Source organism: Cebus imitator, unplaced genomic scaffold (assembly GCF_001604975.1).
Source record: "Cebus imitator isolate Cc_AM_T3 unplaced genomic scaffold, Cebus_imitator-1.0 Scaffold26, whole genome shotgun sequence".
Classification (NCBI taxonomy): domain Eukaryota; kingdom Metazoa; phylum Chordata; class Mammalia; order Primates; family Cebidae; genus Cebus; species Cebus imitator.
Window position 1 is genome coordinate 2602710 of NW_016107341.1, and position 72089 is coordinate 2674798.

Genomic DNA, 72089 nt, shown 5'->3' on the forward strand with positions numbered 1-72089 from the left:
TTTATCATGCCAGGACATGCTCACACTCTGAATTTTGGCTTTCTTTATAATCTTGACATCACTAGAATGCTCTCTTCATCTTTGTCTTTTGAAATCCTATTTGTTACTATAAGACTATCAGAAATAGAACTTACATTATGGAGCTCTTTTTTTTTTTTTTTTTAACTTCACCCACATAGATGTAAACTTGTTACATCGTTGGGTTGAATGGTGGTTCTTTTTTAAATTCTTCGAGAAATCATCAACTGCTTTCCACAGTAGCCAATTTAATTTACAGTCCCACAAAAAATGTATAAATGTTCCCTTTAATTGGCAACCTCACCAGCAAAGTGTTTTTTGATGTTTTGATAACATCCATTCTGACTGTGTGAGATGGTATTTCGTTGTGAATTTGATTTTCATTTCTCTGATGAATAGTGATGTTTAGCATTTATTCATGTCTGTTAGTTGCTTGCATGTCTTCATTTCGGAAGTGTCTGTTTATGTCTTTGGCCAGCTTTTTAGTGTGTTATTTGGTTTTTGCTTATTCAATTGTTTAATTTCTTTATAGAGTCTAAATATTTGACATTTGTCAGATATTTAGTTTGTGAATATTTTCTCCCTATTTGTACATTTTATCTTTACTCTGTTGATAGTTTCTTTCACTGTGCAAAAGCTCTGTAGTTTAATTAGTTTCCACTTGTCACTTTTTATTTTCATTGCAATTGGTTTTGAAGACTTAATCATAAATTCTTTCTTAAGACTAATGTCCACAATGGTGTTTCCTGGGTTTTTGTCCGGGATTCTTATAGTTTGAATTTTTACATACAACTCTTTAATCCATCTTGAGTTACTTTTGTATATAATGAAAGGTTAGGGTACAGTTTCATTTTTTTTTCTCATATGATTAGCCAGCTATCTCAGCACCATTTGTTGAATAGGGAGTCCTTTCTGCATTGCTTGTTTTTGTCAAATGTGTTGAAGATCAGATGGCTTTGGAAATATTGCCTTATTTTTGGATTCCCTATTCTGTTCCATTGGTCTATGTCTCTGTTTTTATACCAGTACCATTCTGTTTTGACTGCTGTAGCCTTATACTACACTTTGAAGTTAGATAATGTGATGCCTCCAGCTTTTTTATTTTTTCTTAGAATTGTTTTGGCTATTTGGGCTATGATTTGGTTCCATACAATTTTAGAATAGTTTTTTTTTTTTTCTAGTGCTGTGAAAAATGACATTTGTAGTTTGACAGGAATAGCATTGAATCTGTAATCCCTCTGCGCCATATGGCCATTTTAATGATACTGATTCTTCCAATCCATGAACATGGAAAGTTTTTTCCATTTATCTGTGTTTTCTATGATATATTCCAGTAGCATTTTGTAATTTTCCTTATAAAGATTCTTTGCCACCTTGGTTATATATATTCCTAGGTATTTGCTTTTTTGTGTGTCTATTGTTAATGGGATAGCATTCTTGTCTATTGTTCAGTGGGTCTCAGCTTGAACGTTATTGGCATGCAAAAAGGCTACTTACATTTGTACATTTATTTTGTACCCTGAAACTTTCCTGAAGTGCTTTATCTGTTCTAAGGGACTTTAGGCAGACTCTTTAGGGTTTTTTAGGTGTTGAATCATATCATCAGTGAAGAGAAATAATTTGACATATTCTTTTTCTATTTAGATGCCTTTTTAAAAGAAATGTTGTGTTATTTATCTGGTTAGAATTTTCACTACTATGTTGAATAGGAGTAGTGAGAGTGGGATTTCTTGTGTTTTTCCAGTTCTCAAAAGAGGAATACTTCCAGTTTTTGCCCACTCAGTGTGATGTTAGCTTTGGGATTGTCATAGATGGCTCTTACTATTTTGAGATATGTTCATTTGATGCCTAATTTTTGAGGGTTTTTATCATCAAGGTGCATTAGTCTGTTCTCACATTGCTATGAAGAAATACCTGAGATTGAATAATTTATAAAGAAGACATGTTTAATTGGTTCATGGTTCTGCAGGCTGTACAGGAAACATACCAGCATCTGTTTGGCTTCAATCCTGGCAGAAGGTGAAGGGGAAGCTGATGCTTCACAAGGTAGAAGCAGGAGGAAGAGAGATAGAGCAGGGTGGGTGCCACACACTTTTAAACAGCCAGATTTCATAAGAACTCTGTCATAAGACTGCACAAGGGGGATGGTGCTAACCCATTAGAAACCACCCCCGCAATCCAATCACGTCTCACCAGACCCCCACTTTCAACACTGAAGATTGCAATTTGACATGAGATTTAGACAGGGACACAAATCCAAATCACATAAAAAGAATGTTGGATTTCATTAAAATCTCTTTCTGCATCCATTAAGATGATCATATGGTTTTTAATTGTTAGTGTGGTGAATCACATTTATTGATTTGCATATGTTGAAACAATATTTCCAGGAATGAAGTGTACTCAATTATGATGAATTAAATTTTTAATATGCTGTTGGATTCAGTTTGCTAGTATTTTGTTGAGGATTTTTACATTTATGTTCATTGGGCCTGTAGTTTTCTTTCTTCATTGTGTCTTTGCCAGGTTTGGTATCAGGATGATGTTGACTTCACAAAATGAATGAGGAAGGAGTTCCTCCTCCTCAATTTTTGGAGTCGTTTCTGTAGAATTAGTACCATGTCTTCTTTGTATGCTGGCAGAACTCAGCTATGAATACATCTGGCCAAGAACTTTTTTTTTTTCAGTTGGAAGGGTGTTTATACTTATTCAATTTTAGAATGTGACATTGATCTGTTCAGAGTTTCTATTTTCCCTGATTCAAACTTGGGAAATTCTGTTTTTCCAGGAATATATCCATTTCCTCTGTATTTTTTAGTTTGTATGTATTCATAATAGTCTTTCCTCAAAGACTATTTGTATTTTTGTGTGGTCAGTGGTAATGTGCCCTTTGTCATTTCTGATTGTACTTATCTAAATAGTTTCTCATTTTCTGTTTGTTAAGGTATATAGCAGTGTATCAATCTTGTTTATCCGTTCAAAAAATCAACTTTTGGTTCTGAATTTCCTCAGTTCTGTGTTCATTTCAGTTATTTCTTTTGTTCTGGTATTTTTTTTTTCTTTTTCTTTTTTTCTAATTCCTCTAGGAGTGATGTTAGATTGTTAATCTTAGGTCTTTCTAACTTTTTAGGGTATGTATTAAATGCTGTAAACTTAACATTGCTTTTGCTGGAACCAAGATATTTTGGTATCTTGTGTCTCCATTTTTTCTGCGTTATTATTCATGTTTACTCAAAAGTCATTCAGAAGCAAGTTGATTAATGCCATGTAATTCTGTGATTTGGTTATTTATATCTATATTTGTTCTTCTGTGGCCCAAGGGTATGGTTGGTATAATTTTGATTTTTTTGAATGTATTGAAACTTGCTTTATAGTAAGCATATGGTTGAATCAATTATGGAGTATGTTTCAATTTCAGAGAAGAAAAATATATATTCTGTCATTGACCATTGCAGTTTTTTGATAGATATCTATTAGGTCTAATTGGTCAAGTGTTGCATTTAAGTCCAGAATTTCTTTTTAAGTTTTCTGCCTACATTATCTGTCTAATGCTGACATTGGGGTTTCAAAGTTCTTCATTATTATTGTCTGTCAAAGTATTTTCATAGATCTAGCAGTACTTTTAAAAAAAATAGTCCCTTTTTTATTATACTTTAAGTTATGGGACACATGTCCAGAACATGCAGGCTTGTTACATAGGTATACATGGGCCATGGTGGCCTGCTGCACCCATCAACTTGCCATCTACATTAGGTATTTCTCCTAATGCTCTCTCCCTTTGTCCCCCACCCCACAACAGGCCCTGGTGTATGATGTTTCTCTCCCTGTGTCCATGTATTCTCATGCATGCACAAATACTTGTTCAGAAGGAGAATCCAATGGGCGGCCACCAAGCACCCAGAAGTATGTCTATGCATGGAGTTGGGAAACCTCTTTAGGCTCAAGTTCTCTCCAAGAGGATGAGGATATACTAAATTCCTAATCCTGGAGAGTGGGCATTCCAGATGCCTGGAGATTTCCCTGGGCATGGAGCAGAGAGAGACCTGCTGCACCAAGATGTCTACACAGGAGTGGTGGGGCAACTCAGGCTGTTCAATCAGGCAAGCAGGTTTCCTGAATACCTGGAGATCTGCCTGGGTGTGGAGCAGATAAGACTTTGCTGTATGTACCACAGTCTATGTTCAGGAAGGGTTGAGTGGCTTAGACTGCTGAATCAGGTGAGTGGGTGCTCCAAATGCTTGAAGATCTAGGGTGTGGAGTGAAGAGGATTCCCCTGCACCAAGATGTCTGCACAGGAGTGGAGGTGACTTAGGTTGTTGAACCAGGCAAGCAGGTACTCTTGAATGCATGGAGATCTGCCTGAGCATGTAGCAGAGAGGCACCCCACCCTGCACAAAGATCTCTTCACAGGAAGGGTGGGACAGCTCAGGCTGCTGATCTAGGTGAGCTAATGCTCTTCATACCTGGAGATCTGCCTGGGTATGGAGTAGAGAGGGTCTCACTGCATCATGATTTATGTCCAGAAATAGTGAGGTTCCAGTTTCCCTATTCTTAAGCCAAAAATGAATGCTACATTACAATGACTTACTTCAATCTTAATGTTCAAGGCCTTCCTAGCAAAAACTCAGTATTATTAAAATTATTAACTTTATCAGGTTAGCATCTGGTAAATATTTTGCTATTGTATATTTGATGAATATGTTCTGTTTGGTGCTTATTTCAACAGTCTCTCGGCCGCAGTCTACCTTCACCTTTGAAGGGATTGCAGTATCCCCTAGCCTACTGATGGGATATTGCAACGAAATTGCCTTTGCATGCCATCTTTGCAGGTAACATTTTAATTGCATCCAACTTTCTCCAGGAGCACAGGTATGAGACTTTCTCCTGAGTAGATTTGTTTGACACATATTTTGTGGAAATATGAGTATATCTTTCTGTCTGAATTAAGATCAACAGACATTCCTGTTAGTATCCTCAAAGGCTTCTTCATTATGGAGGCTTTAACAGTGTCCTTTCATGACTCATGGTGTCTCTGAATCAGCTATGATGGGCATAAATTGGCCATGGGCTTCCAATGCAAGAAACTATTCTTCTCAGACCCTCACCATTAGAGTGGCAATTTCTGGCCACATATTGGAAGCTGTTGGACATTGAAGCTCTTTCAGACCCTAAGCCTGTGGCCCTGCATACCATCCTGACTGTTATGGCCTGGATCATGGAAGTAATACTACAAGTTCAGCATGGCTAGTGAGTAATCCTTTATACAGGACATACCTGAACCTGAGCTGTCTAACATACTCTTCTTGCAGGAAAGAATGGCCTTGTCTGTCTTCAGTTCCTAGCTGGATGTCATGGTGCTGGATGCCCAGTCCTTGGCTACCTATAAATTCAGTGATATTAACTAAGTGAATAGCGGTGGGATCACATAGACTGAACATATGGCATTGCAACCATTATAAGGGGTGAAGCTCAGTAGCATGTTGCTGCCTTCCACAGTTAACCAAGAATTCCTTAATAATAGGCAGGACCATTGGCCAAACTTTAGAAAGCCATTTTAGTACTGAATGCTGTAGCCAACAAATGACCCCATCTGTACATTTTTACAAACTATTGGGCCATTTACTGAGTTGTTCCCTTCAGGATAAAGAGTTCTGAGATATTTTGACACACAGAAATCCAAACTATAAATCAAGGCCTCACGTATCTTCACATATACTAAGACAACAACATAAGGCCTCATCAGGATGATTTTTATTCCCTTAAAAGTTCCAGACAGGCCGGGTGCAGTGGCTCATGCCTGTAATCCCAGCACTTTGGGAGGCTGAGTCGGGTGTATCACGAGGTGAACAGATCGAAACCATCCTGACCAACATGGTGAAACCCTGTCTCTACTAATAATACAAATAAAATAGCTGGGCATGGTGGTGCGCGCCTGTAGTCCCAGCTACTCGGGAGGCTGAGGCGGAAGAATCGCTTGAACCCAGGAGGTGGAGGTTGCAGTGAGCCGAGATTGCGCCACTGCACTCCAGCCTGGTAACAGAGCAAGACTCCGTCACAAAAACAAAAAGTTCCAGACATTACTAATGCATACATGTCACAGCTCAGAATACCCAATAATAGCTCTTAGAAAAGGCATTCAATGGAACTTTCATCTCCACTATAGGTTCCAGACAGAGGGTTTAATTGGGAGGTGTAATGGGTTCCTCAAAGAACTTCTGTTTAAATTATGAAATGACAAATAGACTTATAAATGGGTCCATATCATGCCCCAGACTTTCATCTATCTTAATTCAAGGCCTATTGGCCTACCTTACATCTTATACAACTTTTAAAATCCTACTTTTTGCCCATTCTGATATATTATGGAGGATATGTTTCACCTCCTTATATATGAAGACTCTTTATTTATGAGTTACCTCAATAATGTCTGCTCTTTCCTTTATAAAATTTCAGTTGAAACTATGTCTCATAAGGTCTGGAAGCCATATGGATGGCACATACTCTCCTGAGAACCATTAACTATAGTTTGTCTCAGAGGCCAGACACCTGCCTATGTAGTATGGGACCCAATTGAACTTGAATTTTCACCATCCTAAATACTTTACTTAATATTTGGGTTCTAATGGTGGTTAATTAATCTGGGTTCTCTTTCTCATCCCTCCATAAAATTAAAATTAATGCTCCAGGGCCAATCCCACAGACAGTGTAGACTACACAGAAGGAAGACAGAAAACTCAACTTAGTAAATTAAAATTATCTTCAGAGATAATAATGGAATTGACACCATATTTCATGATGATAAAACCAAACAACCCCTCCTCAGGGGGTTGCCAGAGGAATATGCCAGAGAAAAAGTGACATCAAACAGCAAAAACCAGTCAAGTCTAACTGCACACCATTCTGCAGGCTATTAGCCTTGCTACTCTAAGTTTGGGTATTTTCACTGGTTTGTGATAAACAGACTTAAACTTTCCAAGTAATTTTTTTTAACCAAACATAGCAAATATTGAATTTGGCTAATAAAGCCCAGAGGCCTCACCAGCTTGTCCTTTACCAAACAAACCAACAACTGATGTGGAAGGAAGAAAAAGTAATGTCTTCAAAAAATGAAAATAAAAAAAGAAAAGCATAAACATTTATGTAATATGCTTTATGTTACGTGAAAGTCCTCAGAAGTGAAGGCTCAGAAAAATGGAGACAACTCTGTACATATTATGCTAAGTATGAAGAAGCAGTAGATAATTGTGGTAAAACATAATTGGACAAAAAGGGATATGAGGTAATGATAATAAATTGGGAAGAAAATTAATCGAGTCCTGGTGTTCAGATTCTTCTCTGTGTCTTTGTGTCTTCAGAGTTAAGGAGGTTTTTGTTCCCTCTATAGGTAGAAGGAAAACCCCTGTGGAATGAGAGTATTATAATCTACTTTAAGGGAAAGATGAGCTGAGTTTTATGGCCTGCTTCAGGATAGCTAGGGGGATTCTTTCTAGTTTCTAGGGCCTGCTTCTGCTGTTTCCTCAAATGCCAAGGTGCCATATTTTACAGTAGCATTTTCCAAACCCTTTCTGATGCAAAGGATCCATAGTAATTGGTGAAATTGGAGGGCCTGCCTATAGGCTAATGTTGCAGCTCTACTCATAGCCACAGATATTTTAATTGGCAAGCAACTTAACACCGTATTAACCACATGAACCAAAATCAGGCCATATGACTTAAAACATATTTGAATCAAAAACCTCTCCTCATCCAACTGGGAAAAACATGGAGTGCTGGGGCCTTTAGATTCAGTCACCAATAATTGATACTTTAATTGTGCCAGTCAGGTTTTGGCTCTGTGGTTCTATTACTACCATGTCTCAGATGCTGACATTACTATTGCTGTGTACCCAAAGGCCCCTTGACTTAAAAGACATTTTCAAGTCAAGCTCCCAGGCCAAAATTTTCCTTCAAATTTCATACATGGTTCAGACTCATTATACCGTAGAACCGCAGAAATGTGATCCACAGGCCTGAATGGTTATCTACTTGAGAAAAATACCCAAGTTCCACAGCTTAGATAACATTTTCTCTGCCCAGAAGCTTGCTGCCAGAGAACACCCTATCCTGGACACTGAGAACACTGCCTCAGCAATGCACATGGTCTGTCTCTTCTAAGATGCAGACAAATTGGAGATCAGGCATTTATTGTTGCTTTTCTTTCTCTGAAACTTCAGATTCTATTATATTCTCTGCGCTCACTGTTTCCTTAGTCCGTAACCTCTGTACTCCTCCAAAACGTGCATTCCTACACACTCAAGCCTAAAGGGAAATCTTATAGCCATTACTATTATCTGTGTCATTCTAAAAGTTGATAAAGGTTAGCAGTTTTTCCAGGAGCTAGCTGCCTCATGTCAGTCCACTCCTCAGCCCCATTAAGAATCTCTCACTCCATAGCTCCTTCTCTTAAACCCCACTCCAGCTTTTCACCATGACCCCGCCATGCTACATCTCAGACCATAAGCACCACAACTGTCCCTTTCACTTTGGTTACTCCCCACTTTGCATGTACCATACTGAATATTAGTTCATGCTCTTTACAACGTAACTACTGGTGCTGTCGCCTTGACTCAGGAATACACCAAGATATTATTGGCATAAAAATTAATTCCTACTTTTAACATACTTTATAATACCACAGAGATACTGTTAGACACCCCAGAAATTTTAGATTTGTTTTATCAGGCAATACCCTGTTCATCGGAAACTTCCTTTAAGGGAAGCCTATAAGGATTTATTGTACTCTACTTGTTTTCTTCCTTTTTACTGTCATAATGAAATATTTTCTAGAACTTGGGGCAATATATAGAGTACTCTCTGGCAAATTCTACTGTTTAGACCATTCGGATTCCCCAAATAATTGATGTCAAAACTGATTTCAAGACACAAAGGGGTCAATTATAACATAGTTTCGTTTTTGTTTTAAATGCTGTCTTCACCCAGTTTTCAGGCCTTAACTAGAGGCTGTCAGTTTCGTTTCTTGAGCTGCTAAGTCCACACTTACAACAATTCTTTTTTCAAATTCTCAGACTCTGTGACCATAGGAACCTATCTTAATTGCCCAGGGCACAGGTACCAGCTAGCTGGGATAGCACCTATGCTCAGAGCCCATGAAATTATTCAAATTAACTAATTTAATTTAGTTAATTTGCAGAGCAGAGAGCTCCTGACATCTAGCTAGTGACACCCCACTTCCCCCACCCAAGTTGCCCTCTAAACTGCAGCTTGCTGCTACCCTGGCCCTAGGTACAACTCCCTGTCTGGCCCTGTGTTTCAGCTTCTCTTGTTTGGAGCTATAAATAACAAAGAACTCTGCCTTTAATCTGCCTGAATCATGTTGTGTTGTGTTCTGCCATCAAAAGAATATTTAAATCTTGTAAAACAATTGTATTAACCTCAAGTCTTCTAATATCTTAATACTATGCTATCCCCTTAGGCCATCTTTGTTTAAAGAGTGAAAAGAAATTAAAGGTGAACACTTTAAAAATTAGTGCTTTTATTTCTTACATAGTTATTATTCTTGTTACAAAAATTATGCTTTCAGATTTCTTCAGTAAGAGCCAATTATATATATTTGTATGCTTACTGCGAAGAGTCTCAATAGTATATGGATTTACATAAGAATGAGGATGTGGCACCTGAAAAAGAAAATTATGTTTCAGAAATTTTTCTCTAATGACCATTTATATAGATTATATATTTTTCTATACTCTTTCTACTTTAGCCATTAAACTATACATTTAGCTGAGAAAAAATTATTTAACTGAAATTGGCACCCAATTAATAATATAACAAATTATGAAAGATTATAGGAGTTTATATATTAGATTTTAACTTATAGGTAGTAGTAAAGTTCATAAAAATTAATATTGATTTCATTTATAATTATCTGTTTAAAAATTACACATAATAATGAACAAAAATACTATATATATTGTATATATGTAAATGAAAATGAAATAGAATAAGCAAGAGAGAAAATACATAAGATGAAAAGTATGAAACTACAGAATTATGTCATCATTTAGAGTCTTAAACATTCAGGTAAATTAAACTTTTAAAAATGTTAAATTCAGCAGTTGCATCTATTTTTAGAAAGATGAGATAAAACAATTGAAACTAAGGAAAAAATCAGAGTTTATAGAGATATATCATTAAAACACTGCAAAGCACTGAAAATTGTAGCTTTGTGGGGGCTCAGTGTTATGTGTAGTGGAGTTTTTTTTTTTTTTTTTTTTTTGAGACGGAGTTTCGCTCTTGTTACCCATGCTGGAGTGCAATGGCGCGATCTCGGCTCACCGCAACCTCCGCCTCCTGGGTTCAGGCAATTCTCCTGCCTCAGCCTCCTGAGTAGCTGGGATTACAGGCACGCACCACCATGCCCAGCTAATTTTTTGTATTTTTAGTAGAGACGGGGTTTCACCATGTTGACCAGGATGGTCTCGATCTCTTGACCTCGTGATCCACCTGCCTCGGCCTCCCAAAGTGCTGGGATTACAGGCTTGAGCCACCGCACCCGGCCCAAGTGGAGTTTTAATAGATGCCAGCGAGTCATTCTGGCAGAATGGCCATTCCATTGGAGTAGTGGCTAAATAGCCCTCCGCTTGCAGTTACGTTAATATTTGTAAACTTCTGTCTTCAGAGTTAGACAGATCCCTCTTTGTTTAAATTTGACAATAATAAACCAAAATTGAAATACAAAGATGTGGATCTAAACGTGTACTCTGTTGCTTACTGGAAACTTTAAAATAATGTATTTGACCAATACAGAATATGTTTGTTTAAAAGCGACATTGGAGTGTTTAAAGAGAAAGTTTAATAGAAGAAAACAGAAATAAAGCATCAAACTATTGTGTTTATATCTTATCTTAAGGTTATAGACAAAAACAATTTTTCTAATGTCAATACAATTTATCTTATTACATCAGTATTTTATTAATCTTCTTGGAAAAATTCTTCTACTTCATTAGCTGCATAGGCCAGGTATTTCCTAATAATACATACGTTTGAATAAATGGATTTTATTTATATAGAAGTGATCCAATCTAGGAGTAAGCAAGCCACAAATAGGGGCCATATCTGACTTGCAACTCATTCTTTTAAATAAAGTTTTATTGAAACACAGCCACAGCCATTCATTTACAAGTTATCTGTGTCTGCTTTCACACTGCAACAACAGAGCTGAATAGCTGAGAACTTGCTGCACAGATCATTTGATCTGTAAAGCCTAAAATGTTTGCTCCCTGGTACTTCTTCAAAGTAAGTTGTTCATAAAGAGGATAGTTATTTGAAAATGGTCAAATTAATCTAAAAGTCATCTGTGCCATTGATGCATATTACCTTGCCTGAAATATATTATTAAACAAGATTATTGTGGTTGAATGCTTTCAGTTGACATTTTTATCTCCCAAATTATCATTCCAAAAGCATTGTAAAAATAAATTTATATATTTTTAGTTCACTTGACTTAAACTAAGGAAAGTGGAGAGGAGGGTCTGAAGCACTCAGTATTAATAGCTTGTAAATAAAATTGATGCCAAATATAGAATAATCAGAACAGAGAGTTTCCACTTCAGGAATTTCTTTCAGATTATATCTGAGACCAGGAATTCAAACCACTCCTAGAAACTGAAAAAAGATGCTAATATTCAGCTGGATAGACTTCTTTCTTGTTAATACAGTGCAAAATAATGCATTCTATAAATAAGAACACCTTGAATACTTTTTCCATATAGATATGTATTAGGAAATAATGAAGGTTAAAATCTTAGCCAATTCTACTTTAAAAAATACTTCTAGGAAATAAAATAACAGGAAATAACTAAATTTAAGAGCACATACTTGAGAAAACCACTATGTGATATACAATTATTTATATTTCTCTAAAATTTAAAGTTGCTTTAGAAAATATTCCATCTTATTCCAGAGATTTTTACATTGAAGTGCCTCTCATAATTGCAAAAACTGTACAATAACTTGAATTTGTAAGAGACATATTAAATAGTATTTCAGACCTCTGTGATTCAATGGCTGAACACTGTTAAGTGTTTTACTAGATCCTTGTAATTATAATGGTTATTTTTAACATGGCAGAATTTTACTGAATCAAGAATTCTTTTTAACTGAATATTTATTACAAAAAACAATATTTTACTAAGTTTATTAGGCTATACATAAAATGGTCTCCCAAGTCAAGTCCAATTAGGTGATCTCTGGTAAAATGCTTCTGCAAGACACTATATCATGCTTTAAGAGATCTGCAATTGTGTAAGCATCTTCAAGGCTCAGATAAATTTAGCCTCCTCAGCTCCACACTTTTTAAAAAATTTAGCTAATTGTCCGTGAAAAGTTTGAAACATTCTGGTCTAGCAGCATAGCCTTGTAGATACAAATAAATTTCAGTTATATTACTGAAATTATTATTGCTGTTGAAATGATGAAAGCTGTAATAACTCTGCTTATGAATACTAGATTTTTCTAGTGAATTTTTTTTCATGTCTTTTTCTACAGATTACTATACAGTTTTCCTTTTTCTGAAGTCTCCAACTTTATTTTCCTTCCTCCATCCTATTTTAGCTTCTAATCTCATCTTTCAATTCATTAAGACAACAAAAGAATGGAAATATCATCTTCTCACCATCAAATCTATAAGACAACTTTCTCCAGCACTGAAATATTTATCTTCCCTCTTGTTTCACTTTATATTGGTTCATATAGCTCATTCATTCATTTAAGTCTCTCCAGAATGCTCTAACTTGTAGCAACACAATTTACTGACCTATTTTCCTACAAATATACATTTCATTTTTATTGTAATTACCTGTGTACATCTGGTGAGGCTGACAAGAGTCTCTCTAAGGTACATTCTTACATGTGAGATTTCAGTATTATAAAATTGGGGCAACTTCAATTATACTTGATATTGACAAAGTGATCCAAAAGTGATTGCATATTACTATGTTTCTACTAGCAGGGAATGTAGTCCTTGTGAGACTTTCAATTATGGTATTTTAATTTTTAACAAATTTCAAAATATGAAATGGAATTTTATTATTTTTGTAATTTGCATTTTCTTATTTACCAGTGAGATTAAATGGTGTTATAGCTATATAGCTATAACTGTTTTTTCCAGCATATTACAAATTGCAAAACTTTTTATCAACAAACTCACTATCAAACCAAAAATGTGTTTCCCAATCTAAGACCTAGACTATGCCCTGCACCCCTATCTCAATTGCTTACTTGATAAGATCAGGATCATGCCCTATGGCTGCTGTTTAAGCATATCATGCACCATCACACTCATCCTCCCAGCCCCTTCTTTGATAGTGTAATCCTTCATGGGCCCCAGCATTGCTCTTCCAGTCTCCTGGACTACTTCCTACCTTTTCCTCTCTCTTCAAATTGTCAACAACTTTCTCCAACCCTGGGTTTCACTAATGTTCTTGCTTATTGTATCCCTGATGGGAAGGAAGAAAATCTACAAACCCACTTGTGTCTATATTTGTACATCAGATCTTCCTTTCTGAACTTATGGATGAAATGTCACTTCTTGTAGTGAAGACTAATTCCTCCACAGCTTTGCCAGATCCAAATCATTAAACTCCTCAAGTCTTGTTCCCTAAATTATCCATCTTGTTTCCCCTACATAATCAATTTTCATACTCTGCTATATCATTTCCATCATGATATGACCATGTTTTAAAAGCTTTCTCTCATTCTCTTGTTGCCACCCTATTATTCTGCTTCTCTTTTTAGAAACACTGTTTGAAGCATATATTACCTATTTCCTTAATTTTAATTATTTCTTTATTTCAATAACAGCATTAAAATTTGTCCTGTTGAAGTTATTAATAATTACCATCTTGCCAAGTTCTTAATTGTCTTCGTACTTGATTTCTTAGCAACTGTTAACTCAATTGCATCTGTCTTGAAATTCTGTCTTTATTTTGTTCTTATATTCTTACATTGCTTTCTCTTTGTGGCTGACATCTGCTTTTTTCCATAGCTCTAAATTATCAAGTGCCTGAAGGATATCATTGGCCCTTTCTTCTCTAACTTCTTCTCTCCCTACAGAATCTCATTTGGTCTGATCTCCTTGGTTACCACCTATCCATTTTTTACTTCCAAATGTTTGTCTCCAGGCTTGATTTTTTTCTTGAACAGAAACCTCTGTATCCAATTGTCTAAATTATGCTTTCATCTGACCCTGTGATAGGCATGTCAAACTATGTCCAAAACATAACTGCTCTTCCCCCACATATCATCTCAATCTGTGTTTCCTTCCTATCTCACTGAGTAAAATCATTATTTGCACACTATGTTAGGGCCAGCGGTCTAGAAGTCATTCCCAATTCTTTTTTCTCCTTATATTTTATTCCCAAATCATAATTGTTTAAACTCTTAATTTTGCAAAGTCTAAAGGTAGGTACTTTTCTCTGTCTTCAAAATCAAGAACAGTGATTGGCATGCCACAGGTGCTATCAAAAGCTGTTGAATTATTAATAAATGCAGCAGCAAAATTTATTTTTATTTAAAATATGTAAATCTTTTCTTAAACCATAGATGAGAAGCTTTCAGAAAAAATGCAATTTAGCATTGCTTTCATATGGTTATGAAAAAATGCGTTAGAAATAGTCCATCAACATTATAATTATGTTTTAAATTGATATTCCATTGGCATAACTGCTATACTCTTTACTTTTTCAGGTGTGTTATTTTTGGCTTTCCTTCCTGAGTGGATTTCCTGATATTTCATGCTATTTCCACATCTTTCAATGTAAATGTATAATTTGAGAAAAATTAACCATTTGTGGAGAAAAGATAGTCTCTAGTGGCATTTAAGGGTATCAAGCAAAAGAAAAAGACACATACAATTATCCAAGATAGATTTGTAGTACTTCTGACAGCACAGGTTAAACAAAGAGTTGACAAATTCAAAACAGAGCAATTCAAATCCTTCATTAGAAGTCTTCACTTTTATGTACGTCTGGTGAAGAAACATTATAATAATAGTTATTTTAATTTGGACTGTGAACTATTCTATGTCAATGTAAGCAATGAAAGAACATTATGTTTACTGACATGAAAAAAAAACCACATACTTTGATAGGTCACAATATCTTTCAAATACTGACTCTTCATCCTTTTACCTGTCACATGCCTAGGTAATACAGTTGATAGTAGTTGTTTTTATCTTCCTGGCATCCTTTCCTTTGCATCTTTTTCCTTTAAGGAGGACAGCACTTTCTGTCACTTGGTAGAGTCTATAATCACCTGGCTTCACTTCCTTAATTTTATGGTGCATATGAAAGAAAAAGCTTCAGTGACTTATCTTCCAAAGACTGATATAAACCTTGGGAAGGAGATGCTGTACACTTTTCTCTGGCATTACTAGTTGTAAGTACAAACCAAACTATGATGATGGCCAGGAGACAACTTCTTGAGCATGAAACCATTAGAAAGTAAAATTGATCAGAGAGAGAGCATAAAAAGATGCAGATTATCTGATATTTGAGTATTTTATTGAGTTCCTGGATCCAGCTACACCTAAATGACCCTGGATTTTTATGTTTCTGAGCCAACATATTCTAGTATTTATTTTTTGTGACTTGTAACCAAAAGCTGCTCTTATAAATAAAACTAATGATAGAATATTTAAGTAAATATTTACGTAATTGCTTTTACTGATTGATAATTAAAATGTGTCAATATGCTTTTCAGGGTACTCAGGTACTACCACAAACAAAATATTAGAAGTTAGAGCATTTGAATTTTACTTGAAATGACCAAATAACAATTCGTGTCAAAAAATAACTAAAAGTACATGACTTAAATAAAATCTGACATTGTTGACTTATTGTCCAGGAACTGTGGGATTATATAATTAATTGAATTGTTGAATACATGTGATCTGCCTTATCTTTCTATTAGTGTTGCTTCTTAGTTTTATTTGTGAGTCCCTTTCTCCAAGTTATATGTCTTTTTTATTCTTTATATTCTCTCTATGTTATTTCATCTACATTTATGATTTCACCCCTAACTTGCATGCTGATGATTTCCAAAATTTACCCTGATTTTCAGACTTTTGTATTCAACTCTCGTTGGATATCTTTTCTTAGAATAAAAGCATAATATTATCCCATTATTTCTTAGTCTCATGTGAAATCATAATTATTGTCATTGGGTAAATACTGAGAGAGGAAATAGAAGGAAGTAGCAGTTTTAAAACATATTAGTATATAAAATGATGTACCCTAGGGGTTAGGAACCCCTACTATGTGCTTTTCTAATAACCTAAATAGGAACTCAGAGGAGACGGGGCATATAAATTAACTCTTCTCCCCTTGGTCCTTTACTGATTTAGTTATGCCAGGTAATTAAATTCAGCATTAATAGAATAGGCCTTGGGTGGTGTGCTTAACTTATTTCCCATATCCTCTATGTTGTCCTAGTCTTGTAGGAACCATCTAAATTTGTAGCCCTACATTCAAATTTGGAGAGTCATGATTGATTCGTCCATTTCTTTAAGTACTGCTAGCTAATCAAAAAATTCCCCACCTGAATATTTTTCCAGTCATTTCTTTTGTGCATCCTTAATTCTGTTAAGCTGTTCATATTTTCCCTGAAAACTGCAGCAACACATCATTGATCAAATGTCACTTAATCGCTGGCTGATGGCTTCACTGAACATTCTCTGGGGTGAATTAAAAACCCCTGTTCTGTGGTTTTCTAATAACACGTAATAATTCGTATCATTGCATCCAGTACATATTAGTGTAATTTTAAGAATAGGAGCAATTCAGTTTATTATTATTATTCAACATGGAGGACGTGGAGAATATTGAGTCCCTTCCAAATATGACAAAGAACATTAATCCTGTTTCATTTTTTTTCTGTATTTAAAAGTATCACTGCCTATTATCTAAAAAAGGAAAATCTAGGAAATTTATCTGAGTTACCAGTTGATTTTTTGTGCATTTCAGCATTGTTTCTAGGGTTAATAATTTGCTTCATGATCTTCAATATCTTATAAATGATGGCAATATCATGTTATTTCTCTTAATCTGTGTCTTTGTAACATGTTCAAAGTAATGTTTACTTCTCTGGATGATGAGATCCGTAATAAACCTAACCACAATTTTTTTTTATTGCATTTTAGGTTTTGGGGTACATGTGAAGAACATGCAAGATTGTTGCATAGGTACACACATGGCAGTGTGATTTGCTGCCTTCCTCCGCTTCACCTATATCTGGCATTTCTCCCCATGCTATCTCTCCCCAACTCCCCACCCCCCGTCCCTCCTCCATTTTCCCCCAACAGACCCCAGTGTGTAGTGCTCCCCTCCCTGGGTCCATGTGTTCTCATTGTTCAACCTATCCACAATTCTTTTTGAACCTTCTCTATCTTCAAATTTCAGAGCCTGGGTACAAGTTGAGACATTTCCTTTGATGGGAACATTTTTCTCCAAGAATCTTGTTATCACCACTTTGCTCTGCTACAATATGGCATCTTCAGAAAGGCTTTCTCACACTGTAATTGCAAAATAGTTGCCACTTTCTGTAAATCACTGTGTGCCCTGCCCTTCCACATTCTGTAAATGCCTGCCATTTTACCTTCTGTAAATCATTCTGTGTCTCCTTATGCTATTTTATTTTCCTCAGCATACTAATAATTAACTGACTTCAATTAATTATATATTTTTATTGCCTTTATTACTCCTAAAATAAAAACTCTTAAAGTCACAGGCTTTGTCTTATACACTCTTTTATTGCCAGAGCCTAAAACACTACTTGGAATATAATAGGCCTACCATATCTATTTTAAAAATTAAGAACTGGTGCATAAAATTACATTACTTTCCTGCTCCTTTCTATGTTGTTCTTGAATATGTACTGTTTAGCCATTAAAGCTATTCGCCTCCTTCCCCAATTTTAACTATATTATTAGCTTTATTCTTTTCCCATTTAGTATAAATATAATACGAACATAATCATTTTGACTTTCCCCTTCCATTTTGTTTTCTTTGATATTATCTGAAACTTCAAGTACCTTTGGTGGTTTCCTTCTACCCTAGTTCATTAATTAAGTATTTTTCCTTTACTTATTTATCTTATTTTTGATATATCTAATTTTGGTATGTCCTATTATTTATTTTCTTTTTTATTTCTTAAGATTTCAGATAATGTGAAATAATATTTCTTAGGTAAAATAATATTATGATACATAATATTCTAATACAATATTACACTTGCATTAAGAGAATTGTGCACTCCTAGGCTCATCTCCTAAGATTAGCCTTAAGGGAAAAAAGTCAAAAAGAACTACTAACTTCCTATCTTAAAATTGCACTTTCTAAGAATGACAACTAAAAATAGTGGCTGCGAGTGACACCAATAATTTATTTATTTTTATACAAACAGAAACTGTGCAGTGACTGGAATTGAGCAGAGTACTTTCAAGTTATTAGTTAGCCACAATAAAGATAATCAACTGGAAAATGGTAGTTACAAATATTCCATAGTTTATACAGCATGGACATCTTATATAACGGCTGGAGGTTAGCTATGTGCAGGACACTCAGAATAAAGAATTCTTTTTCCTTGTAACAAGATTCTGACCAATGAAATGTAAGCAGAAGTGTCTTGTGGAATATCTAGGAATTGTCTTAAAGAAGGAATCTGTTTCCACCATGTTTTTTTTTTTCTTATTTCAGGCATTTACTTGAGGTGCTGCCTTGGAAAATGATGTAGAAACTGTATAGTGTGATCAATAGATCAGCAAAGGAGAAGGAGCTGGCAAACCAGATAATACAGGACCTCAGACCAGTGTTACACTGCTTACAATTAAGTAGAAATGAAATAAACTTTTATATTGCTTAAACCACACTTATTTAGGATTTTCTATTAATTATAGATTAATTTACCTTCCAAAGCAGAAGTCAGTTGGCAGAGTTGAAATTGTGTTTCAAGTTAGTTATATTGATAAACAATGTGTTATTGAAGGAATAAAATAAATAGGAAATAATGACTACAATAAGAATCTCTTGCCTCAAAATAAATTTTGCTGGTGTATGCATTATGAACTTTTTCATTCAACATATGCACACTGATTGCATAGTTAGAGAAGGCTTTGCAATAGACACCTTAGCATAGGGCAGAGATGAAAATGGAAGGGCAGGCAGAATGTAAAAGAAAGCCAGAATGATTGTAATTTCCACTTCTTGTTTAGAAATCTAAAACCATTCTTCATCTGAATGAATTTTAAATATTTCTTAAACAATATTACTTTGAACAAAGAAGGTGATCCAAGTTTTGTGGAGCCCAAAGCTTAAACAATGTTTTTATCCACTTTAGATTAAAAAATGGCAAAATTACAAATATAACGTTGAGTGTTAATGGATTTTTTGAAGAGAGAAAAGAGTGTAACAAATATATAAATTTTTAACATCTATAAGCATATAAAGATCACCTTCATCATCTTGGTAGAAGAGAATGATCACAATCAATCATGGTTTATTATAACTTGTTTTTTATTTTAAAACAGGAGTATTTATTTCAATTTATAATATTTTATTGTATCATGAGATACTTATGGTGTGTCCTTATTTTGAGGTGTTATGAGTTTCATAGTCTTTTTACCAATACATTTTTAATGAACCACCATTTCAAAATTTTAAAACATATGTTCATATTTTATTCCTGTTTATTAAATAGATTTTCAAAAATCCAAGAGCCTATTTATTATTTATTTTTAAAATGTATATCTTCTTTATTAATAACTTCATTTGGTATCTGAAAAAGAAACAATTGTTACAAATACTCTGTTAATCTTTCATTTTTATCACTTTTATATCACATTCCATTAATATTTATCTAAATTTTTGTGTTATTTAATAAATTTTAAAACGACAAGAGAAAGCAACCTACACTAATAAAAATGTGACTATAAATTTTTAAATTTTTTTTAAACAGTAACTAAGTTCATAAAATTAAACTGGAACCATTAAGGCCTTCACAGAATCAACCATTTTGGTAAGATAATCTAAAAACACTAAAAATCTAATATATGATGTGTAAAACCTGTAATATAGTCATAAACTGATCCTCACTTTTTAGAAACTAAGTTGAAAAGATCATATATGAAAGTTTAGAAAAAATAATTTTTTATTTTATATTTATATTGGTTAGAAGAAATAGTCTTTATATTAAACTACTTAATATTAAATATTTTCTTCATTTTACAAATAAGTTACTGTGATAAAAATATAACATTCAGATCAAAAATTAATGCTGCAGCATTGAGATAAATATTTAACCAGTGAGTAAATTTTATGTATAAATTCCAAGAGAACATAACAAAAATACTGTTTATTTACCATTAAAAGAAGCACTACCCTCATTAAATCTGAAAATATGGTCTTACTCCAAAATCTAATAATGAAGTGCATTGAAAAAACACTAGGTCCTCTGTAGTTCTCTTTATAAAGACCTAGATAAACATTAAAAGGTTTATTCTAATATGAACAGGGAAGTGTTACTATGAAATGAAGGTAAACATGTTGATAATTTCATTAAATTCAAATAATATAATTAACTTGAATTCAGAAATTCAAAAGGTTGGTTAACCCAGGAGAATTTGTTCTCCCTTTTTTTAAATTTGACCTTTCACCTCTATTTTACCATTTTGAATCCAAACCAGATTAAAAGTGACTGAAAATTGTTAACACATGATGTTGCTTGATGGCTTATAGGAAATTGGTTGGTGGTCTCAATCCCATGGACAGGTATTCACATAATAAAAAAAAAAAAACCCAGAATTTGTAGCAATTTATCTCCTTACATCTAGGCCTAAATGAAACAAAAACATTATTTTAAAAAAGGACGAAACTTGTTTAGATTCTGAAAAAGAATGTATTTAAAAGGTAGCTTTTGAAATATATGTAAATGTAAATGAAATAAATTTTATAGTGATTCAAACATCATTTATTTCAACGTTTACTTGAATATAGAAACTATAAGAAACTATATTTCTATAGAAACTCTAAGATTGATAGTGTAATTCCTTTGATAAACTATTCATGTCACGGAAAATATGTTTTGAATTTGTCAGTATTTGGGAACAATGAGAAAAGTAAAGCAATAGATAGTGGTGCAGAATTATCACAAAAATCTGTTGTGTGTGTACATGTGTATAGATTTCCCACCCAGGAAATTTATTAAAATTTTCTCAAGTTACCCACCAAAGAATTAAACATAATGTTGGCTCATACATTCCTAAATCCAAGTACAAATTCTATACAAATTAAGTTTGAAAGAGTCATTTTATAGTGTATATCATTTGATAAAAAAGTTTTACATTTAATAAAGTAAACTTTGTTTCTATAAATGAATATGGTCCTGAAATTTAAGTATAAAATACACTTGAATGAGAATGAAATTTAAGCCAATTCAATTAAACGGAAACCAGAGAATTTGAAAATCTCATATTGGAAACATCTTTTGCTGCTTCCTCATGCAACCTTCCTTCTTTCCCATCTGATACCTGCATTTCTTTCTTTAACTCATGATCATATTTTCTCTACTAAAATACATTTAAGGATGGAAAAATTGTGTTTCATAAACCATTAATTTTCATTTTGAAGTTGCTTCAGTGAAGATTCTTCAGCATATTACACTGAAAATAATATATATTCCTATCATAACTATCAGGAAGTCTTATTTTTGCCTTCTGTGGTGACATGTAAAACCTATATAATCTTTTCCCTAAAGTAATGTTTTTAATGCCTGCCCTTCAAACATAGTTAGCTACTTACTGTGACTACATAGCTAACAATGGAGTGCATATAAACCCTGACTTGTCACCTTCCCCAAGTCCTATGTTCTTATAATCATTATATGCTGATTTCATAATGCTGTGAGAAAAAGGACAACAGTTTTATGAAAAAGAAATAGTTAAGCACATGTTGCAAAAATACAGGTTTGAAAATACTGTCATGGATTTTTAAAAATTATTATTTTTTAACTATTATACTGTAAATTCTGAGATACATGTGCAGAATGTGCAGGTTTGCTATGCAGGTATACATGTACCATGGTGGTTGACTGCATCCATCAACTCGTCATCTACATTAGGTATTTCTCATAATGCTATACCTCCCCTAGCCTTCCACTCCCTCACAGGCCCCAGTGTGTGATGTTCTCCTCCCTGTGTCCACGTGTTCTCATTGTTCAACCCTCACTTATGAGTGAGAACATGTGGTGTTTGATTTTCTGTTCTTGTGTTAGTTTGCTGAGAATGATGGTTTCCAGCTTCATCAATGTCCCTGCAAAGGACATGAACTCATCCTTTTTATGGCTGCATAGTAGTCCATGATATATATGTGTGACATTTTCTTTATCCAGTCTATTATTGATGGGCATATGTGTTGGTTCCAAGTCTTTGCTATTGCAGCACTGTCACAGATTTTTAAGGGGTTAGTCCTTGGGCAAATTGTTACAAAACCTCAGCAGGTTGGGCAGGGGTGGGTATAAGTAATGCACAAATTACATGACTAGTGAGGTACTGCAGGGTCAGGGAGGGATAGGAAGTTACTTCACAATTTCTGGTTTATCATGTTGGGGTGATGTAGCACAATCAGCTGCAGAAAAGAGAACATTTGGTCCATCTTCATGGAGATAGCTCTTTTGTCAGACATCTAATACCCAGGGGAGAAGTAGAGCCTATTTTCAAGATGAAACAGAAAGTGGGGAGGGGTCAGAGAGTTGAACTGCAATTTAATACATTCAAACCCTTTAGCAGTTGGAATAGATTCTAGGGTAAAAATCCATCTGAAATTTAACATATTGTGATGAAAATATAAAGTTTTTTTTTTTTTAAAAAATATACTACCCATAGAACAACAATGGGTTCAGCAATTTTAAGTTAATTTGCAAAATTGTTTTACTGTAAAATATTTGAGTTGTGGCCATGAATTTCTAATGCACTAATTAGAATGAGAATTTTTAAATGCTATGGGGTCTTACTGAAGGTTTCTAAAAAATTCAGTGAGTCTTTAGAGGTAATATTTGGAACTTTAGAAATAATGATACAAACGTATGAACACAAATAAGGGAACAATAGACACTCGGACCTACTTGAGTGGGGAGGATGGGAAGAGGAAGAGGAGCAGAAAAGATAACTATTGATTACTGAGCTCAATACCTGGGTGATGTAATAATATGTACAACAACCCCATGACATGTGCTTATGTATGTAACCTTCGCATGTACCCTCAAAGCTAAGTAAAAATTTTTAAAAGAAATATGAGAAAAAGAAATAATGTGACAAATTTAAAAATTCAGACCCACAAAGATTGGGATTTTTCCACAAATACATAACTAGTAAATAGAAGAGCTAGAAATCAAATTCAGGAAGGTGAGGTGGATCAGATCTGAAACATCTTATGCCAATGGTTTTATGTCAGTCAGTCACAGATGCTGAAGGTTTTCCTATAAAGCCTCATGGCCTCATGTCTGTCAGAGGGTTCTCACCCTGCTTTCCTTTGTAATAAATACCCTTAAAAAAAGATCAAAGCATTTTTGGTACCAAACAACATAATGTAATTGATGGTTTTCTTTATTGAACAAAAAGCCTATATCCACAGGGTCAAAGTTCTGCTCTTGTAGAAAGGCTAAAATGTGGGACATATGTATCTGTACTGAGTGGGTCAGTTTATGTGGAAGTTACACCCAATAATAAACACAATTATTCGATTGAAAAACATTTTTTTTCAGTAAGATGTAGGATTCATCCTACTGAAATCATTTGCATAACATATCAGGCAATTTACAGGTTATTTAAATTAATACAGGAGCCAGCAGCTATCTCTCATGAATGAAATAAGTTTGGAAGGGATAAACGGGAGAGGTGGGGATTCTGGCAAACTAAAGATACTATATCAGAGTCAATTTTAGCCATGTGGAAATGAAAATATGTTGCCAGATTTTTCATTTTTTTTTCAACATCAGTTGGAGATTCAGAATTTAGTTTTGTTTTTGTTTTAGATAAAAAGGGAGGTGAGTAAAAATATACAGACTTTAAATCTTGTTGACAAATATACTTTAAAAACATTTTATCCGCCCTACAGACGACTTTAAGCTTCATTTAATCTAGGGTCTTTCAACTTTCGATATCTACTGTAGTAGTATCAAATATTTTTAAATGTCCATTGTATTTATATCAAATGTTTTTGAGATTGTGGAAAAATAATGACAATGAGAAAACTTAAAAATTGTTCTAAATAACATAAATCTCATGAAAAATTGTTGAAAATCAATAAGAATCTACAATAAATAGTTTCAGTATGAGGCAAACTTTTTCAGCAATACTGTATAAATATACCCTATATGTTTTAAACTAATGAGATTGAGAAATAGTGTTTGTAAATGCTTTATTTTTTCCCTTTTGATTGAAATACAGGCACCCGTCAATAGTAGCTCTTGTTCATAGCACAGTTACCTGGGGAACACATCTTTCAAGATCAAATGCAGGGCCTCTTCATACACATCTGGGGACAGAGATCAGAAATCTGTGCTTCCACACTTGTGGTGAACTGCTATGCCTTGGATATTTCTTAGTGGGTTAAGACATGGTGTCAGAAAAATAAAACTGAATTATCAGGAACAGGAGTCAGATTTCCAGGCTATGCTTGGAAACACCATGATCTGGGTTATGTGGTGAAACAGATGCAGCAAAATGAAAGTGAGACAAAACCATGGTAGCTTGTGTCAGACTGTACAATGCAGATGAGACACGACGGAGGTCAGAGGGAGGAGGAGGAGGAGAAGAAATATTGGGCTCAGTCTCCAAGATTGAAAGAATTTATAGGCAGATCATCAAAAGAGGCAGAGTATCTGGAAGGCTTGAATACCTGCAAGATACAGTGGTGAATCCCCCGCCAAGTCTGGTTCACATTAAGATGTATGTTTCAGCTCACATACTTCCATCCCTGGCCTAGCAGAACAAGCTGGGTCTATAATAGAGGTTAACACATGGCAATATTTTTATGCCTTCTCTTAATACTAAGTTCTGAGAAACAGACAACAACTAAGAATCTACAAATAGAAATCTAGTTCAGAGGCCAGGGACTGCTTTCTGTCTCTTCACTCTTACTTTTCAGTCCACTTTATCATCAGTAAATTTGGTCTTCTAAAACCCTTTTAAAAAACAAAATATCTCCTTTGTAGTTACGATGTTGAAAAAAGGGTGAGAGTAGAGTCTTGAACATTTCATGTGTCCTGTTTATTACTATTTTGAGTAAAAATCTTACTTAAAGAAAAATCTAGCTAAAATTCTAAAATATGATGGCAAAGATAGTTTTGTCATCTTTTGAAGACATTTAACAAACATGTACTATGTATCATGAACGCTTATAGGAGTTTAGATGAAGCTACATGTGGTCCCAGCCTTCTTCGATCTCAAGGTAATGTCAGAGACAGACCTAAAGACAAATGATCAGAGCAGTATGAAAAGCACCATTAACAAACATATGAAACAAATGCTATGTGGGTTCTGAAGAGCAAGCCAATAATCACCCAGCAGTTATGGAAAAAAATTACACTTCAGGATTATTTAAGATACTCCTTCAAATTTTTATTATAGATTTCTCTTTTCTCTGCCCATCAACCATTATTTGCCTGATTCATTATTTGACATTGATTATACTGAATTTTGTTGCATTATTTTGCTAAAAAGGCCATAACAAACTATCACAAACTGGGTGGCTTAACCAACTGAAATGGAATTGTCTCACAGTTCTGGAGGCCAAAACTCTGAGATTCAGGTCTTGACAAGGCTGTATTCCTTGTAAGGGTACGGGTAGAGCAGTTCCCACTCTTTTTCCTAGCTTATGATTGTTCATTAGCTTGTGGCATTTTAACTCCAATATTTGCATAGAATTATCCCTGTGTGTGTGTTTCTCTGCCCAAATATTTCCTTTTTATAACTATCCCTGTCATATTGGGTTGGGGCCTACCCTACCATAGTATAACCTCAACTTAACTAGCTACATCTACAATGACCCTATTTCCAAATAAGACCATATTGCGAGGTATTTTAGGGTTAGGACTTCAACATGTGAATTTGGGAGAGATGCAATCCATCCATAACATTTCTCCCAAGCCTGTTTATCTTGTGAAAGGCCTGAGTTCCCTCCAAGGACAGGATACCCTGAGTCCGAATTTAAGTGCAAATATTACCAGATAGATACAGAACCAGGTGTGCTTTCTGTAAACTGTGGGCACTTGGGAAATATTGATAATGAGGTCTGCAAGTGATCTAGCAACCTGAATAATCCATGTAAGAGAAGTAGATGATTATAAAATATTCTAAGATCCAAGTTCAGAAAAAATGTCCCTGGTAACAGCAAAGTATATATTGGGTTTATGATTTTTTACCAAGTCACTTTAAGATTTTGCTGAAAGATTTGTATGTTTTTCAGTTATACCAGGAATTTGGCAATTCTTTCAGGTTTCTTGCAAAACAATCTGTGGTAATACAAAACCATTCGATTAGATTTATTCAATCTGGAAGGAGTAAGAATAGGTTAACCACTGCTTAGTTTGGTTTGTCTGACACTAGGCATTACATTGAAATGGTTAGAAAAGTGAGAGAGACACATTGTTTTATTTATACAAAGAAGGATAAACTATAGTTACTATACATAAGTGTTGGTGAACTACCAAAGAGTGATTGACATATGTTAATAAGAAACCTATGTTTCATTGTGATTGATTTATTATATTAAAATATAAGACATAAGCTTTGCATTACAGCAAAGGCATGTTATATAGAGCATGGGACATCAGTGGGCAGGCTTAGGGACAGGGTTGGTAGATGTGGAAACTTGTTCTTCTGGCCACTTTGACATGAGTGGCATATTTTGAAAGGTGGCATAAAATTAACTAGATTTGTAGATTGTTAGTTTAAGTCATGCAACTTGTATCACTGTGGGATAAATACATTTTTCTAATAAGCACCTCATTTAGGATATTAGTGTTGGTATAGGTTCTGTTACTTTTGACTCAGTCAAAAGTAATGAAAACTTTTAGGTAAAAGATGATAAATTTTAAAAATTAACAGTAGTGATGACATAATCACATTTGACATTTTCACAGAAAACTTTACATCAAAGGGAACACATGGATTCTCAAATTTTGAAAAGGATAGTTTAAGAAAACAACAACAAGGAGATTAGTTAGAAAGGTCCAAAAGGAAAAAGGAAATTTAAATCCATAGAAATATCATATATCCTGACTAAGAATACATTATCAGAGATTTGTGAACACTGACAAAAGTAAATATGAAGTTTGAATGTTTGAGTTTGGAAAAGATAGAGAAGTGATAAAAGACGATAATACTGATCTTTATAAACAACAACAACAACAAAATCAAACGTCATTCCTAAGTACACAACAAAAGAATTCCCTTCAGACAAGTATATCAGAAATGCAAAATCCACTAAAGACCACGTTGACCTATTAGACTATCTTGGGAATGGAACATTCCAAAGAGACTGCAAAGAGACTGAATGGATGCTTTGTGCCTGGCTTGCTTTCCAGGATGAAGAAGTATCTACTCTGGAATTACTTTGTACAAAGAAGGAAGGTGGAGAACTGTCAGAGAAATCAAAACAAAGACCTGATTGAAAAAATATGAGAAATTAAGTGTTCATAAATCACTATGTTCAAATGGTCTTCATCTAAAACTTCTGAAGGAGTTAAAGAACGATGTAGCTAAGCTACCACCAAAAATGTATCAACACTTTCCATCAAAGAGGAGGGTGATGAATGCCCATCCATCTTTAAGAATAGTCCAGTGTTACTTGTAAGGTTAGGTTTTAATAAAAAACATGGTGTTGTCTAGAATTATTCATGTCTTTTTAAACAAGAGTTTATTTTTCCCCTTGTGGAAAATATGTACTTTCACAATTAGTTGTTTCTGGAAAAGTTTCTTCACACATAGCGTTTCTTTCTTGTTTTGTTGTTTTTGTTTTTGTTTTAATTTCTAAGTGTTTCTGCATGCGTTTACTATCCTGAACATTACTGAACACTACTGATTAGACACACACTGAAAGGTTACCAAGGAGAGGACTGTAATCCAGCCTAAAACAACTCATAGCAGCATTTGTTGGTTGTCAACTTGGTCTGATTGATAAGCAATAGCTTTATTGTTACAACATGTGGTGGCACTTTAGATACTAAGAATCATGCTGAGAAGAGCACAACAAAACCTGCGTGGTAAACTTGATTTTCCAAAGCAATTCATGCAATTATTTTGCCTGAGAATTTTCTCATATTTTGGGAGGATAGTTGTTTTCAAGTTAGGGAAATTCTATGATGCCAAAAGTAACACAAATTACTCAATGCCATATCAGCTTGTTGGAGTTTTAGGTGATAAATTCAGTGCTGCCCATTAAACAGCAGGCATTGGTTGCACAAGCTCTCTATTGAACTCTTAGCAGGTGAGCACAGGCCAGACCTTCCCATCTCGCATTGCTAGTGAACCTCAAATGTGACCTCTCCAAAGGAAGGAGGAGAATTCATTTGCCATGTTTACTTTATATTGAAACTGTTTTTAGATGGAGACTCCTAACTGTGCTGAATTGTTTTTAGTTAAAAAGTGTGAGATATGCTGCATGATTGGTGTTTTTGGCAGTCTCATGAACAATTATTTCATTTGTATCTTTCAGCCGTCACCATACCTAAAGAACAAGTTAATGTGAAATACCTGTGAAGTCAAATGTGTTTCATGATGCATTTTCATAAAGGGTGTGATACTTAAAAAAACAGTTCACTTTATTTTGCTAAAGGATAAGAAGGAAAATGATTCAAGGAACGTTTTTCTTCTGCTCCATGCTAAGGATTACCTGTATGTTCCATGTCGGCAACAAATACTCACTCTACTGCCTTCTCATCACAACTATTTCATCTAAGCCATTCACATTTAGTGTTTTGTTTTTGTTTGTTTGTTTTACTGAATGGGACAATTGTTCCAGAGCAATTATGATCATCCTCATTTTCCCTTTATCTGGATTATGTCTCACTTTCCAAATTATGGCACAGACACAAAAAATATAAGAGCAAATAATTGTGAATAAAGTGGTGAGAAAAAAATGCTTCAGCAGATAATCAGGACATTTGAAGTGGATACTGCTCTCAATGTTTTCAATTATTCAATACTTTGAATATCTAAAAAAAAAGCTATGTACTCGTTCATCAGGACAACGTACAATTACATGTAAATAATTTGTTGTGTGATTTCAGTGGTTTATATACCTACAAATAACCATCTCCAGATTAGGAACTTTTGCGTGGCTGATACATTGAGTACAATAAACTACTATTACTTTCAAATAATATATCTACTGTCAAATAATAGACACCTTGGCCGAGCATGGTGGCTCATGCCTATAATTCCAGTGCTTTGGGAGGCTGAGGAGGGAGGATCACTGAGGCAAAGAGTATGAGCCCAGCCTAGGCAACATAGCAAGAGCCCATCTCTATAAATAAAAATAAAAAATAAATAAGCGAAACAAATAATGGACACCATGAAACCTTCAATCTGTACAGGGATATCTAGCCTGTAAATATCTTAAGCAGGTTTCCTACTTTTCCATCAAACAGAGGCAGAAGATTCTCTTCATACATGAGATGTAGTGACACTATTACTAGATTTACAGTTAGAATTAGACCTACCTACAATTTGAACTGTAAGTTGCTACAAATGTAGGTCTTCTAATTCTCTAATAGTTTATTTATTGATAAAGAGATTGAATTAGGTTTTCTCTAAGTCCAATCCAGCCTGGAAATTATTTGGCCACCTATATTTACAGGAAAATGTTCCTGCTCTTATTGACTGCTGACTTAATAATAGGAGAAGCCGTACATCAGTTGAAAATATATAGGAACGGTAGAGTAATATGAATTGGATGTCGGTATCTTTAAAATATTTTAAAGTAATTTAAAAAGTCATTATTTTATATTTTCAGAAGTTTATGGTTTTGTATGCTGTTGAGAGTTCATCTTTTTCTTTCTTTAGCTCATAAATGTAATTCCCAGAACATGTATATGTAAAATGCGTTATTTTCAGATAGCTTTGTTTTTTGAAATATATTGCAGCTTACATGCCTAATGACAAACATAGAAAATATATTTTGAAAAGTCAATATATTTATTAACTTTGTCTTCATAATTTTTGAAAAAAAAATGAATTCTTTTGTTTTTCTTAGTTTATATCTAGTTAGGGAGGGAAGCATATGCAAGACAGGAAGAGCCAGACACTGGATTTTGAATGCCTGGTTCAAATCTTGATTGATCTCTTTACTAACTCTTTGACCTTGAGCCTTAACCCCTGAACATTGGAGCAGGTAATAATAAAGCCTACTTCATGGGATGCTGAGAGACTTAGATGAGCTACATATACCTAGGTAAAGTGTTAGACCACCAGAGGTGGTCTAGAAATGTTAACTGTTATTCTAATTAACTTTGTCATTTATTTACAAAATACTTTTTAAATGAGGGTTGTAAGAATACAACTATATTCATTATGATCGTTTGGCTCTGAATAATAGAAAACTCCAATATGCGTATTTGTTTCTCTCTCCGGTTAAAAAAAGAAAAACCCAGGATAGCGTATCCATGGGTAAGGGTGGGGTGTTGGTCCATGGGGCCAGCAAGGACTTGGGCTCCTTTATGTTTTTCTCTGCAGTCTTCCACTTGCAGTTATCTCAGCATTGTTCAAAAAGACAGTTCCAGCTCCAGCCAACAGGTCTGTATTCTCATCATCTGCAAGGAGGAATGGATAAAGGAGGATATGTTGCTGTTTTGTTTTGCTTTTCGGGACGGAGTCTAGCTCTGTTGCCCAGAGCTCTGTCGCAGCTCACTGCAACTTCTGCCTCCTGGTTTTAAGCCTTTCTCTTGCCTCAGCCTCCCGAATGGCTTGGATTACAGGCACCCACCACCATGCCCAGCTAATTCTTGTATTAGTAGAGATGTGGTTCACCATGTTGGCCAGGCTGGTCTTGAGCTCCTGACCTCAATTGATCTGCCCACCTCAGCCTCCCAAAGTGCTGGGATTACAGGCGTGAGCCACCTCACCTGGCCTATGTTGCTGTTTTTTTTAAGGACGTTACTGCTGTTTATATCCTATGGACCAGAACTTAATCATTAATCATAGGCCAATCTTAGCTGCAAGCTTTATGCTAAGACCTGTGCCTAACCAAAATTGGGATTCCCTTACTGACAAAAAAGATAATGCATAACTGGGGACACTGAGCAGCTCTGCTACAAAAAATAAGTAACTCATTTTTAATGATCAAAATTAATAAAATTCATATAAAATATAGCTATGACTCAGTCTGTGATACATAAATGTACAATACTTTCTTCCTCAATGGTTATTAATCCCCCTACTTAATAACTTTGTTAACTTTTATATTATATCTTTCTTATTCTCTTCATTTGTTATGTATAACCAGAATAGTTCATCTCTTCAAATTTTTTTTAATCCTTCACCTTATTTAGATACCCCTTCTATGTAATTCAATACCACCCATTCCATACTCTAATCATAGCATTTATAACACTATAATTTATGGATTACATACCTATATCCCTTATTCAAATATTCCTTGTGGGCAAGCACCACATCTAACATGTTTGTGTAACCTCAGACTCAAGCATATTTCTGGAACATAGTACATTCAATCATTACTCGCCGAAAAAAAATGAACTGACTGTGTGAGGAAATTGATGTGCAGTGGAGTGTAGAGCACTTTGATAATTATTTGATGCATGTAAAAACTAGAAATCAACGATCAGGTATACAACATATACTTTTCTAAGTTCTCTAGTTATATAACAGGTGTTTGAATTATTGCTCGACTCTAATGTAACCAAAGGAAAAAGTAGATAAAAAATACCTTCTCTCCCCTCCTCAATTCCTCACATTGAGGAAGGTGAGGGCTTTGAGCCATGATTACAATTTAACCTGTATTAATAGTAATCTCCAATTCTGTGACTGTTCTTTTCACAGAGAGTGGACAATGAACCTCTAAGTGTCAGCTACTTTTGTACTGCAGACAGGCTGAAAGTGTGTACCCTGAACTCATTGATAAAGGAATGGAACTGGCACTCTCTGACCTGACTGACAAAATAAAGTATTGCCCTAGAGAGAGAATCCTTGCACATTACAAGGCAGTTACAAAATAGTTTTCTTATTCTATTTATTTATAATAGAATTATATTTATTCTTATTCTACTTACATTTTTATAGTTTTTATAGTAGTGAGAGCATTTAACATGAGAACCACCCTCATAAGAATTTTTTAAGTGTATAGTAACAGTATGGTTAACTACAGGTACAGTATTTTCTCCCAGATCTCTAAAACTGATTTTTCTGCTTTCCTAAAACTTCATGCCAGTGCATTAGCAACTTCCCATGTCCTTCTATCTCCCCAGACCCTGGCAACAATTATGCTATTTTCTGTTTCTAAGAATCTGTCTATTTCAGATACTGCATATTAGTGAAATCATAAAATATGTGTCTGTCTGTGCCTGGGTTATTTCATTTAGCATAATGCACTTACGGTTCATCTATATTGTCACATATGTCAAAAATTCTTTCTTAAGGCTGAAAAATTCTATTGTACTTATATATCACATTTTCTTTATCCACCCATCTGCTGATGGACATAAAAGTTGTTTCCATACCTTGGCTATTGTGAATAATAATGTCATGAACATGAGAACGCATTATATTGTTGCGATTCTAACTTCAGTTCTTTTGGATAAATACATAGAAGTAGGATTGCTAGATCTTATGGTAATTTTGTTTTTTTTTTAAATTTTTTGAAAAACCTCCATACTGTTTTCCATAATAGCTTCACAATTTTACATTCTACCAACAGTTCACAGGGGTTCAATTTCTTCACTGCCAAAATTTGTTATTATTGTTATATTTTATAATAACTGTGTCAACAGGTGTGAAGTGATATATTGTGGTTTTTATTTTCATTTCCCTGATGATTCATGATGTTAAGCATCTTTTTATAGGCCTGCTGGTCATTCGCATGTCTTCTTTGGATAAATGCCTATTCAAATTCTTAGCCAATTTTTAAAGTAGGATTAGTAGGTTTGTTTTTGTTGATATGATTTTACTTTGAGTTGTGGAAGTCCTTTCTTTATTTTGGAAATTAATCTCATTGGATATCTGGTTTGCAAATTTTTCTCCCATTAGATAGGCTGCCTTTTCATTTCATTGCTTATTTTCTTTGCTGTGCACAAGCTTTAGCTAGATATAATCCCACTTGTTCATTTTTGTTTTTCCTATCTGTGCTTTGGTTGTTATGTTTATGAAATCGCTGCCAAAACCAATGTCATGAAGCTTATTCTCTATGTTTTCTTCTGTTACTATTACAGTTTTTGTTCTTAAAATTAAGGCCTTAGTTTGAGGTGTGCGTGTGTGTGTGTGTGTGTGTATGTATGGTGTAAGATAAGGTTTCACATCAATTGTTTTTACATTTGGATATTGTTTTCCCAAAACTATTTGTTGAAGAAACTATCATTTTCCATTTCATAATTTTGTCACCCTTGTGAAGATCAGTTGACCATAAATGTATGGGTGTATTTCTAGGTTCTGTATTCTGCTCTATTGATCTGTATGTCTATCTTTATGCTAGTATTATACTGTTTTAATTAGTGTAGCTTTGTACCATATTTTGGAATCAAGAAGTGTGATGCTTCCAGCTTTATTCTTTCATAAGATTGTTTTGGCTATTTGGAGACTTTTGGGCTTCCATATTAATTTTAGGATATTTTTTGCTTCTGTGAAGAAAACCATTGCAATATTGATGGGGATTGCATTGAATCTGCAGATTATTTTTGTTATTATGGATATTTTAAAAACATTATATTTGACAATTGATAAGTGCAGGATGTATTTCAACTTATGTCTTCCTTAATTTGTTTCATCAATGTCTTATACTTTTCATTATACAGGATTGTTCACCTCCGTGGTTAAGGTTATTCTTAAGTATTTTTTAGTGCTTTTTTAGAGAGGATTGTTTTGGTAATCTCCTTTTCAAATATTTCATTGCTAATGCATAAACACACAAAAAACTTACTATCAAAAATCTTATTTTTGTATCTTGATTTTATATCCTTCATTTTTATTGTTTTATTTATTCATTTTAAAAGATTTTTTTGTTTTTGGTGGAGCCTTTAGGATTTTTGATATATGAAATCAGGTCATCTGCAAACAGGGACAATTTTACTTCTTTCTGTTTCTGAGGACTTTTATTTCCTTCTCTTGTCTAATGGCTCTTACTAGGACATTCATTATTATTATTATTATTATTTTGAAAGATACGTTTCTTCTATGTTTTAGATGCAGTCTTACTGCTATTTTTTTTATTGCATTTTAGGTTTTGGGGTACATGTGAAGAACATGCAAGATTGTTGCATAGGCACACACGTGGCATTATTATGGTAGAAGTGACAAGAATAGACATCTTTGCCTCATTCTTGAATTTAGAGGGAAGGTTTTCCATTTTTCACCATAGAATGTGATGTTAGCTGTGGGCTTTTCATGTATGTCCTTTATTATGTTAAAGTAATTTCCTTCTATACATAGTTCACTGAGATTTTATCATGAAAGTGTGTTGAGCTTTTCAAATGCTTTCTGTGCATCTATTGAGATGATCATGTAATTTATATTCCTCATTTTTTTAATGTGATACATTATAATGATGTTTATGTTGAGCCATTTTTGCATCCCAGAAATAACACCTGCATTGTCTTGGTGTACGAACATTTTAGTGTGCTATTGAATGCAGTGTGCTAGCATTTTGTTATGGATTTTGAATTGTATATTCATCAGGGATATTGACCTATAGTTTTCTTTTCTTGTGTCATTGTCTTGCTCTGTTATCAGGGTAATACTGGCCTCATAAAGTGAGTTTGGGAGTGTTTCTTCCTCTTTAATTTTTTGGAAGAGTTTGAGAAGACCTAGCATTAATTTTTCTTTAAATCTAGCTTTATTTCATCAGTGAAATTGTCTATTCCTTTTTGACTTAATCTTGGTAGGCTACATTTTTCTAGGGCTTGATTTATTTTTTCTAGGTCATTCAGAGAGCATATAGTGGTAATGTTCTCTCATTATCCTTTTTCTTCTCGTGGCATCAGTTGTAATGTCTCCACTTTAATTTCTGATTATTTATTTAAATCTGTTTTTCTTAGTCTAGCTAAAAGTTTTGGTTATCTTTGAAAAAGATAAACACTTTATATATATTTTTTAAAGCTCTCAGTTTTGTTCATTTTTTTCTATTGTTTTTCTATTCTTTATTTATATATTTTGCTGTCATTTTTACTATTTCTTTTTTGTGCTAAATTTGGGCTTAGCCTGTTTTTTTTTCCCCCTCCAATTCCTTGAGGTTTAAAGTTAATTTGTTTAAAGTTAACAGCTTAATTTCAATTATATACAAAAACTCTACATATTTATTTCTCCCTTTCCCACCCATTTTGTTATTTTTCCCACAATTTCCATGTATTTATATTGTGTATCTATTAACATATTTTTACTTACAGTCATTTTTAATACATTTGCTTTTAGCTTTTATACTAGGGTAAAAAGTGATTTATCCACTGCTAGCATAGCATTTTATATGTTTATATATTTACCCTTAGCAGTTAGTTTTATATTTTCATGTACTGTCTTGTTATGATTTAGCATCCTTTCATTTCAACTTGAAAATTTTTCTATAGTACTTCTTGTAAGGCAGATATAGTGGTAATAAAATTATCCAGCTTTTGTTTGCCTGGGAAAATCTTTGTTTCCTTCCATTTTGAAAGATAGTTATAATGAGTATAATATTCTTGATTGCCAGATTTTTCATTTCTTTCAGCACTTTGAATGTATTATCCTTCTAACTACTGCCTGAAAGGTAAAAATCTGTTTTTAGTCTTATAGCAATTCTTTGTATGTGAAAGTTTCCTTTCTCTTTCTGATTTTTGAATTTTCTTTGAATTTGACAATTAGATTTTAATGTGCCTTGGTGTGTTTTTCTTTCTTTTTCTTTTTGGTACATCTTATTTGGGTTCATTCGGGCTCCCTGCATTTGGATGTCCAGTTTCTTCCCCAGATTTTGGAAGTTTCCAGCCATTATTTCTTTGAGTAATCTTCCTGGTCCTTATTCTCTTGTCTTTTTAAAATTTCCATAATGCATATATTGATCTGCTTAATGTTTTCCCATAAGTTCCTTAAGCTTCTTTCACTCTTTTTCATTTCTTTTTCTTTTTGCAACTCTCACTGGATAATTTCAAGTGACCTGTCTTTGAGTTTGCTGATTATTTCTTCTGGTTGCTCTAGTCTGCTGCTGAAACTTCTCTATTACATTTTTATTTCAGCTATTATATTCTTCAGTGTCAAGATTTCAATTTTGTTCTGGTAAATATTTTCTATCTGCTTGTTGAATTTCTCTTGTTCTTGTATTGTTCACCTGAGCTCATTAAACATTTTTATAATGGTGATTGCACATTTTCTGTCAGTTAATTTATATTTATCTGTTTTAGTAGGGTTGGTTTCTGGAGTTTCATCTTGTTGCTTTATTTGGATTGTGTTTTCTTGTTTCTTAATTTCCTTTACTTTTTATGTTGGTATGATCTACACATTAGAAAAAAAATCACTTCACTCAGTTTTCACATATTTGCCTTGTGTAGGAAAAGACCATCAATCAGCTTGGCCATATTATCTATTGATCTCCTAAACCTCTGTGGTAGTTCATACTGCCATCTTAGTTCCCAGCCACCCTCAGGTATCTAGAGTACAACAGATCGTGCCATTGCTTCAATATAGTAGAGCTAGAAGCCATTCTTCCATATAGAACCCAGAGAGTTTGATCATTGGGTACATTGTCCAACTCTTTACCTCTCCAGGGAGAAGATAGAAGATACAGTTTTTTCATCCACTCACTCTTCACTGGTCAGGGGAGAAGGTCTATAGAGATTGCTTTTGTGCTTCTTTAAACCCCATAAATATGTACAATTATGTGTCAGTTGAAAAGTAAATATAATCTATAAAAAATTAAAAACAAAAATATTTCCAGCAATGAAGAGTTTTCAGAGATGACATAATGTTAAAAGTATAATGTATATATATATATTTTTATATATATATATATATATTTTTATATATATATATAAACCAATAGACACTATTTAGCATAGATTATTCAAAAATACAGGGATAAACATATAATTTAAATTTATGAAAGAGCAAGAAAGACTAAAAACAAAACAGTCAAAAATAGTTCTTATTAAGAAATAGAACCCACGAGTAAGAGGCTGGAGATGGTTGGAAGGAAAGTTCTCTGTCTATATTTTGTAACTGTATGCATTGATTTTTATCTGTATTTCAATATAAATTCAATTTTGTAACAAAGAAATTGTATAATTCAAATTAAAGAAAAATGAAATTTTTCAAAAATTATATTTATTTTCAGCGTCCATCAGGCTTCTAGACTATGCTTGTTTCTGTCAGCCCTCTGAGACAAGCAAGACAGAGCCAGACTCTTGAGCAGCCCCTGAAAAATTTGAATCCTTAGATTTGTGGTCCAACTATTTTTTTCCAGGGAGAAGCTATGAGGTGAAGCTCTTCTTTACCCACTTACTGTATGCAGATTTAGTATGATGATTTGTGGTGAGTGCCCAGATACTAGGTCAAACCACTGCCTTTGTTCACAGTAGCTAGGAAATGTCTAGTGTATGCTGGATTCTGTCAGTGCTCCTAGACAGGTGATACAAAAAATCCAGTTCCTCCACAAACACCTGGAAAGTTGGAATGTTTGATACACACTCCAGCTTTCTCTCTCTAGGGAGAAACTGGGAACTGAGGAGTTTTCTTGCAATTGAGTGGCACTGTGCCATGAGGGATTATGGGGAAAGCATGTGTTATCCATGGTGTGCAAAATAACTGAAGTGTGACAGGGACTTCATTCATATCTAGGTCATACTCACCAGACACTGACTGGATGTATGACATTCATCATCTGGTCTTGAGAAAATAACATGCACAGAATAATCTATTGGAACTCATGCTACATGCACACTTTTCTCTGCCCATTTTCCTTTTTCTCTTCACTCATTTGGGGGCCTTGAGCTCATATTAAAAACATTTTTCTCAAATCTATCTCCAGTTCTTAGTTTTGGGTGAGCCCTGAAAAATTATCACTTAATCCTTCTAGCACTATCTCTTAGATCTCAATACCCACCTTATACTGTTATCTTACTGCTTCCCTAAACTACTGTAATATTAGTAAAGTTCCAGCCTTAGAAATCCCCAGGATTCTACATTCTCTCAGCTTGTGCCTCTTTTCTTCCTCCTTGAGCTTTTCCTTCCTCTCAGTCCCCTGAGTCTTCCTGTGTTGCAGCCTCACATTACCCACAGTCTCGCATCTTCATATTTGAACTTCAGATTTAGATGTCCTAAAAGCAATTTTTCATTCCTTTCTACTTCTAAGTGTGACCCAATCCTTCTTTTTAATGTTTAAATTTCATAATTTAAAAAATAATAATTTTATTACACTAAAATTACATTTAAAATTCAGACATTAATTATTTAGATAGCTATTTTCCGAGGCACAATTCTGAAAAGAGCATTCAAGACAAAGAAAAGGGCAGATATTAAAGCTCTGAGAAAAGAAAGAATTTGAACATTTGCAGAAACAGAAAAGAGCCAGTTTGGCTTGAGTACAGTGAAAGATGATATGGGCCTGAGAGAAGGTCACCACAGCAAGGAGTATTCATTTTATTCACACATAATAAGAAACCAATCACATGATTTTAAGAAGGGAAATGCAGAAAACAATACTTCTTTTTAATGTTTAAATTTCATAATTTAAAAATAATAATTGTATTACACTAAAATGAAATGTCCCTGTGTAACTAAAGACACTGCAAAACAAAATTAAAGGTAAATTGAATTAAACACACATATATACTAGGAGCAAATATTTGCAACATATATTACAAACAAATGGTAAGATGCAGAACATATAAAAATCTCCAAGAAGCTGATAATGGTGGTGTGAGAGGATGGTAGGACTCAAAAAGAAAATAGATATATATTATGAAAGCAAGTCACAAAAGAATGAAGATATTTAAGCAGTAAACAGGGAAATTTCCCTAAGAAAATAGCAATCAGTAAACAACATGAAACTTTTAGGAGACTTCATTTACTACCCTTGAGAATTGCTAGTGTTAACAAGGCTTAGGAGAGTGTAATAGCTCCATATTCTGCCGGAAGGGTGAAAACAAACATTCCATCCAGAAATGCTGATATTAGTAACTTTTTATTGCAACATATTTAAAATCGGGCAGTGTATATAAGATGAAATCTCATTGGCAGGAACACTATTGTGTACTACTTTATAGCCTGTACTTTTCTGTTTGATCAATTTCACAGGAAAACAAATAGGAAAAACGGTAAATAGGTCCTAAGAAAAAATAAATACATTGGGTCTACCAGGCAGAATAACAGTGAGTCTGTAAAGCAGAGTAACAGAAAGAATATAACTTACATTGTTTGATTAGGACAGTTCTCTCTAGGACCTTAGCTTTTAAAATTCAGACTTTAATTATTTAGATAGCTATTTTCTGAGGCACAGTTCTGAAAAGAGCATTCAAGACAAAGAAAAGAGCAGATATTAAAGCTCTGAGAAAAGAAAGAATTTGAACATTTGCAGAAACAGAAAAGAGCCAGTTTGGCTTGAGTACAGTGAAAGATGATATGGGCCTGAGAGAAGGTCACCACAGCAAGGAGTATTCATTTTATTCGCACACCATAAGAAACCAATCACATGATTTTAAGAAAGGAAATACAGAAAAGAAGTTTACATTTTAAGATTGCATTCAATTATGGGAAGACTAGATTAAAGGAAGCAAAAAGAGTCTAGGAAACACCAAATTGAAGGTGGTGGTGGTTCTTCAGGAAATAAATGATGGTAGTGTAGGCAGAAGAATGTGGACGAGTCTAAGATAGTTTGAAGTGGAATGATTGAAACGGGAAAGATTCCTTTGTCCCCCTTGCTGAGTGTGAGATGAGGGTGTGTGGCTCGCTTCCTCAGTGTCCTGCTGCTGAGACACTTAGGGGAGCATATAGATGGCAGGCAGAGGGACTCAGACCCTATGTCAGTGTCTAGGGGTGAATGTTTACAGCTCAAAATTTTACAGGCTTTACAAATATGACACCTGGATTTGCTCAGCTTCTGGTGAGACCTCAGGAGACTTCTGCTCGTGGTGGAATGTGAAGGGGGAGCAGGCCTGCCACGTGGTGAGAGAGAGAGAGAGCAAGAGAACAGAGAAGAGGTGCCAGACTCTCTTAAACGACTAGCTCTTGTGTGAGCTAATAGTGTGAGAACTCACTTGTTACCACCAGTATGGCACCAAATCATTTATTAAAAATCCACTCCCTGGTCCAAACACGTCCCACCAGGCCCACCTCCAACATTGAAGGTCACATTTCAACTTGAGATTTGGAAGGTACACACATCCAAACCATATCAGTTTTCATACTGTAGTCAACCTAAATATGTAATGTTTAATAGCTCAATTTCTACTCTATCCTTATGATATATTGATGAAAATAAACAGAAGAAAAACTATAATATGCAGTTAAAAACAAAAATTAAATAGTATATTACTACTTTGTCAAATTGTCAAATCTATAGACTTTTTATAAAGAGTAATGTATCTCACTTTACCACAGTAAAATATTGTAAGGTTATATTTGTCTTAGAGCATCAAAACCTTTTACTTTTTAAAACTTTGACCCATAGGTTACTGACTATATTCGAATTTTTGGAAATCTCAGTGCACAGAACACTCCACACACACAAAAGAAGTTAATATTTTCATTTTTTCTCTATAAGATTCCCTTCAGAATCTATGCAAAGTTCTTTTCAGCCAAAAGAAGATGGAGCTATGAAAATGTTTAAATTGATTTTTCTTATAATATCAGATCCATAAAATCCTAAATTTGTCATAGTTCATGTCTCTTTTTCTATTCCATGCAATGTTTTCAAACTAACAGATTATGAATTTAGCTTATTCTTGGCAATGTCCAAATAATATAAACGATCTTGTTATCTTATTATTTGACAACATTCATTAACCCATATGCCTAGTGAGTTTAATTGCACTGTTGCACCATAATATATAAGATATAACTGCTCCCCTAAGACTACACTGCTAGAAATAAAAGCAGCACATTTCCAAATATAAAAATTATTTTAAACCTTCCTCACTAATAGCATTATTTGAAAGGTATTGTTATATTTAAATGAACCTTTTGAATTCTTTATGATGGTATAAAGTCTCTACTATTCTTAAAGGGATCTTTCAGCCTAAAAAGTTTGACTTTTTTTGGTTTTGTCTTTTGTTATTTTTTACATCTAAACAATTTTTCATTTGCACAAGCAGGAACTAGAGACCACACAGGGCTAGCATATTTTTGTGCATTGGTATTCCTTTTAATCTTTACCTTGTAGCTCATATCAAAGCTGTAATTGTTTGCTAGCCAGCAAAATCTAATGGCTCCCTCTGGTCAAAAGCTGTCAACAGCAATCTATCCAGCAGTGGGGGCAATGCCTGAAATAGAAAAAGCATCACATATGGTCGTATTCCTTGGTGAACTACAAACAAGGTAAGGCTTAACATTTCAAACGCAAAACCATTACTAACTCCACATAATAAGACTGGGGCACTGAAATTGCTAGAGGATTTTGCTTTTTGGTTCATTACTGTCCTACAGGTCAAAGAATATAGCAAGACAGTCCAAGTATTTACACTGTTTTTTTCCTCCCTTGATTTAACAATGTAGCCATAAGTCTCTCTTAGATGTTAGATCATGATTTATTAGGTGTCCAAAAGCAAACCCATACTCCAAAATGTATAAAGAAAACAGGCCTCAAATGATCAGTCCAGATTTCCTGCTAAGTGTAAAGACTGCTAAATTCATTTAGAAATCTAACAAAGAAAAATACTACGATTTTTTAGTTTGTTCTAAAAACTGTAAAGTTCTGTTTAGAAATTTCTGAGGTAGGTGGTTTATTTAACATTTGTATTATCACAATAGTATTGTATAATCCTACCAACACAGTTCAGTGTAATGATTCTAAACATCAAACCAGCTATCAAATGTCATGCCGAGTTTCCCATTCAGACTAATTAGAATTCTTGTCTTCTGAAAACATTTGCACTCTTGGCATTCCAGTGGTTTTTCCACTTGTGACTGGGCCTTTTGGATATTTCTAAATGAGAATGAGCATGCTGCTAGCTTTACATGCCTCTTGGTTCCTTCTGCCCTCTCACCTGAATGTCAGAATTCTTTTAGTAATTCTTCAGAATGAAACCAAAGAAAGTTTGTCTTAGCTCAGTTTAAAGGCATCCAAATGGAAGCAGAAAACTAAAAACAGAACATTCACCCAGAAGTTTTCATAGATTCTAGAATCTCCCCTTTGTTAATCCACTTTATATAATATATATAATGTAGGATGAATTGTGGATTGTTTTCTTATTAGAAGCAAAATAGTTCACATATAAATAAGCTATACTGGGCTTGATGTAGTACATAAAATATGTGTTCAATTTCAATTCATCTAAAAGAATGATAACATAGGAGTAGACTTTGGGTAATAAAATGAAGGAGAATATAGTCTTGGATCAGGCAGAAGAGGAACTCATTTTGTACATGTTTGACATGAAGCATAACCAGCATACAATGTAAAAATAAGAATTTGTACTGCTCTGTGTCTATTATGAGACATAATAACGCTCTGAAAGTTCCTGGCATATGGTGTGTGCTCTTACTAACTTTTTTCTAATGGAAAAAATTCCATGTACCACTGGTAGGAAAACCTAATATAAAGTTTAGACAACTCATTAAATGCTGTTGTGTCCTTTTGTGAAAGTCTTCAAAGCATACATGCCCAATTCCTTTTCAGAGATTATTATAAGCAACTGTTGAAAAATTTTATTGGAATCTGCCATTGGTTTAATCACACTAATTCATTTCAGAGCTGAACTAAAAATGGGAGAAGTCTCTAGTAAAATTCAAATGCAAAACGATGGCTTTGGTTAAGTGAAAGCATGACAATATATTCGGTATTTTGTCTGCTTTCCTGACACATAATGCCAAGGTTCAGTGAACTGGTAGTATGTTTTGTTCATTATAACATCTTCAAGCATTTCTAAGATGTCTGGGGTTTGGCAAGCTCCAAAAATACCTTGCCAAGCGCATTTTCTACTAATATTTACACCCATATATATTTTCAAGAAAACAGTTTGAGTGTTTCTGATTAAATAGAGCTATTGAATGTACAAATGGCCTCATTTAATACACTAAAAGTAACTTAATTCAGTTTTGGGGGGGAAAAATTAAAAAATAATTCACATTAGCCAATAAACCTAAAATTTCAGAGATTTGGATTGTATCTAACCTTAAATCAAAATATCATTAAATCCTAGAATTGAATAAGACACATTCTTATCATACTTAGCCTTCATGTCATTCTCCATTCATTTTGTCATCTCTGCCCAATTTACCGTATCTCATCCTATACCACAACATTTTAAGTACTTTGACATGTGTAGGTCATTTTTAGTACCAGTGCTTTCCTGATTACCTTTGAATTAATCTAAGTTGGTAATAATAGTCATTGTTCATGAAGAAGGCTCTAATCTCTCTTGCACCTCAAAAAAGTTAGGTCGATTTTTAAAATGTACTTTCCCTAGGCACTAATGTATGTTAATAGTATATTAAATATAAGGTGTAACTATGTATAAGTATATATAACATAATGATACTGTAGGTGGGCATGGAAGTGCTGGATAGAGAAGGACAGGTCCCTGGCTAGGGCTCCACCCTGAGTCTCTGCCCATGGACCTAGATAAGGACAGCCATTCTTGTTTTCATGCCCAAATGTTGCATTTTCCAAGACCAACCTGGCCTGCCACACCCCCATCCTGTGCCTATAAAAACCCCAAGACCCTAGTGGGCATAGACACAAGCAGCTGGGCACCCAGAGAAACACACTGGCAGAAGAACACATCTGCAGATGCTGGAGGTCATCCTTGGCGGAATGACACAGAAGCCAAGGAGAATTCGATGGAAGGAGAATCTGGTCTCTGGGTGGTCCAAATCCAACGTCCCACTCCATCCCCCTGCTGGTCTCCCCATTCACCTAGAGAATTCACTTTGAGAGCTACTTCCACTCAATTAAACTTTTCATTCATTCTCCAAGCTCACATGTGATTCGATTTTTCCACTGCACTAAGGCAAGAACCCAGGATACAGAAGTCCTCTGTCCTTGAGAAGAGGCAGAGGTTCTAATTGAGCTGATTAACACAAACCCCCTTCAGATAGCTAAGCTGAAAGAGCACACTGTAATACATGCCCACCAGGGTTTCGGGGGGCTGTAAACACTCAACCCTAGACACTGCCATGGGGTCAGAGCCCTGGCTCCCCATGACCTGCCCATATACATATACCCTCTAAGGGTTTTTAGCAGCAGGGCACTAAAGAAGCAAGCCACGCCCCTATCACATGCCCTGTGACGAGGATAAGGGAACTTTTCCTGTTTTAATAACAGTATTTTAAGCCATGCATGAAGACTAATATATAACACACTAAGATAAGATGCTAATGCCTACTATATCAAATCTGAAGCCAGTGTTTACTAATGTTCATGACATGTATTTTAAACTCCATGAGGTCTACCTGCCACTATTATAATAAGCTAAGAGCCAAGTTTCAGTGAAGGTGTTCAACCCTTAAAACTTGAGAATCTTTTTGTGTTTGGGGCCTATTTGGATTAATACCAAGAAACAGATTCCAGCTGACTATTTTTAGAGTATTCTAAGGAAAGAGACAAAATAGGCTTCCAGAATATATATATTTTTAAACCCATGATGATTTAAACAAATTTGAAGTGCTGTCTCCAGAATTAGTTTATTGAATCTTATCAGCATGTCCTCTATAAACTTTTCTTTTACTTTGAAAGTCACCCTACATGACTTTTTTGGGACCTATGGGCAGTGTTCTTCAAACTGAGAGATATGTGCCCCCTGGAAAACATATTTACCAAGGGAGAAGCTGACATGAACAGTTTTTAGGCGGTCACTTTCCAGATCATATTCTCACTTTCATATTCATACTATTTGCTAAAATCTGTTTGCCTGAGAACACACTTGCTGTAAAGGTGTTCCGTCAGTTTCCCACACTTTCTGAGGCTGTTCATTCTCACTTACTTTGTACTACTAAACAAAACACAGTGAAATTTGCTGGTGCCTAAGAAGCATCCTTTAACTTCTAACACTTGTATGAAAACTAAGACATTTGATAGATCTTCGTAAAGTCAATTTTTAGACTTTCCCAAAATCAAGGATGTGTATGTCTTTGCTGATTGGGTAACAAATGCTTTAACAATTCAAGTGGTTTCCAGTGTTTGCTTTCAACAAAATTGAAAGATGGTCAAATAGGGTTGTCAGTCGGTAAATCATTAAAAGTAATTTTTGGTAAATGAATGCAATATAGTTTTCACATACAATACAGAAGGGACTTAGATAATTGAGTGATACAGCTATATTAGAATTTTTTATATTTTGATCTATTTATTTATTTGAAATGTGAAAAAAGTAACTGCTGACATTTCTGAAAATAAGAAAGGGAATACAATGAAGCCTGGATCTTGATTTTAGAAACAAGTCATATTAACCCATACATGCATAAAATAACTAGGGGAAACATCTGTGCTCTCATTAAAAGGTGAAAAAAAATTTTTTTAATTATTTATCAAAACATGTATTATATATACTCAATAATTCTAGTAAAACTGAATACAAAAATATTTTTAAACTCATAGTATACAATTATCAATTTAAAAAATTGTTCACATATTTTTATTGAATGTGGCTCTTCTTTTTGCCATTTGCTTTGTCTGCCTAGAATAAGAGAACAAGTAAAATGAAAAATTATTTAAATCATTCATCTGTCATTAAAATGTCTACTGATGATATGATTTGATATAAGTATTAATATTTGTATCAGTGTTAAGGCAAGTTCAGACCCTTACCTTAATAATGATGCAAGTATTAATACAGTTTTAAAAATAAAAGTAGATGAAAATAAAAACTGCAATTTTTTTTAAATAGGCAACTATATTTCTAGCTGCCATACATATTTTAAATTTTTAATCTTATAGTTTATTATTTTTATAAAATATATCAATCTACATTAAATAATCATTGATAAATTTTATTTTAATTTATAAATTAATTCTAAATAATTTTAATTAAAATTAACTAATTAAATTTTGATGTATTCTAAATCTTATCCTAAAAATCTCAAGGAAAAATGTACAACAGACAGATCACCTGTGTTAACTTGTGTAGTGACAAATTATAGTACCATTACTGGTGGGTCAAACTGGTATTATATAAATTCTGCTATGATGTACTATGAAGGATATAATTTTATCATTTATTATTCTAGTCAAAAATGCTTCCTTTGATTTAATAAAACTTTTATATTTAACTTCTAGTTTGCTGAAGATATAGTAAATGAGAAGTAAAGTAAAATACATCAAAAGGTAGCAAGCAGACACACCCAAAAGGCAAAACATTCTTCTGGACAGCTGCTTTATTAACTTCAACAAGTTCGTATAAGTAAAAATGATACCTTATAATAGATATTCCACAAATAGCCCAAATTGTGAATATAAATTTTGTATAAGGCAAATCAGTGAGTAAAATATACTACTTTTTAATAAGATTGATGAAATTGCCATGTAAGAAAAAATAAATTTTGTTCCAGTTCTTACCTATTATGCCAGAATAAATTTTAAATGGATTAAAAATCTAAAATTAAAAAACTATATACCAGTGCTAGGTAAAAACATAGGTTAAGTTCAGTATACATCTAGAATGGAGAAAATTGTTCAAACTATAACAATTTATAGACAAAATAATAGACAGTACTGATAAATTTATTCATATAAAAATTTTTAATGCAAAAAAATTCCAAAGTGTAAAAGACAAATGAGAAACTGGAAAAAAATATAATGCACACAACAAAAAAAGTAGTATATGAAACACATTATCTTCTAAAAATAAAGAAAAGCTTTAACACTGTACAAAATAGGCAAAATATATACATAGCTCAAAAAGAATGAAAATATAAATGCCTTTAAAGACATGAAAAAATATTCTGCTTTGTCCATAATAAGAAAACTACAAATTAAGAATACCCTGAGATCCGGCCGGGCGCAGTGGCTCACGCCTGTAATCCCAGCACTTTGGGAGGCCACGGCGGGTGGATCACGAGGTCAACAAATCGAGACGATCCTGGTCAACATGGTGAAACCCCGTCTCTACTAAAACTACAAAAAATTAGCTGGGCATGGTGGCGCGTGCCTGTAATCCCAGCTACTCAGGAGGCTGAGGCAGGAGAATTGCCTGAACCCAGGAGGCGGAGGTTGCGGTGAGCCGAGATCGCGCCATTGCACTCCAGCCTGGGTAACAAGAGCGAAACTCTGTCTCAAAAAAAAAAAAAAGAATACCCTGAGATCCAATTTCTCACATATTGAATTGGCTAAAATCCAGAAATTTGACAATGTCCTCTGTGTGGGAGGATGAATAAAACAGTCTCATACATTGATGATGAAAATCAAAATGTTCAAAACCACTTTGGAGGGAAATTTAGTAAGGCCTAGCAACATCTATGCTTTGTCTTGTGACCCAGCAATCCGACTTTGAAGAACATATCCCAAAAATTATATTCCAAACTGACAAAAATATGAAAAAGAGAAGAATATTTGCAAAACTATTTATGCTGCAGTATCTGAATTGTAAAAACTGGGAAAAAAACAAATGTACATTAATATGAGACTGGAGTTGGTTGAATATACACAGTATAGTAACACAATAGAATTCTAGGTAATACTAAAATGACAAAAGGAATACCTCTGTAAACTACTAAGAAGTTTTCTCAATATATATTGTTGGATATATAAAACAAGTTCAGGAAAAGTGGGTATAATATGTGATTGTTTAAGAAAAAGGCAATATATGTAACATATTATGTATAAATAGCGAAGTGTCAGGCTATAAGCAATATGTGTTGACTGGTTTAATATATGTATATGTCTATAGGTATGTTAAAAGCTGGAAAATAATTTTAAATTTAGGAAATATACAGATATTATTGGGAATGGGAGAGACAAGGATTAGAGGGAAAGGAATAAGAATTGGACGTCACTGAGTATACTTTATTTCGTAAATTTTTTCTATATCCATGTAAAGGTTTTGCATAATTCTAAAAAAATTTAAAGGGGAAAAAATAGCAATTCCTAAAACCTGAAAGCAAATGATACAAATTATCCTATGTATTGAATTTATGATAAAACCACACATAGTAAAATTATTCCAAATGCCTTTAAAATGTAATAATTTGACTGTACACCCCTATACATACAGCACAAGGACAAAAACAATTTTAAAAATATTAATATACTTTTTTCAATAGATATTTTTATTCTACTGTATGTTACTCATTATATTAATACTTTTATTCTGACTCATGCAGTCATACATACAAACACACATATGGGAAAATTGTGTGTACAAATATACGTCTTTTTAGATATTTAAAAAAACCATATCCACATGTATGTATATGCGAAGTATATATATTGATGTTATGTTATATTTTAAAAGAGCACCTTTTTGTTTTTTATAAATTTTTTATTTTTATTTTTAATAAATAATAGTTGTACAGATTTATGGCATACATGTGGTATTTTGATATTAGCATATGATGTGTAGATCAAATCAAAATAATTGGAGTATTGATCACCTCAAGCATTTGCCGTTTCTTTGTGTTAGCAACATTCTAATCCCACTGTTGTATTTATTTTGAAATAAACAATACATTATTTTTAACTATAGTCATCCTACTGTGATACCAAGAACTATTTCTTACTCCTTCTATGTAGCTGTATTTGTCTCCATTAACCATACCCCTTCATCCCTCAATCCCCTGTGCTACCTGTCCCAGACTCTAGTGACCATCATTCTATTCCCTAAAAGAGCACCTGTCTTATACTGGAGTTTTACAGATAAAATGATATGATAATATTAAGACTAAGGTTTACTTTAAATGATATGGTTTTGTTTTATGCAGGGACAGCAAGTATGTCTTTGGGGATAAAGGATTGGCTTGAGTTGACATATGTTGAAATTAGCTGATGAGTACACAGGGAATCATCCTATCCTATTTCATAAATATTAGAAATTCTCAGTGATAAAACGTTTTTAAGAAGAGACATTAGAAAAACATGCTAAATTAAAAGAGGTTTAAGAACATCTAATAAACAGGAAAAGAAGCTTAAGAAACATTAAAAGCAGAAATAATATTTTGTCTGGAACTAGCTATAGATTTTAACATTTTGGAGTCAATTAAGATAATATAAATGTAAGTTATGTATTTAAAAAGTTAAAATTTTACAGAAATAGAAAAATTGAAAATAGATGCCAGTGGGGGGGAAAACAGATCACAAGAGAATGTAAGGTAAGATCAGCAAAAGTATAAAATATAAATACTTATACATAGAATATCTGAAATTCAACATACTAGTAATGCTTTCAATTGGGAGAATATTAATTTTGTTGCTACATTTATTTTCTGCAATGTATATTTACTGCCTCAATAATAATAGAAGTTTATTTTTAAAAAACATAAATTCAGTTTTTCTTAATTTTTTCTACACTAAAGTCAGTGATATTTCTCTTATACATAAATGTAAAATACTATTATAATCATTAAAATTATCCCTTTCTTTCATGATATCTGAGAATATAAATCCTCTGTATTAAACAGAGCATTTAAAAGAAATATTATCAATCTAATTGAGTCAAAATTTGTCTTAATTATTCTTTTATAATTTTAAATATGTAAAATGTCTCAAACCACTTTGTTCAAAGACTGTGATTTTCTTGAGGTTAGTTTATCTTCTACCAAATGCCACTTAACTCAATACTTATTTTTAGTCATGTAAATAATATTTTCTATGGGGTATAACTGGTGATGCACATGGAAATTGATATCTGCTTATACTTTTCTGTATAAAATAGAAAATACATTTTTCATTTTTATGTAAATGGTGAAAAGAGCTTCATCATTGCTAAGTGATTTTTAAAAGTACTTTTTATACACTTGTTACTATAAAGACATACTTAGTGATCTAACTCGCACATTACTTTATTAGACCAGCATGATCTGTTACCATAGTCTTTCCTTTATATTGTAAGCTAAATTGCAAAATATAAGGATTGTTGATAGGCATTTTACATGGTCCAGTGACATACATGCTAAGAAAGGAATGACATTTTCTGGAAGATGGAGAATGTGCTTCCCTTTCTAACAATTTCCTTCTTTCAAAATTTTTTCTTTATTAATGTTACTCATTAACTTGTTTTATATCTATCCTATTTTGCCCTTCACTTTGATGGCCTGCTTCTTGAGTATCCCTTTCAAATTAGAATTGGAATTAGAAATATATATAGGGTGTGAGTGTGTGTGTGTGTGTGTGTGTGTGAGTGTGAATAATAGCTACTAATAAACCCATATTTGTAAGTCTAAAAAGAATTTTAAATACTAGTCCTTTGGATGACTGACTGGCAGTATCTTTTCAGTCATAAAGAGTAATATTTTCTTTTTTCATCTCATTTCTGGTAAACAACAGCTCTTGGTTATTTTGGATTGGCCACATTCATTGTCAGCAGTTGTAGCATATGTTATTGGAATTTCATTCTGCTTAAGACTTCTGCATGTTTGAAAAATTATTAGCTTTCTGTATTGTGATTTAGATGAAGGTCAGTTTGGCCGTAACTTTTTTATAGAGACTTTGAGGCCTCAGGTTTACTACTTACTAAACAGTTCTAAATAAAGTACCCTTTATAAAAATTACATCTTAGAGAAAAGTGTGAGCCTTATAAAAATGATGCAAGTGAGTTTAATAAAGGGGTCTACAAGAAAGGGAAGCTATAATCTGCCCCTCTTTTCACTCTGACCTCATCTGTTGTAAATGAATAAAAGCACAAATTGGGTTTTATGCTGAACACTTTAAAGTCCATGGTGGTTTAAAGTTATAAATAAATGAAAACCATAAGGAGACGCAGAAGTTATGTGAACTTATGTGCTTGAAGATACAAGTTTCTACCAGGTAATCATAGTGAGAAAAATGGGGACAGAAAAATAGCTATTCCAATATTCCAAACATTTGCCTGCACTTTGGAGTCAGTCTGTAAATAATTCATCTTGGGTCTGGGCCAAATGAAAACTAGAACATAATATTTAAAAAGTTTTCACAAAGCTAAATTTATTTAAGGACATTTTAATTCTTTGTCTAAGAAGCTTTTCTACTTTTTCTGATGTTAAAATGCCCTTACTTTTGTGAAATTATTATATGTAGAGGTCATTTTGTTGTTATTTTTAACTTTTCAATTAGCAAATTACAAAACTTAGTAGCTATAATGAATTAATATTTATTTTTGAAATGTACTAAGTGAAATTTAAAACCCAGAGAACCACAAAATTGGTCTATTTGCTGATATATGTCTTTTACCCAACTTGTATCTAACCTCCCTAATATTCCCGGCTGAGGTCAATAGACGAACATGTGAAATATAAGGCATGGAGGATTGAGTAGCTCTACCATTGAGAAACTCAAGGACAGAAAAGGAAATGTATTTAAGGGTAGGGTTTCCTTTACCTGGAAAGCCACTCTATAGATTCCCATATTTTTTAAGGGCCTTACTCATCTAATATTTGTATTCTTAAATCTTCCAGGCTAGGATTCACCTCTCTGTACCACCCAGATATTTTCATAAGGAATGTATGCTCTTTAAAAATGGCTTGGCTTGCAGTGGACATTTATCGATTCAACTTACTCACTGCCAAGTTTGGCTCTTGATTCCAGTTACTGTAGAGTTTTCCTGTGTCTCATCTCAATGGGAAGGAAGAAACTCCCCCAGAGCAGTCACACTGGGCTCTGTTTATCTGCCTTGTTTTCTGCCCATGTATAAACAAGGCCTGTAGGTTTTAAATGTTAATTAGGATGTTAACATGTTACTAAATTCGTACCTAATCCTTTTTCCTACTAATTTAGGATAATGGGGGAAAAAACACCCTTGGTTTATATTATGAAGACACAGGTAGCATTACAGCTCTTACAAGATCCACTATCAAATATATTAAATAATTACAAATCTTAGAGAGAGGGCAGAAAAAGTATAATTTTTAGAACTGATGGAGGACTAGTTACCTTGATGGGTCCGTAATTTGTGAAAAAAAGCGGTTCTTATGTAAGTGCCTAGACTACAGAAGCTGGCTGAAAATGAAAATGTAAAGAGAGGTGTCTGGGATATTGTGAATTCAGAGATGGCCCCAGAAATGAAAAGAATACTTTTTTAGTTGTGGATCTGACCTCGCTTTTTAATTAAAGAAGCCTGTAAAATGTGCCAATTTAAATTACTTGCTGCTCAGTGATGCAGCGCTATTCCTTGTACACCAACTGTGTTTCTGTTACTCCTCAATCTTCAGTAGAAGTCTCCTACTCCAATGGCTGGGTGGAAGAGGGACTGATTTGGGTGACAAGAGAGGAAAGACAGAAACAGCCATATGCAGAAAGACTTGAGGGAGATGAAGAGTTTACTGAGAAGCAATAAATAGGGACCACATATGATTAGGCACAAAGTTCAAGCCCCTTACTAAACCCAAGGGATGGGCTGACTGGAGCTGGGATGTGAAATGGAGTTTGAACCTAATTGTTACTTAGAACAAAAAGGACAAGGTGACTTTAATATCCTGGACAACTTAAAAGAATGTGTGTCACTAACATTTGTTTCTGGCATGACATACAGAAAAAAATAAATGTCACTTATAATTTGTTTTTAACTGCGGGTTGTTTGTTTTTGCTAATATTTTGTTTTGCTTGTTTTAAAATTTCCTGTATGAGTTCCTTTATCAAATGGAATTTACTGACTCTTCTGTTTGGTCTCATCAACCTCCAACCAATAAATCTATTTATTTTTATTTATGAAAATTCACTATTAATGCCAACAACAATATTCAAAGACTATGTAAATTGTAGCAGGCACTGTACCATTTTTGCAATTTTTGTTAAACATGACGGCAATTTCCATCTAGTTTACCCGAAGTCCAGATCTTTAAGGAGTGCTATGGTCTGAATGTTTGTGTTACCACCAAAGTTTTATGTTAAAATCCTATCCACTAAGGAGATGATAATGGTAGGTGTGGCCTTTGGGAAGTAATTGGTTCATGAGTACAGAGCCCTCGTAAATGTGATAAAAGCCCTCAGCTTGTTTGCAAGCTGACTTTATGTGAGGATTAAGTAAGAAGGCACCATCAATAAGCCAGGAAAAAAACCCTCACCAGACACCAGACCTGGGGGCTCTTTGATCTTAGACTTCCTAGCCTCAGAAAAGTGAGAAATGTATTTCTGTTGTTTATAAGATGTCTAGTCCATGATATTCTGTTACAGCAGCACAAATGGACCAGACAAGGAGTAGGGAGAACAATGGAGCATGTCTTCTGTACCAGGAAAGGCAAAGATATTTATGAAGGGCACAGCAAGGATTTAGTAGTGTCTGTGCAGTACTTCTCCCACACTCATTAAATGTCATGGCAACCCAGAAAATGATTTGTTTGTTGTTTACATTGCATACTTAAGTAAACACAAAAGGATTGTCATAACACCCTCCTGATACATCCTCGGTCTCACATACAGACTCCAAAACTAAAAGATGAATATTTGGGCATCCTGAAAACTATTTATTTATTTATTTATTTATTTTTTTTGAGACCGAGTCTCACTCTGTTGCCAAGCTGGAGTGCAGTGGCACGATCTCGGCTCACTGCAATCTCCGCCTCCTGAAATCAAGCAATTCTCCTGCCTCAGCCTCCCGAATAGCTGGGATTACAGGTATGCACCACCACACCCAGCTAATTTTTGTATTTTTAGTAGAGACAGAGTTTCATCAGGTTGACCAGGATGATCTCGATCTCCTGACCTCCGATCTGTCCACCTTGGCCTCCCAAAGTGCTGGGATTATAGGCGTGAGCCACCGCACTGGATCCTGAAACCCATATTTGGATGTACCAGTGAGTCCCTGAAACAATTTCAGCAGACTCTCAATATTGACCCTCCTTAGAATTTGATATCCTAAAGAAACCATATATCTACTTGCAGTGTGGCCTTGTGCCTAAGTTGTATTCTTAAGAAGTGCCTTAGCCCAGGTGTATGGTGAGGAAGTAGCATTTTAGGTATGTATTGTATATATTTACATGGTGTTTTACCATGTTTTAGTTATAAGATATTGCCTAATAGTCTTAGTTTAACATGTAGCCTATTATCATTTTTCCAGTTTAAAATAATAGCAAATACATTCTGTAGTAGGCTGAATAACATTCTCTAGATACTGTAATAAATCCTAATTTCTGTAAATTGTAAATGTTTGGGGAAAAAAAAGGTCTTGGTAGATATGATGAAGTTAATGGTCTGGAGATGAGGAGATTATTCTGAATTATCTGAGTGGACCCCAAAGGCAATTACCTGTATCTTTATAAAAGTGAAGAGGTTAATCAGACATGCATAGATAGGAGAAGGCTATGTATTGGGAGATAGAGGATGGATTATATGGTCATAAGCCAAGGAATGCTGATAGCAACCAGAAACTGGAAAAGACCAGAAATGGATTATCTTGTAGAGCCTCTGGAGAAAGTGCAACCATGCTAACACCTTGTTTTAGGCACAGTGATTTCTGGCCTGCAGAACTGTGGGAGAATAAATTTCTGTTGTTTTCAGCCACCCAGTTTGAGGTAATTTTTTATAGCAGACACATGAAACTAATATAAGCCCCCAGTTAGTATTTTCATGCAGAACCTCTGAATTTTCAAAAATGAATTCCTAATGTTCAGGAAATGATGTGATGTATATATTTCTCTTTCTTGGATGAAAGTCTACTTTTATAACATTTATGTTTTTATGGACCCTCTAGTTGATAAACTTCAACCACAACTTCTTACTCTGCATTCAAAAATGAACCCATATTTCTATGTTCTGTTGTGAACATAAACCTTTGATCCAGAATTTTTTGAAACTTTGCTTCTGTCTATCCCATTATCATCTATTACCTGAAACTACCTGGCTGAAGGTGGAGAGTGTTATATATTGAAGTTGAGAGTTTGGGCTATTTTTCAATAGCCCAAATATTGGCCAATTAAGCAACACACCACACTTCATGGAAAGGACACTCAGTAACCTCTTTGGAAAGTAGTCTCAAGCAGAATTGATTTATTGTATTGCCACCTCCAATTAAATATTGAATCTTGGTATTACTACTCCTATTGCTGCTGCTGGTCTATGTGTTTCTTGCGAGTTATGCTGGCTCATTCCATTACTGGAAGAGATCCAGAATGCTCCATACCTCAGAGTGTGGGCTTAGCGTCCTGGTGAATTCAGATAGGGTATTCTTCCTCACCTCAAGTCAGATACTTAACATATTCCTGGCTATAAGTAATGACTTCCCAAGGAAAATCTTACTCCCATGCATGATGGTGTGATCTTTCTCCATGGACCTGACAAAGTAGTCACCAACAGCACAATATTCTGCAGTAGAAGCAGCATGTTAGCATAGCACTATGCAAGGCAGCCCACTCTGGGGACAGGCAGCAGGTGATGCATTCATTGTAGAATTCTCCATTATCAAGGGAGCCCGGCTGAGTTCCAGCTCCATTAGGAAGTGGCAAAAGAAGTAAAAGTCGATATTTTGGATGACAGGAAGGCAGAGTTAAACTCCCCTCTTGTGTAGTACTACAAAATTATCATAGGCAAAAAAATAAAGGATGATTTTGTTTCATAATCATGATCTAATAAGGGCCAGGACCTATGAATCATATATTTATAGGAATAACAAGTAAATATTCAAAAATAGTTTTCAAGAGACTGTTTTTTTTTTCAATAGAGCAAATAATTATCTTAACTAAATTATAAGCTTAATAAGAGGAAAAAAGTTTATACATCTTAATGTTTAAAATTATTAATATCCAATCTGACTTTACCACTTATTTGCTAGATGACATTGGGCAAGTTACATAGTGAAACTTCTGTTACTTCATCTTTAAAATGAGGATTTACTCAGGATTAGATGATGCGTAATGGAGTAGATAGAACAAAATCTGGACTTTGAAAACAAGTAATGTTAGTTGCGAATGCTGTTACTACTCCTGCCCCCACTCATACTACTATCACAAATATTATCTGACGTTCTCATGGTGTTTAGTATTAATCACGCATGTTTAAATCATGGAATTAGTTGCAAACTCCAAATTAAGACAAGCCAAGAAATTAAAGCATATTTGTCTTATCAGAAATAAGGTGTCAGAGCTATTAAAAAGTACCAAGACTTCATTTTACCATAAACAAGTAGTAAAATAACAAAATTCTTACCAGGACATTTAGATTACAATAATGGAGCTATCAAATCCGTGCTTTGGAGGCACAGGCACATCCAGTAATATTAACAAGCCTGTTGGCAACTATACATGATGTTCTTTTACCATAAACATTTAAAAAGAAAGTACTCCTCTTGCTTGAGTCACTGTAAGTAAAAGATAACTGTTAATGAGTTATCTGAATTCCTAGAATACCACAGGAGGAGGGATTAGTAAATAACAAAAGGATTTTTTTTTTTTAGATTTTGATTCCCCACCCCTCCCAACTGCCCCTCCTCTTCAATCTAGTTCCTAGCACTCCCATTCAGGGCAGGAAACATGTAGAAAGAGGAAAAAAAAATAGATAGAAAAATCATAAAGGAATTTAACCATTTCATAGTTTAAATACACAATTATGTTGCATTTGGATTATTCTTCATCTGGTTCTCAACCCAATAGTAATGTATTGTAACTTTGTTACTTTCCCTCGTTCTTCTGTTTTATTCATGTTTTTCTGCACATGAGCTTATGCTTATAACACTGGCAAATTACCTTCTCCTGTGTTTCATGCCACCCTTGTGGAAAATTTTCCTGAATTTGAAAACTGATATTTGCCATGTCTTGACAGTAAGTGCAATGTCTTACCATTTAATTTTTTTAAGATTTCCTTTTTTGTTGGTCTTATTTAACTTGTTTGGCTCCCTCAACTGCCTCTGGCTTGCACATTTAAGTTAGTCATTGATGCTGTTATACTAGATACAGAATTTTAACTTTAACCTAAGACATTGGAAGAGGAAAAAACAAGAATGAAAACACCAAATCTGATTTTTTTATATTGATATACCTTTTTGCATTTACTTATTATTGCATTTCAGTTTTAGTAACTATTTTGCTATTTAAAATTATTTGGACTCACTTTGTTTTTTTAACCAGGTTACCAGTGATAAATAATATTGTGTGCACCATGACAAAATTATACCCATTCAGACCCCAAAGATGTGATGATTGTTTTCTAGGAGATATTTTACTGGTAGCTTGCCTAATGAGGGGGTCTAATTTATAACACTCATATTGCTAGCTGCTTTATATTCATTATTTATTTTTCAAAGTAATTTTCTAAGTAATACAATTATTCTTATTTTAGAAATGAGGCAACTTGTTGCCATTGCTAAATCTGACTTCAGAGCCTGTTGCTTTCAATCTCCCAAGATACTCCCTGTCACGGAGTCTGTCGTGGAGTAATAAGGAGCCGCAATGGAACAAATAGATCATGTATATGAAGCCACAAAAAAAAAAAAAGTAAATAAATAAGAAATATGTGGTCATAGCACAATACCTAAAGAATAATGACCAGCATTACCTATTGGGTAGTAATGATCCAGAAGTTTGAATAAAGTATAAACTTAAATGGAATTATGAATTCCAAATCCCAACAATGGTTCCTGCCAAGCCAACAGGCCAACAGAACAATTCAAGAACAAATATCTTACTTAAATCAGAACTACAAAGGAATGGTTCAATATAGCTAATTAACAAATGATTCAATATAGCTAATTAACAAATGCATTACCTCCTATGGATTTATACGTGAAAACATCATGTTGCATATGGTAAATGCATAAAACTGTATCTGTCAGTTAAAAAAATTAAAAAAAATAAAATAAAAGACTACTTAGGAAATAGTTGTATGTTTATTGTTTTTTCTTTTGTTTGGAGCCTTTCATAAGCTCATTCATTCAATTGTTCATTTGATACATATTTTTTGTGTCCTTACTTTGTGTAAGTTATTGATTGTTCTAGGTGCTGGGCTGTTAGTTTACATATAAAATGTATTTGCTTTATTCAAAATAGGAATGGGTTTCTTCAAAAGATGTTTTGCTCTAAATGTAAAATCACCTTTGTCAAAAACAGTGGAAGAGGGCCAGAGCCCAAATCTTAACTGCAGTCACATGAAAAGAAAGCTGCCAGACAAAAAGCTTTGGATTGCATTATTGGATAACGTCGGAGTGTGCAGTGGCAAATATAAAGTAAACAGTAGTAATCACATATTCAAGCAAGCATCATTGAAAGGTAGACATATGACAGACCTCTAAGTGCAATAGAATAGTATTTATTAGTTTACATCAAAGCGTGGAAATGTTTATACACAGTTTGTGTGTGTGTGTGTGTGTGTGTGTGTGTGTGTGTGTGTGTGAATTTCTATATCGTCCTTAGAAAAGTCTGTAAACAGATTCCATGGGTGAAGCTTACTTAATGATGTTCAATAGAGTATTTTCTACATTTTCAAAGAATATTATTTAAATAATTTGGCCAAATAGTAAGAAAGTTACAGCATCTGGTTTAAACTCATCTATCAGGCACAGTAACATGAATAAATGGAGACATTCAGCACTATACACACAACAGAAATTGTGTTCTCCTATTGATACAATTAAATACTCATAGAAGCTTAAATGCATAATAGCTTCCAGACCCTTTACTTAATGCCAAAAATCAATGGCTCCGCTTCCAATGAACTCGATAGGCATATGTTCCTAGTCAGAACCATTGTGAACCCTCTCCAGTTTCTAAACATTTATTGCTGGTACTGTAATAATAAACATCTTGCATTTATAAAATGTAATGTTGCCTAGAATTTTTCATTTTTCAAGAATGCAGAGCACACTCTCTAATGGCTCTCATATGTCCAGTGTGCCCATGAACAATTTGTCTTCTGAGTGGAGTGTTAATCTGACACCTCAAGGATGGACCTGTTTTCAGAAGGACTTAAAGAAAAGCTACACACATTCATAGGATTCAATAACTACTGAAAATCTCAGTAAACTGTGGCTGGGATTACTCAGAGTTCTGGATCACATCACTTCATGCCATATTTTGCTTAAATAAGAGTTATTAAAGATGATAGTAGAATATTTTTGACTCATTGTCAAATATGTATGTGCCAAACACACATTTATTATGAGTGCATACATATGAAATCAAGCTAATGATGACATTTATGGTCTCATTCTTTTGTTTTTATCTGGACTCAGAGGTGGGTGTGTGATAGGAATGTATTTTCCATTTGTTTAACCCAGTTGCACATGATAACCCCACAGCAGTGACGAAGGAAGCAAATATATGCTTTGGTCATAAACACTATGGGGCAGAACAAAATCCCTCCTCTGAAGACAAATCCAAGATTTTCATCTCAGGTCAAGAGCAGCCCATTAAACCTGTGTCTTTAAAAAAAAAAAATCTATATCTCAAAAAAAGAGAAGACAGAAAATAAATACAATTAAGTTTCCTTAATGGTGCTATTCTGCATGGAGTAAAAGATTAGAAACACATCTCACCAATGGAATAAAAGATTACTTCCTGTAAAAAAAAATTGACAGAGGAAAAAAAATATTCAGCAAAGCTAGAAATATGACAAACAACACTTACACCTGGATCCATAATGTTTGCTTTTCTTATTTGACATGCATTATTAATCTTAACATTCTGGGGTGGCTTGAGTAGGACTTGAATAGTCACACCAGTGCCTTGAACTAGAACAATATTTTATACAGGTATAAGGATAAAATAAAATGAAAGTTGTATCTATCTGGCTCACATATATCTTTTGCTCATTTCTTTAATTCATACTTTATATTTAAGAATAAGATGCTTGCCCACAAAAAAAAAAAAATGTCAACTTTTGCCTTGGCAGACAATTTTCATACGCTCTTTGCATTTCTTACCACCAAAGAATACTTAATTCAATGGTTTGAAAAAATAACCACTTCTTAAATGGAAAAAGCAATCACTCTTTTCTGGCTGGAACCACAAAGGATATCAAAGAGAAGAAGGTTGCTGCTGTGCCAGAAACCCTTAAGAATAAGTGAAGGAATTTTGCAGACCTGAAGATCAAATGCCTGAGAAAGGAGTTTAGCCCAAAAGATGCTTCTGAAGGCAAGGACAGAGCTTATCTATCAAAAAGTGAAACACTGTCACAAATAACATTGGCAAATGTACAGAACTGATATTTGATTGGCTAGGGTGGCAAGAAAACTGACAGCTTCTATGTACCTGCAGAACCCAAATTGGCATTTGTCATCAGGATCAGAGGTATCAATGGTGTGAGTCCAAATGTCCGAAAGGTGTTGCAGCTTCTTTGGCTTCATCAGGTGTTGAAAGGAACTTTTTTAAGCTCAATAGCCTTCAATTAATAAGCTGAGAATTATAAACCATATATTGTATGGGAGTACCCGAACCTGAAGTCAGTAAATAAACTAATCTATAAGCACGATTATGGCAAGATCAGTAAGAAGAGAATTGCCTTGATAGATAACACCTTGGTCAATCTTTTGGTAAATATGGCATCATCAGCAAGGAGTATCTCATTTGTGAGATCTATACCTTTGGAAACCGCTCCAAAGAAGCAGATAACACCCTGTGGCTCTTCAAATCATCCTCTCTAGGATGTTCAATAAAGAAAAAGAGCACTCTTTTTGTAGAAGGCAGAGAGGGTGACAGCAGGGAAGACCAGATCAAAAGCCTTAGAAGGATCAAAAAGAGTAAGAAGGATGAACTAAGGTGTATGCTGTGATTATTTTTGTAAACTGATCAGTTAACAGTGTCTGCTTTCAAAAAAGAAAAAGTAACTATGCTCATCATACATGTCGATCACAATTATAGTTTACAGTGCTGACATTCTTAGTTATTAATTTTCTAATCTATAAGTATATAGGCAATGTATATGACCTGTATTTGATGTACAAAAAGACAAAAAGATGTTTAAAGTAAAAACAAATTTTCATGTGAGTTTAGTATTTCAGACTACTTAATTTTTTATCAAGATTTCAACTACTGACATTTCCACATGGGCTGAATTGATTCACTGCACTTCCAAAGTTTATCTGTTTAAGTTCTAAAAGTGCCCACTATTCACTGCTCACACACTGTGGACCAGACAGACATACCTCTGGAGCAGATCTGCAGAGTTTGACATAAGCTTTGTGGTATTATCAGGAAGATAACACACAGGGCATGAAGAGGAGACTCTTTAAGGTTTTATTTCCATTTATTTTAGTTTTTCAAAACATTTTCCCCTAAACTCAATTTGATTGACATGACAAAATTTAAAGCAGCTCCAAGTACAACTTCCTGTATTTAATAAAGAAACTATTGGAACAAAACCAAGAAAGAGGTATTCTTTGAGCAAATGTGCTTTTTAATCAAACAGACAAATCCAGAGTGCAGTGAATCATCATCTAAGTAGATATTTATTCTGAAGTTTTCAGTTTTCTACATAACTCTTTGTTGTGATTCTGATTTTACTTGTTGCTCTTCACATGCCTTCTCTTACTGCTTACTTAAAGCCAAATTTATCAGCAGTCTTTCTACTGGCATCATGAAATCTTTTTTTATTAGTGATGTGATAAAAACTAGCTCATGAATACATATAAATGTTTTGTTAATTCTACCTTAACAGTCAGTAGACGTTAAAGTATTTTGCATTTAATTATCAAGCATTTCTCACTCCCAGCAAAAATAATAATAATAATAGTAATTCAGAAAAAGAGTGAAGTAAATATTCAATATGCTACAACTAAGTTTTATAACAGAGGGTTATTTCTAGTATTAGACATCTGATCATTACTTTTTTAAATCAACAGATTGTATATCTTCCCAGACATTTTTATATTCATGTTTATTTTATAAAAAGTAGTATATTCCACACATTACTTTTGAAGCTTAAATTTGCCTGATACTACATGAATATCTTTCCACATACATAAAGAAATATGTACAATATCATTTTAGTGACCAAATAATCCTTTACTGATTATTTAACTTACTTCCTTTTAGGCTATTATCAACTTTTTCATATCACAAATAATACTGCGATGAATTCCTTATTGCTAATTCCTTAAATCCTGATCACTTGCTTCATTCTCTTGTTTCTTTTATATTCATTCTTGGTATAAAAAATTGGGGTCAACCAAAAATACATATTTTGTAAATGTTGGAAATCACTGTTCTCTATAAACAGCCTACCAAGTTACATGCATACAAGCAGTGTGACTCATTTTTGGGGTGTTCATAGTGTTATAAAAAAGGTAAGAAGAGTATGTAAAAATCTATTATAAGTTAAATAATCATATTAATAGCTGCTAGCTATGCTATCTATGTACTGAATTAAATGTATGATTACTTTTTTATAATAAAAAAGTAATACATTGTATAATAAAAAGTATACTTTTTATAATAAAAGTTTAAATGTTACTTACTTTCTGTTTAGATTTTTCTTAACCATACTCATAATTACTTTATAGACTTTTATAGTTAGAAAAGAATGGAATAACTTTGAGGATTTGAACACATTAAACATAGAAGAGATGCAGTCGTTTGAGGAGAGGCTGTCTGACCATTTTTCAGCCGTCCTTAGAAGGTGACAACTCATTGACTCTAACCACTTAGATTTAATTTCCTTAAAGACTGAAAAGTGTACCTTAATATTGTGTTGTTTGAAAAATTATGATGCTTGTTTTCCAGATCCAGTATATAACTTACATCATTAACTACTGAGATTTTAAAAATTCTAATATAAGGCAATACCTCAAATATAATGGGAAAAAAATCCCAATCTGTTTTTATAGCAGACTACATAGTCCATCAAAATAAAACAAACAACAACAACAGCAAAAAACATTGTCACATCAATCAGTGTTTTGTCTTGGCCGTCATTGTGTGTAATTTTTTTTAACCTGAGTAAATTTAAGATGAAAACTTTTTACCTTTCTCCCTACCCCAGTCATACTTGCAAATTGTGTTAGGGAAAACCTGAGAGCAATGTAAATTTCCTTATGAATAAGAAAGAATCTATAAGATTGAAACTCCAAATACAGGGTCCTAGAATGTTTTTACATGATTGTAGAAACTGAAAATTAAAAGACTTAGATGGTAGTAAAGTAATATGCCTAGAAAGTGAAAGTACACATTATTATTTATGACTTTTGGGAAGAAATTAAAAAATGAATAAGTGACAAGTATTTCATATTTCCTAATTCTCTGGTGACATAGGCATTGCTTGCATTACCTACATGAAGAATTACCAACTCAAATTCCATAAAACTTCTCCAAACAGCGTGCCAGCACTGCAGCCCTATTGGCCTGAGAGAGGGATCCAAGAACAGCATATCTGTGATAGTGCCTAGGGTCTGCTATAGATTTTTCATTAACTTTAAGAAAAATTGCTAGCATAACTATATGTGGTGAAAAGTATTTCAAAAGACTAATGTCCCTAACTCCTGCATATTTTCTTCTAGTAAAAGAGGGAGATGGATTGCTGGAAAGAATTCTTGACATCTAAATGTTTGGCAAACTGTCTAGCTGTTTCATGTTGTTTCTTTCTAAATTTTGTTGATTTGTTTTTAAGACATCACTGTGCATGTTCTTCCATTTGACTCAACAGGATGCCAACACTGACACTGAAAATGACACAGCAAAAGAGCAAGTTTGCTATAAACGATGATGCTAAGTTATTCATATTATTAATCAAATGCAGTGTGTGATGACATAAGGAAAGAACTAAGAACATTGTTTATTTGTAGTTACACAATACACTAGGCAGTGTTTGATTATATAAGCATGTTTCTAATTGTAGCATTAAAACAAGTAAAAAAGGATGATGTTACTTACTAATGAAATTAGAACTTTGAGGGAAAATGCACATGACTCAGTTTATGTTTCACAATGTGTTGATTCAGTGAGTGATTTAACCACATAATAAGTTAAAAATAATGTGGATCCTGTTTTATCCAGGTAATAATTATTATTAACACTGGGGAAGTAGTTTATGAAAAGTAAAATAAGCTTACAATATTAAAATTTTTACTGCATTTTCAATGGGTGATGATATATCATTATTTTCAATATTGTGATTAGGTTGGGTTATTTAAAAGTAAGTTTTTGATTTTCATACATATGCATTCAAAGTCTGTGCTTGCATGTTTATACTATTTATGTTTAGAATGAAAAATTGCCTAAATGGAAACTATTGGAAACCTATTCAAGGTATTTGTAACTGCTTTATTCTCAAAGTAGCTAATTTTTGAAATATTCCGCTGTGAAAATTAGAATTTAATAAGTTAATATACTAATGTAATATTGTTCACATTCATTTTGTTTTAATTCTGTAATGATGAGCTGTTATAAAGTAACTTAAAATATCACAATGTGTGTGATCATTGAGATTCGCACTTGGTTCTTTCGCAAGTTTCGTGTTATCATCAGAGGGAAAAATGTTAAATATTTCAAAGCAACTCCCAAGATAAACTAGTGTTGTAATAAATTTTTTTAAATATATAATATTAGTATATTCATTTATAATGTAAAGACCATATGAAAATTATGCATTTTTGCTTTAATACCTGAGATAAATATTATTATCCTTATTTATAGAATTACATTATGGGCAAAGACTGGTACATATGAGAGGGTATAATGATAAAAAAAAAAAAAAAACACCAATGTTCTCATTTTCATTTGTGGCATCTGTTATAAACCTACCATATAACTAGTATATACTAGGTGGTATGGACCATTTATAAAACATATATGTTGTTATCCTGAAAAATTTCATAGTTTTTGTGAGGGAAACTATAAACACAAAACAAATAAAAAATAAAATAAAAAGTGATAGAAAATGTAGTCACCATACCATATAGTCAGCATTCCCAGACAAGTAGCCAAAATAAAAAGTGTAGCATATTTAGAGGTTATAACAAACTTAGAACTCTACATGTTTAATTCTTTTAATGACTGAATTTTTAAATTCTTACTTTCTTAATAAGTAAAATATTTACAAATCTTTGAAGTTTTTGCGCAAAAATTTCAATGTATTAAATTGCTTCTTTGTTAGTAAAGGTGAGCTGAAATGCAGTAACTACCAGAACTCAAAATGCTTAATGACATAAACACAGCAGTAATTTTTTTATTGTTCATGTAATGACCCAAAACAGACATTCCTGGCTGGTAGGCAGCTGTCTTTCATAGGGCAATACAAGAAATTTTGGGCTCCATGTTTTCCTGTGACATTGTCACCTGCCACTTCTGGAGAGGCAAAGCAGAAAGTCAGAATAGAATGGGCACATATGCCCTGATCTGAGCCTTGACATTTGTTACACTGGAGGAACTTAGTAATGTGGCCATATTCACTTTCAGGAGGATGGGAGTGGAGTCCAGCCATGTGCTTGGCTCTAATTCTATTTCACGGAAAGGAAAATAAAATGAAATTTGGTGGACAGGTAGTATTTACCACATCTTCTGTTAAAATACTTTATTGACAAAAAGAAGAAAGGTACTCAGATTTTTTTGACTTTTAGTCTCAGGTATTACTGGCACAATTAGGTGTATTTATATATATGTTTTTCCTTCTATGTATAATAAAGGATATGTCTCTCTTTTTAATAATCTTTTAAAGATTATTTTAGTGAGTACAACAGATGTTAATTTTGAATGAAGTGAAAGTAATGTAGCTAAAATAAATAATGGTTGTATATAATTTCATAAATTATTTGTCATTTTTTAAATAAACATTTCCTCTGTTAACAAAAATTATGTAGGCATATATATAGTAAATCCTGTTGAAATAGCACCTAAATTTTAATATCAAGTTTTCTTAGACTGTAAGTATATCTCAGCAATAGGTTTTTCAACTGATGCTTATTGAAGAAAAAATTATATATACATAAATGTACATAGATGTACATATATGTTTAAATACACATGTAAACATCTATGTATGCATATGTTTACATATAATTTTTAAAGTTTGAATATATATAAATATAAGCTTAATTTAGTTTTGAAGTTTAAACATATAGATATTACACATAGATATACACATATATAATATGTTTTTTATTAAGTTTGGAGGGTCTTTTTGGTGTGTGTGTTTGTGTGTATGTGTATGTATAAAACTCCAAACTGAAATATGTTTACAAAATTATGTGGAAGTAATGTCTCAGGTTACATTTGAAATCTAACAGTAAAATAGCAAAAGCACGTGATATTTTAAAAGGTATTTTGAGTGCTAATAAAAAGATGTGAATATCAGATGTTGCTGGCACCAAGAGGATCATCACAGGATCACACTTAGTGTAACTATTTTCCCTCAGCTGTACAATGTCCTAAACTTATTTTTGCAATGTATACTTATATGTAGCCTTTATTTTAGTCTCATGTTATAAAATGTCTTCATAAGTTTGAAAAAATTTTGAAAAAAAAAGCATGGAAAAGTTAAGGAAGAGTATGAGGAGTGAATACAATAGAAGAGAAATGAAGTTAATAATATTTTTACAATGGACAGCCAGCCCACCAAAGACATCAAGTGCATACTGCACTATTTAATCATTACCTTGTGTACTATCATAATCAGGAGTGAAAAATAAAAAAGCAAATGTCATAAAGCACTTTGGTAGAAATGCATGCAGTGGGGGAAATAATACACCGTTCTGTGTTAGGAAAGCTTAGAATAACCTGGAAAAGTAGATATTAAGCTAAAGTGATCAAGACACTTTTTTCTGTGTTGTGTTGACCTGGGAGAATGTGAACATGCTTGAGAAACTTAAGGGGAAGAATGTAGTAGAGAAAGATGAATTAATAAAGAGGAAGCCCTGAGTTTTGCGGTATAATTTAAGCCATATTCCACAATACCAAGACAACAGGGGATGCAGCTACAGCTGACAGTGAGGTGAACACCACATTACCATCTAATTTCAGAAAAGTATTGATAAAGGAGTCTATACAACTGAGCAATCATTCAACGTAAAAAAATATAGGCCAAACAAATTTTAGTTTTGAAAGTGTATGTCTTTCTCAGCATTTAATTTACTGTAGGAGAAGAAAGCATTGGATCGCAAAGCCTCCAGAAGAGATCAACTTCATTGCTAGGAGTTAAGATTCAACCTTTTTTAATGATCATTTTGTAAACCTCCATGCACTCAAAAAATGTTCAAAAAAATTATCATCTGTCTGGAGTTTCAATATCAATCCTAGATGATGATAAGCTTTTTGTAAATTACATACAATTCTAATAACTGTGCAACATGAAGGAGAAAATAGCCAAATAAAATCTCACAAAGGCTTTACAGATTACTGACAATATTCCTAGACAACCACAAAGTGTTTTAATATGTAGTGACGACATTCAGGTGGTTTTCCTCCTCCCGAACAAAACCTCTCTAATGCATCTTATGAACTAGTACAGTATTGCCTCCTTTATAGCTTCTTGTGCTTATTTGACTGTGCAAACAATGTGTGGTCTACAGTGTGAATGTCAATCAAGAAGCTTCACTGAAAGGTCTTTGGAAATGCTTTTATATAAAAAAAATTAGAGATCATTGATAAGGCATGGCAAAGAGTTTCTCCATGAATGATGAACAGTATACAGAAGAAACAGATCCTGCAATTGTGGTTGATTTCAAAAGCTTTGAAAAGATAGTTGAGGCCAAAAGGAAAAGTTTTGCTCTTGCAATAGTAACTAGCTTTGAAGATATCAAAGAGATAACTTTGAAAAGCTTTTACGTTTCACCTTTTCTGAAGAAGATCATGGTGTTAAAAACCTCAGAGAGCAGTCAATCAAAACACAAGACACCAGTAACTTGAAGAAGTGTGGATTATACAACAATAAGCATTGTTTTTGAATGTACCATGTGTGGCCTTTCTTTTAAAATGGTCTGATGTCCTTTATAACAACATTCACAGAATTTCAAACACACACACACACACACACACACACACACAAGAATGTAAGAAAAGCTGTATTTGAAATATTTTTAGTGGATTTAGCAAAGTCTCAAATCCATTAAAAATATTAAACTTCAAAAGAATTTGCTAAATCCACTAAAAATATTTCAAGGTCGTTTTGCTTAGGAGCCTCTGAGTCTTAATAGTTAACCTAAAATTGTCCCTTTTTCACCTGGTGTCATCATCTTTCACACCCAGTGACACTGATCTACTTCTCTTTCCCACTTTATTTCTGAACTTTTCTTAAAGCTTCAAGTCTCTACCTCAGCTAATAACAGTTTGCTCCAGAAAATTGCTGTTAAAGAAGGGTTCAGCAACTTTTGTCTAATAGTGCCTTAGACTTTGTGGGACATATGTTCTCTGTCACAATTACTCAACTCTGCCCTTATATAGTGAACACAGACATAGACAATATGTAAACTAATGAGTGTGGCACTGTTATGATAAAGCTGTATTTAAAAACCCAGGTGGTAACATAGATTTTGCCTGCAAGTTGTAGTTTGCTAATTTCTGTGGTGGGTGATCTTCAAATACACTCAGTATAAATTATTTTCCTTCTTTATATGCACATGCTCATGCTGCATCTGATACCCAGAGGTAGAATCTAAATCTCCTTCTCTTTAAATCCGAGCTAATCTTAAAATAAACTTGTCACTAAGAAAATGCAACAGAAATAATGTTCTGGGACTTCTGAAGCTAAATAAAAAGGCTTACAGATTCTGCTTGAACGTCTTTAAATGCTTGCTCTGGGAATGTTTCTTATATGAAGTTCATCACCATACCATGAGAAGATCAGGTGTAGGTGCTTTACTAGACGGTTCCAGGTCCTGACCAACAACTAGTATTAACTGCCAGTTGTGTGCATAAACAATATTGGACATCCAATCCAGCTGCACCTTTAGATAACTACAATACCAGCTTCTACCTGACTGTCACCATATGAAAAACCCTAAGCAAGAAGGATCCTGCAGAGTTCAGTCAACCCACAGAACTGTAAGTATTGATAATATTAGGCATTAAGAGATAACCAAACAATCCCCTAGTTTTCATTTGTCATTCTATATTTTTAGATAATTTCATTATATTTTGTACAACTACATTTTTTCTAAATATGTTTATTATATTGCATTTGAAATGCCCTATCATAAATAAATGCTGATGGTAAGGAGTGCAAACTATACAGTGTACTGCATTTACTGCCTTTTGTAAACAACATGTATTATTCTTTTGGTCATCAGGAATTAATGTTTTAAACCACTTAACATTGTAACATGGTAGTTTGTTACTTATGCATACACATTTTAGGTAATGGTTGAAGACTGGAGATTGACATGCAATGCATTATACTTTCTCCCATTGATACAACACGAAATGGACTTCTAGTAATTATTTTCACACAAAGCTTATGATTTTCAGAAATGAATTACTGACATTAGAGGGGAGTGCCTAGATAACCTACTTTATGCTGTAACTATAAGGCAAAGAATATTGAATTTGTCGTTACTCAGTCTACAAATATAGCTCTGTTTAAATACTATCTTATTTGATCTATATGAACAGTCGTGTGAGTTTGTAATAAAATTACAAGCAATATATTTGAATTAAAATGTTTTGATACTATTAGATTTGGACTGAGAAACTAAATGTTTTACGATTAAAAACAATCTTTGTTTCACCTGGTTTATTTCGTCCTTCAATAAGAAGTGACAAGTCTGGGGAATCTGATTTTAAGTGATGGTTTACCTATTTTAAGCGCAGAAGTAAACTAAAGGCATTATGGAAAAAAATACTGCGAAGCCATTTATAGTTGCTATTCTGTCCTTCCTTTTGATTACATGGCAGTGAGAAAAAAAAATACTGTACATAGTTTGCATTTTAATGGGAGCTATGTTAATTTAGTCTACTTCTCTGTTCACAATCATTCAAGATTTAAAGACACATAAGTGATATACTTGTAGAAATAATTAACATTCCAATCTAGAAAAAAAAAAAAAACCTACAAAATAAAACCTTGACGCAGAGGCTAGAGCATTAAGTGTAATACAGACTTGGTGAGCACACTTGTTCTTCCCCAAGGCATTGTGGTGACCTAAATATGAACAATTTTCTTTACTTCATTCTAGAGTTCTGTAAAAAATATATGTCAGGCTTGGCTTGTAAAATCAGTGAACACCTTTCTATGCTTGGGCCAAAAACCCTGAAACAGATCCAGAGAAAGCAACAGTTCTAATGGGACATTACAACCTGTTTGGACATTCCATATTTCACTGTGTAAAATAAGCATTTGAGTTACCAAAAAAAAAAAAAAAAAATGTGTACCTGTGTTTGAAAAAGTTCAAACACCTAACAGATGTCACATGTATTTGGTTGCACCATAAACAAAAGAAAAATACACCAAAATAGTAAAGACATAATTCTATTAGTAAAAGTAAGCAAACGTTTACTTAACACGTCAGAGTTCGGGCTTAATCATTAAATAAAGTCACAAATACTATTTACGTATCTTTCACTATGCATATGTATAAAATATGTAGAAAAATTAAGCCATCTATAAGCTGAAAAGCTTGGTAGTGTGCTGTCCTCAGACTCTATTATCACTGAACCTAGAAGAGCATATTTTGGCAGCATTATTGGATTGATGTCCCAAGGGCCGAATTAAAACCAGATTTATACCATATGTAGACATACAAAATGCTGCTTGTTGGATACTGCCATAAACAATATCTAACAGGCCATCCCAACCTAGTGCTTCTTTCTCTGGGGCTCCCAAGGGTAGAAGAAAAGTATTTTTCATAAAATGTGTTTTCTTCCTAAGCAGCAGGACATACAGAAGAAATAAATAGAACTATGACAGAAGCAGATACTAGATCCTGGATATCAGAAGCTGTAAAAACACTGGTATACCCACAGCACTGATAGAATAATTGGGGGAAACCTTGTAGGCAACAAAGAAAGACTCTGCAAGGCTACAAGGACATCTCCAGAAATGTCTTTGAACAGTCTGTTTCCAGGTGAATTCCTACTGTATGCTTCATTTATTCTGACTAATTTTTAAATAGGGGCAATAAACTCCAAAAATCTGAAGTGGCCACTTTATAATCTTTAAAATAAACCTAAAAGTGTGTTCAGAGAAAATATAAATTTAATTTGAAATGCACAATTAACTATCTGAATGTTTGCCATAAAATGATAAATATCTAGATTCATTTGTTAGTTCAATTTATAGTTAGTTGAATTGCCAAAATTGACTAGCTGATATATTACAGAAGTTCAGTGTATTGTAGGGAGAAAATGAGGTTTGCTAAAATGAAATTTGTATTATCAGGGTCTTATTTACAGTTTCTAATATGTTCTTGAGCAGAAGATAAAGAAAAGAAATTATAAACAATCATTACTGTATATTATTCCCCTGAAACTTGCATCTGACTAGTAGCTAATGTTCTAAATTAGAGAATTATCATAATAAAACTGTATTATTTCGTTGCTCATGAGGCAGACTGTATCATACAGGTCATAGTTTGAGGTTAGCTTATATTTATGGTGGTTTCAAGACTGTGAAGAAGCAATCTTTGACGTTACCAGAAAGCATTTCTTTCCACCATCCTAATGTTTTTCTCCTTCAAAGTACATGTTTGAAACATAGGAATACATGAAT

The 72089-nt window shown here is 33.7% G+C and overlaps 1 long non-coding RNA gene across 1 annotated transcript; it reads right to left on the reverse strand.

Annotated features, from left to right (window-relative positions):
• Positions 1-9528: 9528 nt before the first annotated feature.
• LOC108300310 lies at positions 9529-56807 on the reverse strand. Its single transcript, XR_001823339.1, has 4 exons — positions 56676-56807; positions 41630-41736; positions 22649-22776; positions 9529-9692 (listed from the first exon to the last, which is right to left on the reverse strand). It is a non-coding gene; the product is annotated as an uncharacterized LOC108300310 (long non-coding RNA).
• Positions 56808-72089: the final 15282 nt, after the last annotated feature.